Genomic DNA, 55,073 nt, shown 5'->3' on the forward strand with positions numbered 1-55,073 from the left:
CCATTTTTCTCTAGAGCAGCACAGAAATTACATTCAGGCCTCGTGCTCAAAAGAAGCTCATCCACAATCTTTATGTCACTTATCTCAGCAGATATGACAAAGGGACAAATATGCTCCTGCTAACATTTTTTGCAAACTCAAGGACTGAGAAATAGAGAAGTTGTTTAGGAAAAAAAAACCCTTGATTTAAAGGATGTCATAATTTTGATCCCTTTTAAATATCTTTCACTTTGTACTTTATCAATGCCCCTAAATCTCATTTAATTTCTTTTTCTAGGTGATTCCCATTTCATATAATGAAAGCAAAATAACCTAATCTTAAAATGAAGAATACTTTGTTCATGTATTTGGTGGTATTGTTGTTCTTTCCAGTGTTATTCTTTAGTCCATCTTTAATATAGCTTGACATTTTGTTTGCTTTTTTTGACCACTACTGTGCCCTGAGTAGAAGTTTCCATTAAGCTGTCTGCAGTAACGCCTAGATCTTTTTCTTGAGTGATTTTGCAAACCATCAAGTGTATATAAGTAGTTCAAGTTGTTCCTTTCAGTACACATTACCTCATGCTTGCCTACACTGAATTTCAGCTACCATCTTTTTTGGTCCCTTCTTTAAGGCTTTTGTTTGTTTTGTTTGCTCTTGGCGCTTTTTTTAAAATTATGGCTTTTTTAAATGATCACATAATTCCCAATTATGGTGTCTCTGCTACTGTATGCTTCCTTTCCAGATGAGTAGCAAATAGATTAAATTAACCCCATTTTTGGTGTAGGTCTTAGGATCTCTACTTGTTAATATACTTTTCAGCTCAAAATAACCATTGACTTGTATTTTTTTATTTAGTCTTCACAACTTTCTGAATCTTAATATATTTCTTAGTCCTCTTCTATTCTTTACCCTTAGACATTTTATGACATATAAAATAAACACCTAGGTTATACCCCTAAAATTATACTTTTATCCATTATTCTAATGTCTTTTTAAAAGAATTTAATCACAATTGGCTGTTAAAACTCGACAGGGACAAGTACAGCCAGAGCAGCTAACGTCAAAGCTGGAGTTTACCTAGAAGAGCAGAATGGCAGGACAGAGGAAGTCAAAATCTCAGTTTGCAAGAAGAGTCTCTTTCAGTCTCTCCAGAGCAGTGTGGAATAATCCTTCCACAGCTGACTTCAGAAAAGCAGCTCCCAGGTGCTCTTGGTCTAACTAGTGAGCTCAAGCCTGCTCTTCTGTACCCCAAATGTCACTCTTCCCCTCCCTGCCTGCTTGGCTGCAGTGGAACAGCTTGTTCTGCTCTCAAACTGCTCAAGCAAAGAGAAATGGGAACAGGAGTGGGGCTTGAGGATGCAACTCTTTTCTCCAGCTATCCCCAGGCCACCCACCCTCACTGAGGTCTTGGATGCAGCCTTGAAAATGGATGCATGTGCCAAAAAGCATCAAGGAAGAACAGGATCCTTACTACTAAATAAAGCATTAAATGAGCACTCCATGTCCAATTCTGGCATCCACCCATTTTAGCACAGATGGCAACAAGGTGGGAAGAGTTCAGAAAACCATTATAAGTCTGAGGACTGGGTTTTGCAGTAAGAGACCAAAGAATTTGTTTTATTTTCTTCCAGCAGATTGTTGCAATGTGATGTCTTTGCAGTCTGTGCACATACCAGCATGAGGCAGAATTCAGAGACTGGAACATGAAGGCAGATGCATTTGAATCACAAATATGGTTACATAAAAGTTCATAATTAAGGTAATTAGAACTTCCTGGAATGTTTATTCTGCTCTATGCAATTTATCACAGCAGTGATACACTGGTTTTGGCAAAGTGGCTGATCTCATCTCAACATTTAATACTGTCCTAATCAATTTTGGGAACTATGTTTCTGTTTAGATCTTTTTTCAAAAGCCTGCTCAGTCATTCATATTTTGCATTAATAACTGGAAGAATGCAATGTAGTTATTGGCAAGATCAGGTGAAATGAATTCACCTCACTAATGGTTTGTTTTCTTTACCTAAGTGAAGTTATTAATTGTAACTTACTATGTGTTGTCCTGATCGTACTCAACATACAAATGTTACATAGCTTAATGAAATGTCAAACTTAAACCCAATACACTTTTCTTCCATAACCAGTGGCTTTATCATACTCGTATATTTTTTGCAGTAACAGGAACTGTATGAGACAAACTGTTTTTAACTGTGGCAAAGGTGAATCCTCTTTGATCTCTAAAATGCTCTTCCAAGCAAACATTTTAGCTTCAGTGAACAAGGGAGAAATATATCAACACAAAACTCTGTAGACTGTTTTTGAGGAATATAACTGTGGCTATATTTGTCTACTAAATTGTAATGATCTTTTTTTATTTCTGTGGGGAAAATAACTTAGGTTCACCTGTAGAAGCTTAATATCATGTTGGATTCTCCACAGGGAGAGGTAGTCTGCAAATTTAAATATATTTTGAAGAGCTTTAGTTTGTTTTCTTTCTCTTTCTCTGTAAATTTGGTTTAATGGATGGTTTCTGAACTCTTTAACTCCTTTATTTCTTATCATTTCAGTTTCAACTTCATTGTCCCACCCTCAGGAAACCTACCAAACATGCTTTTATGTTGAAGCACATAGAATTCCAGGTGATGAATACTCTCTTCATGACAGCTACACAGGAGGACTGTTCTCACTTAATTACACTGCTCATTTGCAAAAGTTGCTGACTTACCCTTGCATGATAAAAAGTTCTCTCTGGTATAATACCTTCAAATATATTTGAAAAAATATTATTGGGCATTTATACCAATTCTGACATATTTTGTTATAGCAATAACCTGATGTTTTTGCAAAAAACCTAAGATTATTCTAGATTACATGGGCTGACCAAAAAATCTTCACCACTTGTTGTGCTTCACCATATGTGGTGCTTAGCTTCTAAAACCAAACAGCAAATGGTTGTGTCATGTAACAGGCCAAATGTGTGGTATAAATTGACTTTGCCTCAATTCTTTCCATGATGAATGAACATTCTGTTCTCAGAAATAATTGCTTGGATGAAAAGGTCGCACACATCAACCGTGGAGTGCAAATGGTTACTCCCCAAATCCTTGTTAAGCTAATTTCATAGGAAGCAGGAATTTGTGTTGGTGTTTCTGAATGCTGTATAAAGCCCAGTGTTCAGAAGAAACCATTCAGTAGTCCCAAAGTGTGGCACTGTTTAAAATCAGTTAGCACTTACAGACAAAATTCCATAACCACCCAACACAGCACAATCAGTTGATATATGGTTAGATATTAATTAGCAAGGGGCAGATAAAAATGTTGAATTTCAAGTACTTCTGAAAGCACCAAAATTTTCAACAAGCAATGAGAACAATCGTGTATCAAAGGTCATGCATGTGATGCCATACAGGGGTCATGTAATTATTGAGATAGCTACATGCATTCTTTTTAAACAAATTTTAATTTGCTTCTGAAAAACAAATGTGGAGAAAAAAAGACAAGATCCAGGGAACCTGCATCTGGATAAATTGATAACTTAATCAAAATTATTAATTTGATTAATTCAACCGGTGGAATTTGGTGCCATTTGAGAGCAAGTATATGCAGACATATTTTATGGAAAACTTTGGAATGCCAACGTACTTAAGAACAATGAAAAAATTTTCTTTGCAGTATTTCTTTGTTTTTCTTATTAGCACCTAATAAACATCCACAATCTATTTCTTACTACCTTTATGAAAAAGCTTTGCCCAGTAGGGGTAGAGGTGCACAGATAGAGTAAATGAAGGGAGGGCACATGATACACACATGAGGAAATGCAGAGCACAACACCATTACCTGGGATAGACAGGGAAATGGAAAGAGGTTTGTCTTCCTTTGAAACAGTGACTGGAGATACAAAGCTCAAGCAGAGGGGATTTTTGGCTTGGCTGGTCTCTGTTTTTGCCTCTACCATGATCACTGAGTTCCAGTGTTGCCATAAAAACAGAAGAAAAAGTTAACTACTCGTCCTTACCTGAGCTACAGCAATTTACCATCTATGTAAGAAATGAGCCCAACCCCCATATTTGTAATTATTTTCTATTAGACATTCTACTTCACAGCAGGGATAAACATGACTTTGTAATGCCATGCAGCTGTGAGTGGGTGTCTAGGTGGTTACCATGGCTGACTGCTTTCTTCAAGGGCTTGCTGGGCCAGAGCTAACTGCATTAAGACTCTAAGATTTGCAGTTTCATACTCAGCCCTTCCCTTCTATCCTGATTGGCTTCCCCTTCCAAGGCAACAAAGCAGGAGGCATTCTTTAGTTGCTTTCAAGCTGTCCATTCTGCCCAAGAGCTTGAATGCTGATGGTTTCAACTGTGCCTGCTTGGTACTCCCAAAATGCATTCCACTAATACCACAGCAACCTGATTAAATTATTAATATAAGTTAGTTTGATTCAAGAACTAAAAATGTTTTATTGGTCATAAATATTTCTTACAATATGGTGACTTCTGGCAGAATTCCTGATTTGTTCCAAAGCTGGTGTTTCAATAAGTCTTAAAAGTAAATTTCAACTGTCATTTTGGCAGCACATTCACAAAACACAGTAAAATAAATTGGGAGTTTATCACAGAAATTACGCCAACAAGGTTAAAAGTTGTTTTGTTTTAATTATGAATTATTGACCACAAGTGTTCTAGGTCCTCTGCTCTATATGCTCTGGAGAGAATTGTCACCCTGACTGGCTTGGGATGAACAAAGAGCACAGCTCAATATGCTGGGCCATCTTTAGGCAAATTTTTAGTTTCTCTGTAATACCGTGAGTAGAACCCAAGGTCAGCTGGATTTGAGGACATGTGCAGAAAGCAGAAAAGGGAATGAAGACAGAAAAGAAAAAAGGTGCATGGTGAAACAATAGCTAGAGTGTTATTCTGGATCACCAAGTGATGCCATTCATAATCAGACCTGAATATGTTCTTGAACAATACAGATTACACTGAAAGAACTGATTACTTCAGGTAGCTTCAAAAGAAACCAGTAAATTCTCTGATATGAGGAAAGATTTTTCTTCTGCCTATGCTGAACTGGATGTGATTTCCCTGTTAGCATAAAAGTTTCCAGAGTGTGTATGTGTATATAGCAGCAATTCATTTAAATTTCTCTCTATGTGTTTATTTTCATGGCACAGTTACATTCACTGGTTATTTTCAAGACTATAATACTTCTTGGGTGTTCTAGCTAAACTGATGCTGCCAAAATTGTCAGCAAAAAGACCGGAAAAGCTGATGAACCTTAAACTTTACCCCAAAAAACTGCTCAGTTGTTTCTTCAGAATATAGAAGAGGCAGAAAGTCCAAGCAAGAGGAGCGGTAGGAAACCAGGGAGAAAGGATAGAAATTTGTCTGATGTGGATTTCACAAACCTCTGTGTTTGATATTTTAGAGACCCTAAAACAATTATCCACAGTTATTAGCATTTTTGGAGTTATAAGAGATTTGAATACAAAGGAAAGGTAGTTCAGACTTCAGTTCAGTGCCCTGCTTATTCACTAGTTTCTCGCTTTCATTTTGCTTAGGAATTTAATATCTTTATAAATTGTACCGGTAATGTTTTCAGGAACATCTAAATGTGATTTTTGAAAATTATCTTTTAGACTAAGATCTCCAAGGGTATGTGCAATGTAATTCCTGACAATTTTAACATGAACAAACTGAAGAAACAGCTCTTCAGTTTCTCAGGACTAGTGTCTCTTTTGCAAATGGGACTTGTGCTAAGAGCTGGTTAGGTATTTTTAACTTTTATGCCATATAATTAAAAAACTAAATATATGCATAAAAATAAATCCTACCATGGATAATTCTTATTCCCCTCTGTGGGTTTGTCAGACCCACAGGAACAGCACTGTGGTTTGTGGGATGTTCCCCTAGCAAGTCCTACTATCAGAATTACTTGGGCAGCTGAATCTTCATACCCCACACTAAGAGTTTGCTCCTTGGCACTACTTTATGTGCAGATTTCATATGCCCATATCTCTGGTTATTCACGCCAGGTTTACTTCAGTTTCTTGTCATCTTACAAACACTTTTAATAACAGTTTTATGCTATTACTTGCTGAGCTTCTCTGCTGTAAAATACAAATACAAATTCTTTGTATTTGGAAAAAAAATTATGAAGATGAAGATATGGTCCCTGCTCCAAGGAGGCTATAATTAAAACAAGACCAGCATTATAGAAACATATATTCTAGCTGGCCTCTAACTGGATGGTCTGTTTAGTTTTGTTTTGACGTATTGTATGAAGCAGCATTTAACAGATGTTGGGAAATTAGCTCTCTGAGCTTCTTGTATAAACTTAAAGCAGAGATTCATGTGTATGAATTAATTTCATCACTGAATGTGGGTATTAATGTCAGCAGGCGCTTTTAAATGTTTGTGCCTATTCTGCTGTACTTTGAGTCCTCCTTGCCAGAAAATATAGAAACTTCTCAAGAGAAAGTGCCTCAGTTGTAGCAATACTTTCTAGCACCGTACTGACAATTTTCTTCTGTTGAGTGAATGTTGTCTGAGACAAGCCCAGCAGTGGAAAAAAAAAAGGGAAGAAAAGTGTCGATTGTTTCCTTACATAAGCTCTGCACACAGTGTTGACCAAAGAAAATCCCCCAAAACCCCAAAGTGGAAGGGTGTCCCTGTGTCTTTATGCCAAGTTATCCCTCTTCTTGTCAGTAATGTTAATTTATCATGCAAATCCTGCAGTTTATATCATTATGGCTGCTCATATCCCTGCTGACACAGCACACATCCAGCAAGGTGACAGATTTTCCCACTGCTCCTTTTTGCCAGGAGAATTGAGTGTTGAGGATTAGATTCCCTTTTACAGCTTCCAGGGCAAAGTCAAACCAGCATGAAGGGGGGAGCTGACAGAGCAAAGCTTGCCCCTCTGTGCTGTGCAGGCAAGGAAACAAGGCAGGTCAGGCAGAGAGTGGATACAAGACCTGGGACAAAGCCTAAAGCTGAATATAGTTAGAAGAGAAGTGTAGCTGACAAACTGACACAGAGATTTCATAATTTCCTCCTGTATTTAATGTATTTTGCATATCACATATGTATTTTTTTTTTATTTTGTGGCCTCCTTAGTTTAATTTTCATACATTGAAGTCTTAAGTGTTTCTAAAACAATAGCTATGCTTTTAAAAGATCATTTCACATCCATCCCACTCAAATTACAACAGACATGCAATATTAATTTAGGGTGAGTGGGCACAGATGTTATCAAAATCACCCTCTTACCTGCCAGCTCCACCAAATTTTCCAGTGCTTGGATATTTTCTTCCACTGATGTGTAGAATTTTATTGTAATGTTCTCTGCCTTTTTTTACCCCTCATATGTTTTATTCTGTTATTAAACCTGCATATGGCTTCCTCTTCTGTCAGCTGTCTGAGCTAAAACAATACTTCATGGCAATCACTGAACTGAAAACCAGCTCTGAAGACACTGATGTGATCAGGTGTGAGGCCAAGAACTTGTGCTGAGTGCTAGAAGAGCACTTTATAACCACAGTAAATCAGTACATTTGGGCTAGACAACATGGCAGAGAAGTGATGTGATGTGAAATATGAGCTGGGGAAGAATGCATAAGAGAGGGATGTGAAAAGGCATATTTAAACTGGATTTTCATTTTCCAGTGTTAAGTGTGAGTTAACCAGTCAGCTTTTCTTTGCTGACTCTGAGTTCTCTACTTCAGTATAGTGCTGCTAACGCACAACTGCACAGCAAAACGTGCAGGTATGAGCACTCTCTGTGCCTCAGGCCTGTGAAAAGCTATTGTAACACAGCACTAAATTTGGACTAATGCACCCTGGCCCTCAGCAAGGACTAATAGCTCAGGATCACCTTCATGCTAACAGCTTTTGAGCTGTCTGGAATGGAGGCAAAGTGAGTTTTATCTTCCCACAATGTACTTTGCGGAGCTATCCATATTGGGTCGAATTTGGAAGAAGCATTGAAAGCTTTTTAAATACATGATTGTGCCATACACCTACAAAAAGCAAAGTGCATTGCAAAGGAGGGAAACATCACAGCCCATATTTCATGATATGCACTATTAGGACAAGAAAAAGCAACACAGTGGTCAGTCTGGGGTGTGGTTCAGGTCTCCATTGCCTTATCCACCAGAAATATTGTGACTCAAACTGGCAAAAGCAGGATTGTTCATATTCACCACTAATATTCAATCCCATAATTCTTTATAATAAATCCCGTGTTTATCAGCATGTGAATGGATAAATTACAAACCCTACAGTGCACTCTACAGAGCCAGATTTTTCCTAGTTTAATGCCTACAGAATCAAATCAGAATTATGTCAATCTGTTGTGAAAATGGGAATAATTTAAATTTTTGTAAATTGGCAAAAGCAATAACAGTACCCCTATAAAAATATGCATTGCTTGTCACACATCAAGTTTCATATCTTTACATAGAAAGTGAAAGAGAAAGCTCCTAAGTTCCTCCAATTATGCTTTGGTTACAAATTACTTCATGTTCTAATTAATATAAAGAAGTTGATTGTATGCAATACACAATGTCCTGCGTTGCTCTGTCTACCTTTGTGCTTAACTTTATTTTTCAAAAACATAATATAACATTAATGACATATCCTAGCCTAGAATTCAAGTCTGTTTTAACTCGGTTTCCTTCTGTGGCATTGTTTCAGGGACTCATTTGGCTTTAAACATCTCAGGCTGTTTTAGAGACATGGCAGGAATTGTGCTGTTTAGAAACATGTGCTGCCATCGTGTGGGCATAAGAATATAATATTAATAATATAATATTAAGATAATTTATATTATATTATATTATATTATATTATATTATATTATATTATATTATATTATATTTAGGATAATAATATAATATTTAGAAGTGCAACAACCCAGCTCATTCAAAAACTTGCAAAACAGGTAAGTATCTGTATTTGTTATCATAAATTAGATTATAAATATATATGATATAACAGCTATGCACAAATCTGCGGGTTTAAAACTGCTAATGGAATCAGGAATATTGATTCAATCTTGTTTATTTTCAGCTCAAGAAATCCTTTCCAAAGAGCACAAAATGACCAAAACACACCAAATTAATCAGCACCAAATTCCAACATTACCTGTTTTTTTACTCATTTCTGTATCTGTTTATCTCTTTGTTTTTCCTCTATGTCTTTGCAAAACTTGTTTTTGTACAGGGTGCATTGCTTCCCTTCCACTCACACACAAACACTCCTACCCAAAACATCAGCCAGCCCAGGCACCCTGCCCACACAGTCCTCATTCCTGCAGAAGTTCACATGAAGCTTTGTTTCAGAAATGGTTTTAGTTTAAGGCCTCTTCTTGTTTCCCACTTTTGACCCAGAGTTAAGAGACTTAGAGTCGAAATAGCTGCATCTAATACCAGTAAAAGTCCACAATGGCCAAATTTGAAACACTACGGTGCATTCATGCAGTTTACGTCTTACTAAACTTAAATACCTACAAAACTTTATCTACTAAACTTTAATGTCTACAAAATATAAGCAGACTTATGTCAATCCATTGTGAAAATGTGCAAATTTTTACCTGTGAATGTTGGACTATTAACAGACCCTCTAGAATAACATCACACATCATGGTGATTATGCTTACATAGAAAATGAAAGGAAAAAGTGAAAGAAGTTCCTGAAGATAATTTCCTCTGTAACAGCCCATCTATAAAAGGTGTGTAAAGGTTTGCACACAAGGAGTGTGATTGTAAAGCTGTCCTCTGCAGTACAGTTCCTCAAAGCAAACCTGCATGTCACAGCAGCATGATGTGCCTGCTGCTCTGAGATCCTGTATGCCAAATGCCAGTTAGCTGAGGCTGCAGGCTGCTGACTTAATTTATATTGAATAAAGGTAAAGATTTGTAAGCCTTGCCTCTGGGCTTCAAACATTATTTTGGAACAGAGCTTAAAAATATGTTTGGACCAATCCCTTCTTTTGTGAGTTTAATGGGTTTGCTTGGAAAACTTATAAAGTTTTAATTGACCTTTATAATCACTAAAGATCTTTGGAATCTTTTATGAATGAAGGTTGGTGTAGTATTTTACTCAGGTTGTCACTTTGTGCAGAAAGAGACTGCTCTTGTGATACAGTAGGAGATTAAATAAATATATATTTAACTAAATAGGTATAATGGAATGCCATACAGTAGAAGATTATCTGTGATGCTTTTTCAGCTTCTATATAAAGACAGGTAAATCTATGCAGTAATGACATCTGTTTTCCAGGTATTTGCATTTTATATTGGTTGGTTTTGTTTTTAAGAAAATGTGAGTTTCAGCTGAAATTTCTACCCTCAAAGGCCTTTTTTTTTTCATGTGGATACTCTGTTGTCTAATTAGGTAGGAACACAGACTACAATTTTTTTCTTACTGGATCAACTTACAGCATATAATACTTGTTTTCTGCTTTGGCATTTACTTTCATGAAACTTGTGGGTGCCCAATTTTCTTTGACAATTTTAGCTTACTCTCAAACTTGTTAGAAATTACTATGGATTGAAAAATGCTGTGGGTGAGAAGTAGATGGAACATGGTGATACATGGAAAAGGCTGTTGTAAGTCTCTAGTCTGTATCACTGTGCTCAAGTTCTTAATTACTTGATATTAAAGTGTTTAGAATATATGGACAAACATTAAAAACTCAATTTATATCCATGAATTAGACGATAATACCAAGATAAAAATGTCTCACTTGTGATTTAATAATTGGCAACATTGTGCTAGATGGAGGGTGGAACAAACTCAACAACCAACTTTCTTTCAGATGAACTTTAAATGTCAAAGCATCCCATGATGTTTGGTTTTCAGTGTTTTGGAAACTGTCCACTCACCCTTTTAAAAATTGTGACACTGGTTTGGCTTTGGAAAAATTGGTTAAATATAATCTGAGAGCCAGTAATTTAATGAGAATCTATTAGGTTTCCTGGGTTCTGACTTTTGTCATCAGTGAAGGTGAAAATGGGAAAAAGAGCCTTTCCTGATTTACAATTTTTGATGTGTTGTTCATCAAATTTTAAGAGTTTTTTGCCCATTATAACCTTGATGAGTTAATGAGATTATGCAATATTACTAATGGCAGATGTTAATTTCCATTTTAAAAATAAACATCTCTAAAACTAAAATATAAACAGAAAGAAACAATAATTAGTTTCATCAGCCTCTCCTGGCTGTGGTCTTGAGCTTTTATATCCTTTGTCTTTTCATGAAACTAATTTATTCTCATATCCTTCTGGGAGAGCTTTGGGTCTCTCAAGCATTGTACCATCTTCAGGACCAGGATTTCCTGTAATTATCTCCCAGTAATTCTTATCTTCTTCAACTTTGTGGGAGTCCAGATAATTGTGACAAATGACTTCAAATTCTCTTCCAAAATAAGACCTGCAAAGTCAAAAGAGATGGGATAGGCAGGGAGAATTATCATATATACAAATTCAGCAAACCTTCATTAATTGTGAATTGTTCAAGATTTTCTAATTTTTCTTGTGGTATACTCAGAAATGTCACCATGCATTTTCAAATACCAGACCCTTACAAGAAACTCAATAACCCACTTTGTTTCCTATGAATAATTTAGGAATTTGAGATCCAAAATAAATGTCACCTTTCTAGCCTCAGAGCTAAGAGGAGCCCCAGCAGAAGAAGGCCCTAATACAACAACTCTAATTACAACAACTAATTACCAATTTGTAAAAGCTGGTTAGGCCTTCATCCCCACTTCTCTCTGACTGAGGAAGATACTGGCTACTTAATAATTTACTCAGCCTCAAAATTTCAGACCTTTCATCCTCAAAAACCTTACACAAATCCTCAGTCAGGTCTTGCTAAGAAGTTAAGGGGAAACATTGGTGTATTCCTTAGCAGTGACTAATCGATATTAATTTAATGCATGTATATTAACTGAATTGAGAGATTAACTTCAATTTGTTAAGACACTGATTCAGATGTACATAGCATCTAGAGATTTATGCACTGGTTTTATTTGGTTCCCTTGTTCTTTACACTTCTTAGTATATAATTTTTTCCTTCAAAAGTAACCCAAACAACTGACATTGCTCAAGCTATTCAAAGGGAGAACCACCAAGAAACTAGAGAACACTAAAAGCATGATATGATCATGAAAAATGAAAAAAAAATCCAAACTAAGACTGATCCAACTGTCTGCAGCAACACAGCAGCACATGTTGTAGCCAAGAAGTAAAATAAGGGAAAGGAGAATGCCATTTTCCATTATTTTCCATTTCCTCAGTGCATTCCCAAACCAGCTCTCTTGCTCCTCACAGTAATTCTTGCTGTTGGCCCATCACTGTGGACACCCCTGCCAGTTGTAAGTTACTCTTACCACACACAGAAGGTCCTTGGAACAGCTAAGTTGCGATTGGTGTAGCAATGAGTAATAATAATTTTAGTTTCTGCCTGGAAAAAAAAAGAGCAAGGGAAGACACTTGACAAACATTTTTAAACCAATACTGTGAAAAAAGACTGTCTATAACAATTATAGTTATTTTGACTGTGTTTATTAGTGAGCTTATTCATGTAAATGAGTCTTAGTTCAAGGCTGTGAAGGAACAATTGTATTTGTGATACTCTGTTGTACACCAGCACTTCAGGAAGCCTAGCAGTTCTGGTACAGGAAAATACTGTATTTACAAAAGGTTGAAAACATTTGGAAAATCATCCACTTATTGAGATGCCTTGAGAATTTTATTAGACATTTAATGTATAGGACCTCTTATTTAATCACATCTCCAAATATTGGAAATTGAATTTACTGACTCAAACGGCCTGAAAAACAAGTAAGTCGTGCACCCTCAAAACATTATAATGTCAACCTTTGAAAATTTCTGATGAGAAAAAATGAACAAGTCAACCTCAAAATGAACAGCAGAAACACATATTTGTATAAGCAGATTCCTAATTAAAGAGATTGTTCCTTCCCTCTCCCCCTTCCTAAAAGTGAGGTCAGAACTGGCATAAGGGAAATATGTGAATAAAATCGACATAACATATTTTTTCTCAGTAGTCCACCTGTTTCAATTATATTTTCATAACATTTCCTACAGTTTTAGTTTCTTACAGGAACTGGAAATCCTTCATGTTCAAGACGCAGTTGTGGATCCAAGGACTTTGCTTGCCAGAAAGTCAAATAGGAAAGCTCAGCTGTCAGAAATACTTTCTGAAGGCGAGATTTTTTAGCAAAATCTCTAAATGTTTTGTGGTCACTTGCCAGATAAAACTGTAAATAAAAATATGTATTAAGGTCAATGAAACAAGATACGTAATTTTGAAACATTTTTTTGAACAAAAGATCTTTTCTCTTGGCTCCTGACAGACCAGTCTTCCCAGCTAAAACTATGCAGGCAAAACCCATAGAACAGATTCTATACTGTTGATAAACTCATTAAGTAGTTATTCTATATGCAGATTTGTGAATACTAATTTAAAATTGAATTTACATGCCAAATATTTTTATCTCACCAAAGAGATTGTTGAGAAGGAAAACTTTCTCAAAGTTGTGATGATTTATTTTGAGTGCATATGTACGTGTAATGCCTTATTTGCTTTTAATTTGCAGAGGGAAAGAATGTTACCATTTAATAGAAATCTGCTTCCTCTGAATGATAGAATAGTGCATGACTTTATGTTCCTACTATGGATTATCTTCATAAGAAAGGAAATCTTTTCATTTTGTAGTTTCACAGAATATTCTGAGTTGGAAGGGACCCACGAGGATCATTAAGTCCAATACCTAAGTGAGTTGTTCAAAGTGAAAAAACCCTAAAATCTCCTTGAAGAATTCTATCATTATTCACAATCTAATTGTGATTTCTTTTTCTTTCCTTTTTTAGTTTTTCTTTATTCAGTCATTCTGGATAACAGCCCCCTTGGTCTGCACACTTGACCTCAGGTAAGTAGCATAAAGTTTCTAATTAGGTATTACTTATCTTGGTCTATGCATGATTCTGAGCCTGTTCTGTAAAACTAAGATGTTGCACCAGTGTACAGCCTTATATATCTATTCTTAGAGAGGGATTCAATGCACATTACCAGTACATGCTACCACTGCCATTTGTAACTTTGTTGCCTTACCAGTTTGTCAGAAACCCCTCCTTTTGTCCCCAGGAGAAAGTTTTGCCCGTATCTAAGTGGTTCACCCACTGCACTTCCATCAACACTGTCAAAATTGTAAAAAGGAAAAAAGGTACATTCAAATCATCAGTTTTACTGTTGTTTAGGTTTTTTGTCTGTTTTCATCTACAGTTAGATGTTGCTCCATGACAAAATTTTGTATTGTTTACCTTTTAAAATAGGTAAAATATCTTAACCTAAGGCAGAGCCTTTGACTAATAGAGCAGAACCCTGTTCTTCTGTTTTTTTCTCCAACAAACAGCAGCAATTAAATATATATTTGAGAGAGAGAATATGCTGGAATTTTTAGAACAGAACCATGTCCACTTCATAGAAAGCAAAAGCAATGACATATATTTCTGTTTGCAGGAGAGTGAATATTAATACTAGTGATATTTGGACATGTTTTGTCTGCAACTGGAATAAAAACAGCTGCAGAATTTACCAAATGATACAGTGAACTTGATTCTGTCTTCACATGTAAGCTGATTTAGAGGTCCTTGGAATTAATCAGAATAATATACTGCATAGTATCAAGCTTAATACATGACTGAAGACTCTTTCTTAAATAAATTAAATTTACTCATATTCCTTTGTATATTAGCAAACTTTGTTGCATATTTCTCAAAACAAGATACCTAAAGCTAAAATAATAATTGAAAACAACTCAGAATAAAGTAGCAGACCTTATAATACAGAAAGCATTTCGACCTATGGGGTCCACCCTCTTGACTGCACTAAGTCCACGTGAGATCTGCAGGGGCTCATCTGAGTACAGGGACACTTCTTCCATGTCAACAGCCAGAGTCACATCACCACACAGCTCGGGGTCCCTCTCCTCCGAGGATTTGCTGTCTGGGTTCATAAGCAACACGGTGTCTCCAAAGTGAACAAATCCATCAGAAGATACTGACAGCTCTACCTAAATTAGAATTTACATGGTACTTTACAGAATGATCTGAACCTAACATCAGAAGTATTTAGTATATAAATTCCGTATCATTCTTAGTGCATGCAGAACAATAATAGGAGTTATGCCACTCTGTGGGGGTCATGGGGAGGTGGACACAACCCTTTTTAAAAATTACCTTCTTGAAAATATTCTCTTGAAGTCTGGCTAATCTCTGTACTAAAAGCTGTCCTTTCTCTCTCTTACGGATAAAATCGCTCAGGAGGTCCTGTTGGCAAAGGAGAGAGTAGCAGATATGTTATCCAGCACCCACAGTCTCGCGTTTAAAGTGGATTTAGAGAGCCGGGGGGCAGCCCACAGCGGGGGAGGCGGCGGTGCCCGGCGGTGGCGGTGCCCGGCGGTGGCGGTGCCGGGCGGTGGCGGTGCCGGGCGGTGGCGGTGCCCGGCTGTGGCGGTGCCCGCCGGTGGCGGTGCCCGCCGGTGGCGGTGCCCGGCGGTGGCGGTGCCCGGCGGTGGCGGTACCTGCTGCGCGTATTCGTCCTCCAGCCAGTTCCCGATGCGGACCCCGAGGCGGTAGGAAGCCATGGCTGGGCCGGGCCGCGTCCCGCGTCGCCATAGCGACCGCGCCGCGCCGCGATTGGCCAGACTGGAGAGGGCGGGGCCGCGATTGGCCAGGCTGGGAAGGGCGGGGCCGCGATTGGCCAGGCTGAGAAGGGCGGGGCCGCGGTTGGCCAGCCCGCAGGCAGGGTGGGGCCGGGGGCGGGGCCGGAGCGGCGCTGAGGGCGGAGCGGGGCCGTGAGGGGCGGTGGGCTCGTGGATATTGAGGGGGCAGAACAGCGTTTCCATCATCCCGTCCCACTGTAAATCCAACACTGCCAGCTCCTCCCGTAACCCTGTCCCCGAGTGCACGCATCTTTTAAATTCCTCCAGGGCTGGTCACTCCAGCACTGCCCTGGGCAGCTTGTTCCAGTGCTTGCCAGTCCTTTCGGTGGAGCGGTTCCCAGTCTGAACTCCACCAGAGCAGCCTGAGGCTGTTCGCTCTTGTCCCACCCCTTCCCATGCCGGTCTGTTCCCCAGAGCGGTAGGAACAGCTCAGGTCAGTGCCTCCTCAGGCCTTTTACACTCCGATTAGACAAAGAGCTGCATCAGTTGAACACAACAAATGACTTCACTCCATTATCACGGCACTGTTGGTGAATGCTGTCAATCATAGAATAGTTTGGGTTGAAAGCGACCCTTAAAATCATCTCGTTTCAGCCGTCCCCTGCTGTGGACAGGGACACCTTCGCCAGTCCAGGTTTCTCCAAGCCTCATCCAACCTGACCTTGAGCCTCTCTGGGGATGGAGCGGCCGCAACCTCTCTGAGCAACCTGTGCCGGTGTTTTACCACCCTCATTGTGAAAAACTTCCTAATGTTTAGAGGGAGTGAATGTTTTGATTTTAAATGTTTTGTTTTGTTATTAGCTTGGTTTGAAATCTACATGGCAAGTTAAGCTAAGTGACTATGCCATGTGTTTATTTTCCATTATAAGCCAGAGATCTTCAGAGAAGGCGTAGGTCCTTGCACAACACATTTAATCCCTTTACCACTGTCACGGTTTTCTTGCAAGCTTGCTATCGTAAGGTTTTGATGCTGGACAACTTACAAAGATTAAAAGAAAATGTTTTTTTGCATGCATAGCTAGGCTACATGTTATCATCAGGCAGTTTTGTCAGTAATTCACGTGAAACTTGGCTTTTTTTCTGTTTGTTTTTTAACCCAAAATTTATTACTCAAGAAGGTGTTTAGCTCATCCGAAGCGTCTAAAGACCAAATGCTATCCATTTTTGTTCAAATAGCACCACTCAGTGTTCAGTTCTGGTAAGTGACACTTCCCTACACAGCTCCGTTGTCAGCCATGCTGAAACTGTGTAATTAAAGTAAGGAAGAAACTATTCATCGTAACTGCATGTTAGAAGCCAAACACCTCTTTCTTGTTTCAGAATTCAACCACTTAAATCAATATTCAGTAATAAATCTTTGTTATAAAATAATCTATTATACTTTCCCGTGTCATTAAGAGCAGGTGCACTGTCTTGCTGTAGCATGTGGCTAATATATAGAATTCACAGCAAACTTCCAAAGTTTTGTTGCCTTATTTACTTACACATTCTGATGCAGAGAGAAGTATTTGTACTAAAATGTAACTGTGTACAGAAATATCTCTAAGCATCTCTTAGCAGGATTATGCTGAGTATCCTTGTCACCTGGAAGGATTTAATTTCTGATTACATAGTATTTCCTGTAAACAAACAAAAAGAGCTCCCTCTAAAGATGTTTGAAAATTGAACATCTTCCCTGCAGGAGAGGTTACAGTAGTTCAGCTTAGTTTCCTTATGTGCAGATAAAATCTGTGTTTACTCCTAACAGTTGTTTGCTTTATTAAATGGTGTGAAGAAAAGCTGTGCTTGTGAAAGAATTGATCTTTGTTTGTGTGTCAAGTTATGCCAGAATACAAATTGACCAGAATTAAATGTGATTTACTGAATACAATAATATTGCAGGTTTTTTTCTGTTTGGTTTTTTTTTAAGTAATTGTTAAGTAAAATTTTAGCCAGCTACTTTCAGAGACTGTTCTACTGTCTAGCGTTGCAGATCTTTTACCCTTTTTATCTTCTCTTTTTGTTTTTTAATGAAAGATAACTAGATGGTTGAGAAGACCCCAAATAGCACATGGAGCTGTCTAAGCCATTACTTTACATAAAAGGCTGGGCTAGTTAGACTTTTAATTGCCTTAAGCTTGTCAGAAATGTGTGAGCTAGAACATGTTTTAAATACTTGAAATTTTAAATGCATTGGTATATATCAGTATTACAAATTATCGTGGCTAAAGGACAAGGTCCGAATGAGTGTGAACATATATTAAGTCCATGAAAGATGAATGTGATCCTACTTAGAGAAAGTGGCAGAGCAAAAAATATGAAAAATAAGTCATCAAAGCACACACATGGGATGAGAGTGATTTTTAATACCTGCCTTTTCTGCTTTGGGAGTGTGTCTATGGGGTTTTTTCTTGTTTTCTTTTTCCTTTTGAAAATTGCGAGTATGCCAAATTTGATTAAGAATACAGACTAAATAATGCTGCACAAGAGTAAAACGTTCTCTGGGACAATTTGTCTCCTTTCATGTTATTATTTTACACTAGCATTATTCTAACACATGCTATGAATCAGTTTTCTTTGCTGTTATTAGGTTTCTGACTATTAAAGTGATTAATCTACTTGTTAATAATATAATGACAGTTTCTTATTCTAGCCTGTGCCCCAAACACTCCTCTGTTCACAGAAAAAAAGGAATGAAATAGTTCATGTGATATGATTTAAGGATTGTTGTTTTGCCACTTGTGGGGATGCCTCCCATTTTGGCTGTGAATTCAGTGTGGAGTTTTCCTGTAATGATTTTTGCTGGGAAGCAGTGAACCTGCTCACGGTACATTATTTTGTGAAATGTAGCAATCCATTAAACTGACCTTTCAGTCTACCTCTTACAAGGAAAAGGAGCAGGATTCTTGTGTGCCATATTGGCATTGAGTTTGGTGATACAGGTACATGAGTGGAAATTTACCTATATGGAATCTGGTTAAAGACATCCATAATTGATATTATTGTTCATTTGGTGTTCTCTAACCAAAAGATTCTGCTGGAGAAGGAGGGAAGGGGAAGGGAATAATATACAATGTGTCTAAGACCACTAAATACTTGCCAGTTAATTTGGATTGAGTTATCCACATCTCCATGGTGTTTTCTACTGGTTTCTAATTTAGACTTGTACAGGGCATTCCCTTTAGAGAAATTGTATAATGAATATTTTCTCTTCAAATTGAGCTGTTCCGTCATGACTGACTTTGCCAGCTATTTGAAGATTTTCTCCTCTGCCTGGCTGAATTCCATTCAGCAGATGGACTTGAAAAACCACTAGAGTTCTGTGTCTCTCAGAAAAATATTGTCATTCCAGAAGCAGTAATGTATGAAAAGAATATAAAAATTTTTAAGTATGTCTCCAAGAAAAAACACTGTATTTTTCAGAGATCTGTATTAACTCTGAATCAGCTAAAATGCTTTCATCAGCAATAAATTGTTTAGTGCGAGCAGGAACACCATTAACAAAGCTCCATTTCTTCTTACATTTATCTCTTCACAGGACTGTGCATTATGTATGTCTACCCTTAGGCAATTTAAAAATGCTTATTTTCCAAGTTGTGGGGTATTTCTCCAAGGTGTCTGACCAGAACAATGAGATTGTCCATGTCATTGGCTAAGAAAAAGTCTCAGCTGACTTCCTTTAAGAACTGCTTGTTTGGGACCTACTTGAAGAGACTCGTGATGTTCACCCACTTCCAAGGTATGGAGTGCATTGCATGTGCTGAACTGCAGGGTTCTGTCATCAGAACAGGCACTGACACAAAATCACTGTGGCTGAGGTGTGGTCCTCTTTATAATGGGTGGAAACCAGGTCACTGTCTCTCGTGGTTACTGATCTGTTTATTTTCCATAAGTACTCATGCTTGAGATTTTGAAATTTGCTTTTTGTTAGCAATTTTTGTATGTAAAAAGCAATAGCATGGTTATCTATAGAGGAAAAAAATAGCCCTAAGCTCCATGACTTAAGCTGACTTTGACTGTGTGGGTTGTTCAGGCATAAAGTCCTGCCAGTGTGAACATACTGCTCCTGAAAGTGGAAGGCAACATTTCTGCATGACCTCTTGTGACCCAGACCGTTCTGTTTGTTCCCACTTTAGGGCTATCTATAGATAGTGCTCAGGGTTATCTTCACTTCCCTTTTTAGCCTTGCCTGCAGCATGATTCCTCTCCTTTATTGTGAATTGTCTATTGGATCAATCATTGCCCTGTGATGTCATTTCACACAGGTGATGTCACTTTCCTCTTTTTGGATTTTACTTCCCTGTGAGGATAGTGTTAAAAAATACACCAGTCTGTTCCCTTCATTTTCCATGGTGCAAACTTATGGTCCAGTCCTGAAGCAAAGTAATGATGTACACAAATAACACTGGAGATACGGGTCAGTCTATCTTCAAACCTTTCCTAAATTTGTTTGCAAGTGTATCCCACTGGCCCCCACTAGAAGCTTATTTGTGGTAGTTAAGGTTTAAAGATAAGGAAATTATAGAGATCAGAATACTTTGGTTCACATGAATCTGTGTTACATAAAATGAACTGTCTAGAAGCAGGAACAGAAAATGATTTATGTATTTATACCACAAAACATGAATCAGTTAAACATTTCTGGCAGAGCAAAAAGGAACGTGATGAGACTCTTTTGTCCTAAGGGGGAAAGAACATGTGTATTGTAATTGTTTTTAGCATTTTCTGCCACCATTCTGCTATTTATGGTTTTGAATTGGCTGACCCTACTCTGGCAGTGTATTTGTGTCAGACATCACGGCCTACAGAAAATATTTTATATGTCTGAAGACCCTGGCAACTGTTCTAATTTGAGGCTCAGAATATTTTGCCATTTCTGTGTAACAATGGGCTTGTAAATTAGCGCTGCTTAGTTGGTGGCTTTTATTTGAGCTGTGGGAGAGAAACTGTGTTGCAATGTAATGCTGAGGATGCAACAAATGGATGGAGCACAAATAATGGAATAAATAAGAAAATTACTAAAGTGGTCATTGCAATGTACAATAATATACAAAGTTTATTTGCTAGTCCAAACTGAAAAATTAGACCATTCATTCCATGAACACCTGTTCTGCAGAGAAATAACTCTCTTGCTGAAATAACTTTTAATTATTAGAAAGAGTCGTCCTATATGTACTTTTCAGTGGACTGGAACGATACAGAATAGGCCATTTTTAAACCAAGTTTTAATTGAAGCCTCGTAAAAGCAAACAAGTAAAATGGATTAGTGTAAAAGCGAGGGCTGAGCTCTTTACAAGGGAGGCAGAGCATCTGGTCTGTGTGCAGGAACTGTATTTATGTGCTGCTCCTCTGGGGTCTCTATGATCACTGGGAGGGGTCTGTGCTCCCCTCTTAGTCAGGGGAGATCCTGGAGGCAGCTCAGAATTGCACTGGCATCTCATAGGTATAGGAAACTCTTGGTTAAAGTTCAGAATTAATTGTGTTTAAAATGTATTATTTATGTTCATTGAGCTAATCAAAGAGCAGCTTTCCATTCTCCCTGCTTCTGGCAGCAGGAAGTATTTTCAATAATATATCAGAACTAGTTATAAAGATCACCAGGCCTTAAGCATTGCTATTATTTAAACTCTTGAGAATCCATCATGGAGGGAAGAAGCAAACACACAAAATAATGCTTAGAGTCATCATAATCCATACTATTTGTTCATATCTTACTCCTTAAGAAAGTTTATGATACTCCCTATCATCTTGATAGGAGTTACTGAGGAGCAAGGAATATCAAATAAATGTCAAGGTTATTTAGCTTTTTAACTAGGGCTTTCACATGGAAAGAAAAACCCCAAATACAACATTTGAGCAATCTTAAGCAGTAGTAGCCTTTTGAGTAATCTTTTGAGTGGTTTGAGTAATCTTAAGTGGCAAACAAGAAATGAAAAAAAAAAAAAAAAAACAGTGATATAAAAACTAATGAGTTATATTCAATAAGAGAAAAGCTGATAGATTTTTTTTTCTTGTTGTAGAGTACACCACTCATGTAAGTGGACTGATATTTGCATAAAATGATTATCAAAGAGGAAATGTATTTGCATTTATGTCTCAATTTTGTGTAGTCTTTTGGCATCAAAAACTGTTCTCTCTCTTAAAAAATTCACGTGGTGATAGAGTTCTCTGTGGACAATAATCACTAAATCCACAAAGAACTTTTTAATCTCTGTTGATCCTGGCAGCAGTCTTTGGCAAAATTTAAAGCAGCAATGGTGTCTTACAGAAGACTTGCTTGATTTCCCATGATGTAAGAGGGTATGTAAATGATTCAGTAGAGTCAACTTTGAGATAAAAAAATTCTGAATGCAGATGGTCATGCAGGGACTCAAGTTCCAAGGCTTAAGAGTACAAACGTGCAATTAGTGCGACAATGCAGGATTTTATGTCAAAATATTAGTGAAAATGTAAAATAAGAAACATCAGGCAACTGGTTACATTAGCAAAGAAGTTTCACATGGAAATTTAGGCCATTTGTATATCATATGACTTAGGAAAACAGAGAATAAATTCAGAAAGGAGAAAGGTGAGTTAACCTTGGGTGACCAGCTAGATCTGAACACTAGCTATAAGGAGAGAGAAAAGTTTGCCTCTTAGTAGCTGGGTGGAGGAATAAGTGGCATTCTCCTGATTCTTTCAGACCTGGAGCATGAAGAAAGAGTCAAAGCTGACCATCAGGTTCTGGTTGATATGGAATGTAATGGTGACATCATGGCAGAGAAGGAATCATGAAATCAGAATATCCTGAGTTGGAAGAGTTCCACTGGGATCATTTTGTCCAGCTCCTAGCCCTGCACTCCGAAATCACACCGTGTGCCCAAGGGTGTTTGCCAAGTGCTTCTTGAGCTATGTCAGGCTTGGTGCTGTGACCAGTTCCCTGGGTAGGCTGTTCCAGTGTCCAGTCACCCTCTGGTGGACTGCCCAACCATTTTTTCCCTTATATTCAACCTGAGCCTCCCCTGACTCAGCCTCACGCTGCTCCCTCAGGTCCTGTCACTGTCACCAGAGAGAAGAGAACAGTGCCAACCCCTCCTTTGCCCCTTGTGAGGAAGCTGTAGACAGCTGGATTTTAAAGGAAGCTTTAGAATAAACATAATTTTTTTCCTTCTCCTACTCTCTTATCTTTCATGGTCCTGCACCTCTCAAATTCTGTTTACTTTTGCTACCTCTCAAGTTGTTTTCTTCATTCATTTTGGGGTTTTCTTTTCCCAGTCCTCTAGCTCCTAGAATCTGTCAGGGCTGCTTGGTCCTTGGGAATTCATAGGCACTTCTGATGGGACTCTACTGTTACAGGTATTTTTGCTGATATGAATTCCTGTAGGTACTTTCTGAGTATCATAGATATTGTGTGTTAATTTATCCATTATTTTTTGTAACCACCTGTCTCTTTTCTTCTCTTGTGTTTGTTTGTTAAATCCTGAGTAAAACATACGCCACAATATAATTGAAGGGCAGCACCTTGATCTGTTCTGAAAGTTACATTGAAAATCCTATGGCTTCTTACATATTTTTTATACTGTATCTTATTTGGGGGTGCTTTTATAACACTATTTCTGTAGCAAGCATCTTCTGTTGTTTGTGTCTTCCATATTATGGAGTATGAAAGACACTAAAAGCAACAATGATTTGTGGAAATTAGATGTGGCCTTTCCCAAGTTGCAGGTTCATGGCATGGTTGTGTGAAGTTTGGCTAGTTTTATCCATAACAAGATTATATGCTTTCCCACTTTCAGTAAAAGTCTTTCTATTATACAGTCTTGCATTGACTTATAATAATGATTTTTTAATCTGTTTTTCCTCCTCAGAAATGTGTGTGAAGTCTTGCCAAGGGATAAAAAAAAAAAATAGGAGAAAGCAAACAAACTGAATAAGCATGTATCTGACAGAAGAAATGGCTGCAACTGAGAAAGGCTGATTCTTCTCTCTCTGAAATGTCAAACCAAGTCCTACAAAACAAATTGTTAGAAATAGACCTGCTATTGCAAACTCATAGCCTAAGCTGATCAAAGTATTGAGCTTCAGTCTGTAAAAACATGAGGGATGATTCTGTTTCCTACAGCAGGAAAATATGCTGGAAGCCCGGCAATATCTGGTGCTTCTTAATATTTATTGTGTAGCATCTTTTGTGCTGTTATGAATCCTGCAAAATCCTAGTTAAATTTGGAAAGATGGAGGACAGCTTTGCTGCTTTAATAACTTCTGCTGCTCCTATAAGAGGTTTATATTTGCATGCCAATTTAGCATGCTTAATGTTCTGCTAAGGTTCACTGTTCTCATTGTTTCACATATCCTGGCATGAACTCTTTTAATTTATTCCTTTGTTAGACTGTGTTCAGCTGATGAACTGCTAATCCTAGCAAAGGTTATCAAATGTAACAAAAATTGAACTAGATTTTTGTCAGGATGTACTAAAGGAGATTTTTGACTATGATATCCTTCTCACTGTAATGGCAGATAAATGCAACCATAATCTGCTTATAGTGCATAGCTGTGCTTTCTTCAAAGAACTGAAATTAGAAAATATCATCCTTATAGTTATTTCTGTGGTCCAGAATACATCTCTACCAAACTCCAATGAGTGTTCTTTTAGCTTTCATGCAGGAGAAGATGAAAGCTTGGAGACCTGACCTATGAGGAAAGGCTGAGAGAATTGGGATTGTTTAGCCTGGAAAAGAGAAGCCTTTCAGGGTCCCCTTCCAGCCAAAACCATTCTATGATTCTGTGATTTTGGTGTTTTCAATCTGAGGCCTGGCAGCATAGAGGACCAATTCTGGATTGTCATCTGTACATTATAATCTCAGCTCTTAGAGCTTCAGAGTTCCTCACATCTTAGACAAAACCAGGGTGATGGGTACACTGGATAGCACATGATATCCCTGGGAGACATTTGAAAATATTCACTTTACTGATTTTTGTTGGCAATTACTACAATGATTGTTGAGACAAGCCAGTAAAATTTTAAATTTTTTTGCCAGGTATAATAAATTCACTTCTGTGTTACCGTTTTCATCACTAGGATTACTTGCAGACTTGGAAAGAGAAATGAACTTCTGAGAAAAAAAAAAAAAAAGATTTAAAGGAAGTTTTCTTTGAGTAGAATTCATAATCAGTGAATGATTTAAGACAGGCATTTCAGTACAGTATGGATAGGTGATATCCAGAGCTGTCCAGATATTTTCTGCTTAACTGGAGTAAGATTGCTTTTATGCTTATGGCCAGACATAAGTGCAAAAAGGAAAAAAGGCAATTCGAAGCACTGAAATTAAAAACATCCTTATGGTAGCTCCTGTTGTCCAGACTCTTATATGTAGTGTTTTCTATGCTTGTCACTAGAAGCAGCTTGTTGGTAGCAGATGGAATCTTTTGGTGGCCTTACCATTCTTTTCAGCAGCAAGTTCTTCTCATGTATTTCTGTGTTGTCCTAATCCTTGGGCTTTGCTACAGTAGTATTCTGAATAATGTATTTGTGTATATGTTTTTAAAAAGTACTGAGGTGCAGTTTTTATCTCAGCTATCTGGACAGCACAAGGATCAAGAGTCAGAGCAGGCACTGGAGGTGATGTTGTGTAGACATAAAGGGTAAAGACAGGAGGTTTGGAGGGGGGAGTTGAAACCTGTAAATGAGATTCAGGGAAGGAATGAAACATGATGAGTGTCAGGCAGAGCAAATGATAATTCCAGCAACCTTGTGGATACAATGGAGAACAAGGCTGGAACTTCAGGAAGGAAGAGGGGGCAGTGAGACAGAATGATTTTTCTCAATGTGGTCAAGAGCAAATAGTGCCTTGGTGCTTTTTTTCTTTTTAGTGGTAGATATTCCAAAGTACTCTGACCCTGGAAATTGATACACTGATTATTTCTAGAAATTTGCTGAAGGTAGGAACAGAAAAATGTTTTTCAGTGACAGTCAGTCCTGCAAATAAGTGTTATGGCACCACAATGTAATTAATGACAAATGTGTCATCATGCCTTAGTCTAAAAGGAATTTAAGATGCATGCCTGTTTTCTTAGTAAATAAAATACCATTTCACCCCAATTAGACTCATTTTTTACTGAGGACAGTGGTTAAATTGTATTAGCTATACGTCTCTCTTCAATAGATCCTTTGGCTGATTTAAAACTGTGCATGTGGGAGACATTTAATCTGGGGGCAGGATTAAATCTAGTCTGAAGAGAAACCCTAGAAAAGTACATTGTGTAAGCCTAAAGGCCTGAGAATAAATTGTTTTGATGTACTGATACATTCCTGTTGTGACCAAATTACTAATGCAGACCTAACATATGTTGACAAACTGACAATTATTCAAATCTATTTTTATCTTTTATTCTGAGAATTACTCCAAACTTGTGTTTTAGTACTTTCTAGTAGAAAATAAACAGCTACTTTTGTTTTTGCAAACTGGATTTATTCTTTAGCAGAAAGTCTCCAGTAGAAAGATTTCTGAATCCTCACCCAACCATAGATTCAGAGAAGGACATACCAAACCTGCCTAAAACCCTGAACTGAACTGTTTTGTAACCCTACAGCTGGAAAGATTTACACTGCAAAGACACAATGGAACTGTGTCATCCTTGAGGTTCCCATACACATCACTCATTCCCCACTCATCATTTTCCTTCACATTTTATGCTGTAAAGGTGATTAATTTATGCAGAACAAATACCACTGGGCAGAAAAAAATGTCTGCACAGAAGCTATTTTTGCTGCTGTTTAGAATAGCACACACTTTTTCCTGAAATGTGTTCAAAGATCATCATTCATATGACAAAATTGTGTGTTTGCTCATGTAATTTCTGTTTGATATTTTGGATTTCAGAGAAGACAGGAGCTGCTTGAGAGCAAAGAATTGCTAAAATGATAAACATGCTACCATTTGAACTCTTGAAAGTGCCCATAAAAACTGACACATCAGTCATGGAGTAACATTAAAAGCTTTGGTATACAACAGGAAGAAGGGCTTAAATCTGGGGAAAACAATAGGCAGCAAGAGCCTTTGTATCTGGGAAGGATTTCCTTGTTTTATATTTGCTTGTAAACATGGCATGAATTCTGCTGAAACATGTGGGGCAGTTTTAGTGATTTACATGTCTGAGAACTTTCCCTGGTGACAAAAATAGCAGGGATTTTATTTTTAAAACTTAAATAAAATGCTATCTAATCTGATTGCAGGGGACACAGGAGCTTCTATTTCTACTCACTGCATTCAGAGCTGTTAAACTACTGTAATATTCCCAGTCAGATGTGTAACAATGCTTCTTGTTTTCAAAGCCAAATGAATCATACAGGGATGCCACACCAACCAGGTCTTATTCCTTCTTACTTCTAATGAAAATTAATGATACTTTTAAATCTTATTTCCAAATCTTCTGGGTGTGTAATCTGTCCTAAGCAAAGTTCTGACTGTTAAATCTTAATTCCCTCATTTTCTGCTTGCCATATTTGTAAAAAGAAAATTGACCTGATGTTTTAAATTTTTCAGAATTGATATTTTGTTACCCAGTGGTACAAGCACTTCTAGCCTTTTAAACCTGCTTCGTGTTTCTAAATTAGTTTCAAGAAAGTGATTTACTTATTAATGATTGAAGACATTTAATAATACCGGATTTCTATGAATTTTTCTAGCTTGGATCCTACCACCTCATATAGCAAGATGTTATATAATATGAAGAAATAATGCTTTGCAACAAGTGCTTCAAGTGAATTAATTATCTGAATTTCAAGGTCAGTGGTACTTTTTGTGCCAAGATGGCTATTGTTGCTTGGCCCTGCTGGTCTCTGCAGGCCAGAGAGTGGCTTTAAAAAACAGCAAGCTAAGAAACCAAAATATTGCTTAATGACATATGCATGGTAACTAAAGACATGGTGCTACTGGGAAATTAATCAATTCATTTAGTCCTCTCATAATTAGGTTTACAGCCTTTAGGGAAGAGCTATGGTTAGGAAGATAGAGAACAAATGTTTGGAGGGGGGAGGGGTGTAGGAGGGGGGGAAAGGGGAGGTCCAGGGAGAACCAGCCTTGATGGACAATGAAAAATAGTCATTAATATGTCAACTGAATTAATATCTAAATCTAAATGCCAACTGGGCCTCTCTCCGCAGTCTAAATACTCATTTTACTGTATTTTTCTCCTACAAATAAGAGCTGAAGGGCATGGAGGCAGTTTCTAGACAGGCATTTTCATGCCACTATTTCCTGGGGAGTGCTGGTTTGCCTAACAGAACCCTAAAGGTCCAGAAAAATTCTGCTTTCATGTTATGCTTTCACATGGGAGTTTAAAAGCTCAGGAAAAAAATCACATCAAATGCCAAAATTATACACTTAAACCTGGATATAAAATTATGAGAGAAGTGGTGGATCTTTTATACAGATTCCTCTTCACACATACCAGTTTCAAAGGATTTGTGCAAGCCAAGGAAGGACTGATTAGCTCAGGATGCAGCACAGAGCAGGATGATTTGCCTTGTTCCAGCAGCCCAGGGTCAGCAGCCTTGCAAGCTTGCCAGACAGTATTTTCTTTTCCCAAATTAGAAGTTGTGTGTGCCAATAGTAGGTTTCCTGGTTAATTCTGAACTGTAAATTGAGGGAGAGCCAGGTGCCCTGGCCTCATCCAGAGTCAGGACAGAGCTAACCAGTGAGTCCAGAGGATCTCACTGCCCTGAAATTCAGCAGGGGCTGTGAGCCCCTGGTTGCCATACAAGAGGTACTTTGGCCAGTCACCAGTGACAGTACCCTAGAAAGCAACTCCTCTCTTGCAGCATCCTGGTATAAGAAGAAAGTTGATTTTCAAGAATCTAGCAGATTTAAATAAAATGGAAAAACAAACCATCACTATGGGGATGCACTATAATTGCACTATATCAAGACAGGAAAACATATGTCATAGTTAAAAGTATTTTCTCACTTTGAGACCTTATTTCAATTATGAAAACAGCAGCAAATTGATTCTGACACTCTTCTACCATTGGATTGAAACATCAGTAAAGTTTCTTTTTCAGTTCTTGATAGTCTTTCAGTGCTCATGTGGCAGATGTTCCTCAGCCCAAGCACTGTCAGACACTTATTGGTTTTGTGCGTGCATAAAATGATGGCTGACAGCACTGGGGGTATGGAGTGAGTGTTCCATGTTGCACTGGTGCAGGCTGCTGCTAATATTAGAACAGAATGAAAGCTCACTTCCTGGAGGCATCAGCAAGCTTTAGTTGCAAATTTTTTTCAGTTGCATCAGACATGTGGAATAAATTATCATAAACTGCTTGTGATTAAATGTAAAGTACCAGGAGGATTTGCAATAGTTAATCCCTTTATTTCTGGAGTCTGTGAAGGGCAAATTAAGCTGAAGACTGATACATAACTGGTTTTCATTAAAGTAATGCTCTTATATTATAGAATTGTTTGGTTTAATTATGGAACATAATTTTAGAAATTATAAGCTTTAGAAATAAGGCAGTCAGCAATGTATACTAGTCTGTAACTGATGTTATTCTGCATGAACCACAAGTTTATACTGTGATACTTCTAAAGTGACATTAGAGGTACTAAAACTTGCTCCAACATTTCATAATAGACTAGATCTTACTTTGTACCAATATATTACATGGCTATGGCTAAAAGCAGATTTCCCCCCTAAATTCTGCTGAAAGATAATCCTCTATTTCCATATATTTTGATTTCAACAAAGTTTTAGGAGACAGTTTTGCTTTCCATTTAACTAAAATAGATGAGATTCTGACATCTGAAAGGATTTACCTCAGCAAATGTGACTTAATGTTAAAAAAAAAAAAAAAAAAAACAACCACCTCAAACAATTAAATCAAATTTTGTTAGCATGCAAAAGGAATTAACCTCTGGTCTGGGAAAGTGTGTGAATAAAAAAGAAAGCAAGCAGAGAATAGTAAATGCACTTGTTTCTCATTCAGTTCCTTCTCTTTTTCTCCTTTTCCCTTTATGTATCTACCAAAGGAGCAGTCCCCAGGGATGTTTGTGATGTAAATGTAGCTATGTCTGGAGCTCTGGACAAGAGGCGCTATGAAGAAGGAGTTCTCCTCCTTCAGTGGCAGAACAGGGAGCTCTGGGTTACTGGTGAGATCTCTGGTCCAGAGAGCAGCACGATCCTGTTGGCTGAGCACATTCTTTGCCCAGCAAAGATGCCAGGTTAAGTGGATTATCTGCATGGCTCCAGGTGTTGAGGTAAACCTCAACCTCTAAGCCTGTGGTTTCATGAGCCAGGGTGAGCTGATCTAGTAGTTTACCACTGCTGAAAGGATAATCTTGTTTCTTTGCTCCTGGCTAACACACCCAGCACTTTCTGTGTGTTATCTAGCCCTTGAGAGAGTCCACTTTAACCTGTTCACCCTGCAGGAAAAGGGCAGGATTTTCTTGAGTTAATAAACTGCATTGATTCACAAAAACAGGTGACTAGTGCCATGGTTTTGCCAAGTAGCAAGGGTGGGACCATAACAAAGAAGGGAGGAATGGCATAAAAGAGAATAGAAACAGAATCTTGCCCTTTTTTGTTTTTTTGTTTTTCTCAGGTTCTTGTGAAACTACATCATGAAATACAGCCCTGATTTATCTGAGAAAGTAAATAGAAGCATTTATTTAGGTAATGGGAAAATACTTCATTGTTAAAGGCAAAGCAGTAGGTAGTGGAAGAGCATGGAGAGATGTTTGTGTTGGTATGTGTGCTTCTTGTTTGCCCTATTTATAGCAAACATTCTTTTTAAATACATGCCGAGTTAATTAGGTAAGGACTTTTCTTGAACTAAATGGCATTTTTGTGTGTCACATTATACCTTTGAAACACTGACTTCTACACTGAAGGATCAGAAGACTGGAATAAAAAATGAGGAGACTGTGTGCACACATCCTCCTTGACAAGGGAAAGCAAAGGCATCTCTGAATTAGCTCTGATTGGTCTGATTTCCTTGTGCATGTCTTCTTTTTCCATCTGGAAATTTCTTTCTTGGAGGAATTTGAGCTGTTTCTATGTTTGTCCAGGATTTATGGATGTTCAGTAGCTTAGGCAGAGACACTGTGCAGTTTGGAGATTCCAGATATGTCCATGTTTCATTTTCAGAACAGACACAGAGTGCATTTGCAGTAAGTCAGATGTTTTTTGGGCAGTAGCACAGAAGCCTCCTGTGGATCTAATATGAGTAGTCTCGATAATTCCAACATGAACCAGAAGCACTTGAGTATTTTATAAGCATGTAGTTTTCACTGTCCGTGAAAGCTTGCAAAGTATGGCAGCCAAGCCCTGCTGTAGGGAATTGTGGGGCTGTAACATGCAGGAGTAGAAAAGAAAGGAACCAAAAGTGTAATATCAGTATGTGCAGTGATCTTGGCTGAAACACAAAACATGTTGCCTTTTGGAAATAGAATTTGCCAGGGCTATACTGAAAGCTGTGAACATCAGTTCAGAGAATGCAACTTTTCCTGGAGAGTAGACTTTTTTTTCTGATTTTCTACAAATTTTGCCCAATTGGATGTCCTCTCTGTTCAGCAGGTACACTGCATTCTCAAGCACTCACATGCAGTTCAGTGAGCTTAAACCCTGGGGAACAATATTCCTTCAAGTTTTGGCTGCAAGGTTTCTGTTCCAAAGCACTTCAAACATCCTTCCCCCAGGACCCACCCTGACTTACTGTTGGAGGTGGTACACAATCAGTTGCAGTCTCCTTCAGTCAGATGGGTGTGCTAATAAGCTAAAGACAACAGTCAGAGGAAATACTATTCAGAGGTCCTGAGGTCCCAAGGGCTATGACTCAGATTTGGGACAGGGTGCGAGGAATTGCTTTATTTGGTATCTGTTGCCTTCTCCAGCGCCGTGTCATTCTTAAAAGTGAAAGACTCATGCACCCAACTCTTTTCTCCTTGTTTATAAGGGCGAAGTATGTGGATCATACTGCTGTTAAACAAACAGAAGCATACAAGGTTTTCCATGTCCTAGGTGTAACTTGGCTGAGGAACTGAGGCTGAGGAATCCAGAGTTAAAAGACTGCTGTTGCAGACATAATTAACTCCAGCACCATTACGTGTACTGCAGCTATGCAGCTCCATGTGGGCCATCCACTGCCTACCCAGTTCCATGTAACAGGCTCTGGATACTCATTCAAGTGTGTCTGACTTAGCATGGGACTATGTAAATACCTCACAACATCTGAAAAATTTCTAAGAATGTGGTGTTTACAAGATAAGAAAGTACAAGTGGGTGCCCTAACTGCAACTGTAGCAGCAATTACCAGTGTAATGTGGCATGAGAGGAATAATCATAGTAAATTATAATTTTAATCCTCTGACCTGGCATTGATTTACAGAAGTGTTGTGGCTGTAGTTTTAGAATGCTTGGCAGTGAATTCTGAGCATTCTAAAACCGTTCCTTCAATCAGATACCACATGCTTTAAGTTTTAGGTTATTTTAAAAACTTCTTTATTTGATTCAGGCTTGGGTTATTTTTATAATGAAGGAGACAAGAGCTCATTAACAAAAAACTGATGCTTTTATACTCTGTGGTTTTGCAGCTAGTGGCTGTTATTTGAGGTAAATCACTTATATGAGTGCACTAATATCCACCATTGAGCTTGTTACCCACATCAGGTTTTGGTACTAAATAAATTTTAGCTTTCCTCTGACTGCAGTCAGGACTGAGATTTGCTCGTTCAGCAAACACATGTACTACTGGTGATTGTGAGGAATTACTGAACAAACTCAAGGCAAGGACTCTGCATTCAGTTTTTTATATTGCTGTCATGCCCTAATGACCAAAATGGAATACTGGGAATGCTGCATTTAAACCAAGTCTGACAGCAAGGATTAATTGGGACAAGCACTGATTTGAACTTGTCCGTGAATGTATCTGAAATATACAAGTAGGAAGAGGTAAATATTGAATGTGAGGGACATCCTGATCCTTTTATGTGAGCTCACTATTTAGTAGGGAGAGGGAGAAGTTACTTTTACATTTTATGAATGCCTAAGGATCTGAGCATGCTCTGTCAAGCAGGATACAGAGCAGACTGCAGCTCTGTTCTGTGTCTGTTAAGGAAATGAGCCCCACCTCTGCTAAAATGGGCAAAACATCCTTGGTAAACAGAGCATTGGGCAGAGCTTACACAATTAGCAATTACTCCGTGAAACCCAGGCTGGCCACTGCCCAACTTCAACTGAACTTTTATCCTCCTACAACATTTTGTTTAGAAACTATTTTTAAACAGTAATGCTCTCTAGCAACACCCATCCTAGAGGACATCAGCTGCTCTGACTGTCATCTCAACTCCTGCTTAAATTGGGATCAGAAGATGCCACCTCTAATGGAAATGATGAAAATCAGTGACCAGTACTTCATGTCTTATACCTCTTCATTAATGAAAAGGAAACAAATGACTCCCACAATGCTGAATTGTTACCCTCAGTTGTGCACAAAGACTTCTTTAGAGTCATTGTGACAGCGTGTTCTTCATGACGGAAAGTGAATGTGTTGGCAAGCCGTCAGTCAGGGGACCTGAAATCATCTCTGCCCTCGGTTTGGATTCAAACTGTGTGCCAGAGACAAGGAGTATTCTGCTGATTCCAGGTTATGCAAGCAAGATTATGCCTTAGTTACCTTTCAACAATCAATGTCATTTTGTATTTTGACAAAAAAAAAAAAGAATCTTTAGTCATCTGGTACTTCCAATAATATCTTAGAGCACCTTATGGAAAGTGTTGGCAAAACGACCACCGCTCTGTGACAATTTTTGAGTTCAAATAGATGGGTGCTTGCCCAGAATTACTTGAAACAGTATTAACCACTGATGTTTTCCCAAATCAAGTATCTCCTTCCTTTCCTACCAGCATAATCAGCTCTCCACAGCCCACGGCTTCTCAGCATTATTAACTGGCTGGTTACACTCTAAGCATAGTTATATTGCAGCCAAGGTCTCTTTTTGAAAATAGGATTGAAAGCAGCACATACAAAGAGGAAGTGATATAGAGAAAACAGGAGGACAGAATTTACTTTTGTTTCATAATCCAATTGCTTTGGATACACTGAATCAATGGGGCTATTCCAGCTCTGAGAATAAGGCCTGCTTATGTGAGTACGTGCTTGGAATCCCAAACTCTGCCAATTCAAGCTGGCATAACTAAAGAGATTCCTGCCTCCAGCTCTCTGCCTGTTCTCCTAGATGCTGTCAGGCCAGTGGGAGGGGTGGCAGGGGCAGTGTTCTTGCCCTGAGACACCCAGTCTGGGGTAGCAGAACAAGCAGAACATGGGATAGCCATAAAATTCAGTTTTTACTGTCGTGTGAGCAGCAGTTGCTGAAGGCTCCAATTCACAGTCCTTTATGGATTTTGACTTCAGCAGTTGAAAAGGTCACTATCCTGCTAGCACTCATTATGCCAGCAAAAATTGTAATAGGAGCCTCCAAACTAATCACAGGGGGTTAAACCCAGTTCTTCAGAGCTGTCACCAGTATGGATCTGTCAAAATCATTGCTTGCATCCAAGGTCAGTAAGTCAACTAGCCAATGTGTATTTATATGCATGTACACACATGCTTTTAAATACACTTCTGCCTGTTAACTATGATCTCCTGGTGAGCGTTTGATTCCTCTATGGTTCTAAAATGAAGCTGGTTTTGTCAGCAGTTTGTCAAATCCTATACTGTGAGATTTTCCCACCAAGAGGAGTAGTAGCAGAGCAGCACTGTGGGAAAAGTGATTTATTGCACACATGTTATAAGGGAAGTTGCTCTGAAGAATATTTATATTTATGATTTAAATGAGATCATCTGGGGATTTTTCTCAAGAAAGGAGTAAGAAAAATTTAAATGGATGCAGCTCTGTGTTGGTGTGAGCAGTGGCCATGATTTTTTTTTTTTTTTTTTGTGGGAATATATGAAAAAACCTCAAAACTCTTGCTCTGATTTTGAAAAATAATGTAAGAGTTATTTTGGGAGTATAGCCTCCAAATTCCTACCCTTTGGGTGTAAAGCAGGCAAATGTCTGGATTTTCAGAATAAAAAATGCTGCCAGTAGATAAATGTTTGGAATTATTTTGACTGCAGCCAGCAAATATATCTCATCACTATGGTTGCAAAAACAAACACCCACCAAAGAACTGTATCTGACACAGGGAAAATAATTAAGGGAAATGGAACAATTTGCAGCTTGTATTAAATTCTTTGCGTTCCCTCACACAAATCAGGAGTTAGAGGGGTGAACTGTGACCTTGATGTGAATATTCTGTTTGAGTTCTTGCCATTCTGACAGTAGCAAGTAGGGCAAACACGACTCAAAAATAGAAAGGAACTTGAGCTGTAGCCTCCTACTCTGAACCATTTTCTATCCCACATTTTTGACAATCGATGTGAATTCAAGAGCATAGTTTTGCTTTTGAGTCCAAATTTAAAATAATTCAGGTTTTTTACCTCTGGTTTGGATGTAGTTGAAGACAACAGAACTTCCCAGAAGCACCTTACTGTTAGGAGTTCTGCCAGCTCAAGTTCAATGGGATCAGTCCATAGTTAAGCAAGCAATGCAGTTCTGTAGCACTAACAAAAATAATTTCCTATAAAATATATTAATGTGTTTTAAAATCTAAGTATTTTAATTCCAAAAAAAAGAACAACAATAAAATGAAGAAAACAAAGGATTGTATATCCATGGTTAGATAGCCATAAAGGAATGTAAAATTCATCATAGATTTTGGTACTTGGGGCACAGCTCACATTGGAATGGCTGATGCCCTTCCACATTGATGTGTTGTGCAGCTGATAAACCATCAGCATTTAGAACCAGCCTGAACATGAAATTTATGCTGTGTTTTTATGAGCAGGGTTGGTTGTAAGTACCCATGAAGCATTGTCTCTTCCATGACCTAAGGTGATACTTTTTAGTAGAGCATTCTTGGAGAGAGGAGGAGCCAGAGGAAGACACTGCAGCTATCCCAGAATAAGGTACCAGCTTTCATCAATGCAAGGCCTAAGATGTAGATGATACCCCTTCCCCTAACAAACAGCCAAACAAATAAACCCACCACCAAACCCATCCCTGGGGTTAAGAACCTTAGTTCTACATTGTCCTATCTATAGTTTTCTGCTAAGACTGACCTGGAGGATCATTGCTTGCTTTGGCATGAATGATTCTATCAAGACAAGCTATGCTAGCAGTTCTAATGGCTAGGGTTTGGCTTAGCCTTAGGGTTAGGCTTAGGATTAGTGTTAGGCTCTAGAGAGTCAAATATCCTGCAGGTCCAGGAACACTGGGGCTGAAAAAGGCATGCCAAGTTGATTCCGGCAGGGCATCAACATTGCTGCTCCTACATCTTTCTAATCTGAACCAGCCATGGCATTTGGTTTGAGTTTGGGGTAGGGCTAAGTTTAGGATGAGGGTTAGATTTAAGTTTTGGCTTTAGAGAATCAAACATCCTACAGGTTCAGGAACACTGGGGCTGGAAAAGGCTTGTCAAAATGATCCTAGCAGGGTCCCAACATTGTTGCTCCTACATCTTTCTGATCTCGACCACCCATGGTATTGGGTCAGGGTTCGGGTTAGGGAATTGTTTGCAGCAGTGTTCATGGTAGTGGTCAGGGTTGTGGTTATGTTAATTGGTAGGAGTAGTGTTTAGTATGGTGTTTAGGGGTCTGGTTAGGGCAGTGTTTAAGGTAGTGTTTGTGGCAGTTGTTAGGCCCAGTGGTGTGTGTTAGGTTTAGTTTTAGGGATGAAAGAGTCAAAGACCCTACAGCACCAGGAACACTGGGGCTGGTAAAGGCATGCCAAGGCAATTCTTTCTCCTCCTATTTCTCTGGAAAGATATTATTTCTCCTAATACTTCTGAAAGATGGTGCACATCCATGGGACATGTATCCTGTTCTCTGCTAAGAAGATGCAATGATGAAACAATACATAGAAAACTTCAAAACACTGCATAAATTCTTCATTCAAAAAAAAGGTGAATGTTCCTTTGCTACAGTCCATCATTTTTTTTTGAGAAAGTGCATCAGCAAAGCTTACAGACATGTGAATCCGTATCAATAAAATAGTTAACCCTACTAAATTCCTCCTAATATGCTTGTTATTTCAGACTATCCCATACAAAGAGAAACACTATCTCACAGATAGCACAAACAGAGCTTACACTGAAACCAAAGGATATCTGCATACTTACGAAGGTACTGTAGAATTAAGTAACACCATGATTCACTTCCAAAATCTTTTTGACATCACCTTACTTAAAAGTAAACTTCCAATTTTAAACTGCAGTTTATGGATACCGACAAACCTTACAGCAAGTGATTCCAAGCTAGGAAAGGAGTGAGGATGTTCTACATTACCTCTTTTTAAGTATTTTGCACTGAAAAATATACTGAAATTAAGAATTTTCAATTAGTTTATGTCATTTACCTATAAATTTTAGAAAAGTAAGCCGTCAATCCATTCACCTCCCCCCCTCTCCAGAGAGCAGTATGGTGACATCATATCAAGGGAATGAACACAGTGCTGAACATGTCCTGCTGGTTTGTATTAGCCTCCGTGATCAGGCACATCCTGTGTAGCACCAGATCAGCTTTACCAGTTTGAAAATAGACAGATAGTCTATGTGAACAAAGAGTGAACCAAGAGTTCACTGTGTAGAGAAGCTTCCCAGCACCCAGCAAATAGAGAGCAAAGCTGTTGGGAACTTTTCAAAGGTGAATGCGCAGTCATTCCTCTTCAGACACAGCACACATTCTGTACAAACTTAACATGTCCTCCTCCTTCAAAATACTAACGCAGGAATGAGCAGAATGAGAGATAAAGGAGGTTAAAATTATTATAAGTAGTCTTTCTGTGACACCCTTCATCCTGTCAGATGTCAAAATGCTTTCTGAAACAGATGGAACAACTAACCTGGAAACTAAGGAGAAAGTGGGTCTGTAGGCAAGGAAGGGAAAAATAAATCCTGTTGTTTAGAACAAATGGGGTACCATGTTCAGGCCTGATAGCAGAGACTGCTCACAAAGTTTGGTTTTGTGGGGCTTTGATGAGGGTTTTCTGTGGCTTCTGTTACACATGTAAACAGCAAACTTATGTATATCTTATTAATAGCTGTTAAAACTTCATTCTGTGAGGATGGATTTGAGAACCTCTGTGCTGAGAAGGGAGGGTGGGGTGGCATTTCTTTCCTTGATACAAATTTGGACTCTGATACTGTTAATAACAGCTGTGTGTGTAACTGTGTAGCTGCCAAAAGGAAACGTAAATATTTTTTCCTTCCTCAGTCCAACACCTATACAATCCCTTTTGTCTATCCATTCTATGTCAGTGTGTTAAATTTGTGTATACTCCATAGTAGCTAACTTATTTTTAAATGCTGGACAGCCAAAAGAAATTTCTGTTTTCCATTATAGAATCCCTTCTTGAAACATTTGATCAATTAACTGTGTCAAAACATAATCTTATCCTTAATTTTTAATTCCTTTGTGAAAAGCTTGAGTAACACAGTATTTATGTGTCTATGAGTAATGAAGGCAACAGCAATTTAATAGTAACTTATTCAGTGTGTTTGTTACTTATATCTTCACAGTCATCAACTGAAATGAAGGTGATGTTCAGCTACCAATGCTAATAAAGGTAGTTGTATCACTGTAGTTAATGAATGCTTTGAAAATTAAGGTCCTAAGGAAGAGTAGAGAAAAGGAAGGAAACGACCAGCCCACCTTGTGTTTGGACTGGGTGTTTGCTGAAAGGTCTCAGCCCACTGGTAGGAGGTATACTGAGCAGGTGGGCTGGCAGAGATGGACAGACAGCTGGTTTTGTCTGGCATGCAGGTGTTTAACTTGGCTGCCTGTAGGTTAGCTATGAGATGCCAGATTTTCTCAGGGAATCACCTTGTTTGAGAAGAAGTGACTCTTGTCCATTCCCATAGTGAGGCTGGTGAATGAGGCTGTGGCTGTTTTCACTTCCTCTCTGCTCACCTCTTTGACACAGTCCAAAAACCCCAATCACCTTCTGTTGGATTTAGATGGGAGAGAAAACAGGCTTTGCAGGTATGGTACGGTGAGCTTGCCTTTTCTTGTATTAGAAACAAAAGATGTAACAAAACCAGATGTTGCTGTGATGTTTAATATTGAAAGTACTGTTGATGTTATTCTTCAGAGAGTTCTTTTTAGTTTGATTTTGATAGACTGACAAACATTAGCTGAGCTCTGTGTGCTTTTATTTGAAATAATGTTTTTCAGTAGTTCCTAGATGAGCTAGTACTCGATTGTGAGTATTTTGGGATTCGCTGCTGTGAAAGTTTTGGGGTCAACCCAAAAGTAAAACTGCAGAAATAGCTGTATAACATCAGCAAAGGCAGTTTGCTCCTTTCCAAGTTGTAGTAAGCCATAAAGTAAATGTAATGCACTGGTAATAGATGTCAACTGAGAATCTTCATGAATGGTGTCAGATACACATGATTAATGTGCTGTCTGCTAGAACAGACTGTCAAATACAGACTTGTATAAGTAGGTTAAACAAGTTTGCCCTGAGCATAATATTGTCATCAGTGCACTTTTCTTCTGATGTGTGATTGCAGCCTGACTGATCTGGGAGTGCTGTTAAAGGTAAAGTTCTCCTGTTGCATTTTTGTTTCGTGACCTGACTGCCCTGTCAAGCAATCATTTGATTCCTCTTGCAACTTTTATGTTTCCTGTATCTGTAAGTTACAGATCTGTAAGAGTCCGGGCAACCTCTCTTAAAGTCAGACATAAATTTCTGACGTTGTAAAAGGAGAGTAGTTGAATGTTGATCTGACTTTGTTATCTTCAATCAAGAAATATAAATATATGCAGAGTAAAATATTTTGTTCTTGCTCCACAACAAAACCCTCAAAATGCTATGAAAAAGCACCAATACTGTTCTGTATGAATGCAGGTTGTGCAGTCAGCCTCCCGAACAGCGCACTGAAAATCAAATTCCCACCATCAAAGTGCATTTGGTCTGAAGAACTTCCTGCAACATCTGTATATTGCGCTAAAGAAAACTGTGTGAAGATTCTAAGCTTGTCAACTGAATTAGCATTAATTTTTGTTGGCATGACACTGTAGCAGCAGTTATATTCAGTTAACAAGTAGCTCCTAAAAATGCTGATTTTTTAAAGTGCTGCCCATATTCCTCTTTGTTCTCATGTGATACCATTGACTAAAGCCTTACACTTAATAATGTATCTCAAGAAATGTTGTGGAATCTCTTGACCTATTACACAACAGTCCAGGAGTGTTAGCTTATTTAGCCAGGATGTATCTGAGGTATTTCAGCATCTGCCTTAGAACATGCATGTAGCTGTAATCGAAATATGGGGTGTGGGTTGTGTTTTAGACATCCACAGTGTTTTAGCTTATCTAATCAGGCTGCTTATATGACATGCTTAGTTACAGCCATATTACTGTTTTTCATCATAGGAGTGGTAGGTGCAAAGCTATTAAAACACGGCCTGCAAATCCAGATCAGCCACTGGAATACCATATGAAAACTGGGTGGAGTGATAAAGGTATTACACAAATTAATTGGGAATTTTGGGGTAGATGCAATGATTTTTGTCAAGTGGGTGAAATTTAGAAAATAATGCTGTGGGTCTGAACAAATGACCTCCCAGGTGAGCAGTGCTCTTCTTAGGACAGTGACCTGTCCTCAGCCTGAATGGGTACAGGTGCCCAGGGCCAGCACACCAGGGGCTCAGAAGAATAAGAGGGTAGTTGTAATTGGAAAATCAAATTGTAAAATGACTGGCACCTTCTTTTCATAGCTGGCATTGCAGATTTACCCTACTGAAGTTCCTCAGAAGACCTGCATGCTGGAAAATGCACGGTTTTGGGAGAAGGTAAGGAGAACCAGCTTCTCACCACAGTGCAGCACCCCAGAGAAGTTTGCAAAAGTCAATCACAGCTGGAGCCTGTACTCCCAGCCTGAGGTAACCCATCAAATTTTGTTCTTGAAGGGTCATTTTGCTCTTAATGTGCCTCTTAATCAGTTCTTGCATTCATGTCAGAGAACAAGCTGACAGTCAATCAGCTTAACTTAAAAGAGAGGGTGCAAGCTTTGCTGTCCTCAGTCCTGTGAGGTTGCTCTGGAAGAGACAGTGTCTGCTTCACCCTTCTTCCCTGGGGTACTGCAACTCCCTAGAGATTCTAACTGATGGCTGAGCAGCACAAATTACATGTCTGATTGTGTCATTGCTGGTGTTTTACTGTAGTGACTGGACTATTATGCAAGTCTGTGGTTGCACTGCAATCAAAAATCCATATGGCTTGGGAATACAGGATAGGATAACAATCATTAGTGTAAGGTCAGCTTGAACCCTTAGGTGTTGAGTTGTCACCAAAAATATTTGGTTTCTCTTTAATATACTACACAGCAGATTGCCTTCTTATTCTAAGTGAAAAACTGATATTGAATTGGAAGACCTTGCTCTATATGAAGGAAACCCAGAATACTTAAAAGAGGGGAACATAAAGGCAGTCATATAGAATGTGATATATGAAACAAGAGCCAAGTTAAAAAATTATTAGCTGTTTGCCAGCCAAAGAAAACAAGTCTCTGTGAGACTTAACCTGCCTACTTCTCTCCTAAGGCTCATATACCAACTCATGTGAGCTCTGCAGTGGAAATGTACATTTAATTCTGATTTGTTTTACTTGGCAGTTGTATTCCTCCAACCTTATTGATTTCAGCATTCAATATTTTAATGATGCATTTCAATAAAAAATACCTAAGATCTTAGTCAATCGGTCCTGAAAAATAGTACAAATATCACTTCCATTTAATGACATATGGCAATATTCCCAAAGATTGATTCAGAAGAAGAGTGACTAGAGCTGCACATAGTACTATAGGGTATAGGTAAAAAGATATTTCTTGGTTTGTTCTCTATTCATTCCTGATTATTCTTTCTTAGGCTTTTCTGTGTGAATTTATTCTAAGGGATGTTGAGTGATTTGGAAAGAAAAAGTTAAGAAAACTGGTCAGTATTTTGGGTCTACTTTGAAAAGCAAAAACAATCAAACTAGGTTTACCTAGTTAGTGTATTTAAAAGTAATAATTTAGAGAACAAGTAATTTAATAATTTAGAGAACAAGTAATTTACTGAATTTCACCAGCAAATCACAGATTTGACAAGTCCTTGAACAATCTTAGCAGAAAAATTTAGGACTGGTGTGAGGTATGTCTACACAAATCTGTGAATGTGTATTTGGATAGATTTTGCCATAGCTCTTTGAAAGTCTGGCCTCTGTTTTATGAAGTTTGTGATTTTTTCAGTTGTGAGAACAGAAGAAAATGATTTGGTATTTACCTTGCTCCTTCACATGCCAAACATCTCAAATTGAAATAATTTCTGTATTATAGTAACTCATTCAGTCAGAGAAACGTAATGCATTTTACTGACTTGAATATTTTCACCATCATAATACTTTTGTGAACTAGTTAAGTGTTATTAACCCCATTTTACAGCTGAGAAACACAGATAAGAGAGATGAGAAGTGACATTTTCAAAAATGACCTCTAAAAACCATGAGTGTGAAAATTCAGGAGCCCCTTTTGAATGCAAATATCAGTCATTTTGCCAGTGTGACCTAAGAAATTTAGCAATTTTGGCAATGCATCTTGTGACTCTTACTATTTAATTTTATTTGCACTTTCACCATATTATTTCAAAATGAAAACAAATTTATACTTTATTCCTCAGCCATCAGATCTACTAAGAATAAATAACACAATACTGACTTCACCATGCTGGTGAGTGCTATGCTTCAGCTGTTTATTTAGTAGTGATGCTATTTATAGAAAGCTCCTTCATGTGATGGTGTTGCCAGTAACACAGATGTCCCTTGAATGCACTCTATTTTAAACAGAGGTGAAAGGCTAAGGAAAATATAAAAGAACCCACCTTTAATATTTCAATTTAACAATAACAAGCAGGGTGTGGCCACCCTGAAACTGCAGCTTGTCAAATGCTTGGGAGAAGGGAAGGGTGGGAAAGCTCTCTGCTTACCAGTTCCACAGTCTCGTTAGTAAAAACACATCTGACACCAGCGATTGTGGCCTGAGAGATACAGTGAGAATGGGTGGTGCTTTTAGTAATTGCTGTGAATAAACAGTCTTTCTAGTATCTAGAATGTAGCCATGGGATAAGCAGCATTATGAGTGTTAATGTATATCTATTTTAGAAGCTGTGTATGAAAACTCAAGAATTCTTGGCAGTTTAAAAAAAAAATCTTTAAAATATTGGTTTTGCCCCAAGGACACTGTGAGACTCTGGACATAAAGCTTATCCAGAAAGTTTCTTCTCTATGCTCAATTTGCTGTCCTTAAGCTGGGCACTGTAATATTTTCAGTGTATAAAATGAGACTTACTGGCTGCAAGTTACAGTTACTCCTATTTAACAGTGGTTTAATAATAATTGAAATTCACAGGAACATGGGAAGGTCAAAGACAGAAAAAATGCACATTTTACACATGGATAATCCTCCCTGGAATATCTTGCACTTTGTATTCATTTGTTTTTGAGGTATTCTTTTGTATGTGTGTGTTGTTGTTTGGGGGGAGTGTTGGGGTTTTTGCTGTCTATTTGTGGTTCAGCTTTGTTTGTTTTTAATTAGAGAGTAACAATCTGAACTTTCTGTGAACTGAAAATTTAAGACTTAAATAATACGTATTTACCTGAAATCAGCTTAGTAGAAGCTAAGCTAGCTTCATCCTAGCCCTGGAGAAAAAAAAAAAAATCGCATATATTTCTAGCCAGAATAGACTTCCAGTAACCCAGAGTTACCCAGAACTTGCTCTCTAACATATGAGGTCACCTGGAACAAGCGCTTGATTTTTTGAATTCTCCTTTTATTGGGATTTATTAATTTAGTTCTGATTCAAGAGGAGTTAGAAATGAAGAAAAAAATATGAGTGCTGTATAGAATCACAGCTAATGTGTTCTGCTATTCCAGAAGACTCTACCAAATAACTTCCACTCTGTTTTATCTAACTATGAAGGAATTTTATTCTGAGAAAAGGGAGTATTTTTCAGAGTGTATAGAATGGTTGAGTGTCTGCCATAAAATAGACTGGTCATTCCTCCAAAAATGCTACAAGCAGGTTGTAGGAGTCTAGTATCTAGACAGATTTTGTCTGGGCTCATTCAGCACATGGAAAAAATATTTCATCTCATTTCTTCCCAAACTGACACCACAAAGCCATTTCATTTATTTTTCCTGACATGTTGTTGTGTTGTTCAATACTGAATGTAGTGTACCCTGACTTTGGAACAAGCTGGTAGGATTGAGCAAAACTCATTCCTTTTCACAGTTAGACGGAAAAATGAGATCACAAAAGAGAAAGTTAGCTACAGAGCAATGATTGGGCTCCTTGCACAGAAATGTCAAGCACACCTGAAGCAAATTACTCTGGTAAGGCTTGCTAGCCACATACCATACAGCTATTTTTGTTGCTTTCTATACCTTAAGGTCTCCTACAATAAGTCCTCACCTAGTGAGAATCTAGTGGGTTGTCAACTTGAACAAATTATACTTCTGCTGATGGCACAAAACAACTGTACCTTCCCATCTGGGTCATCTTCTAATCAATGCAGGAAAAGATCAAACCCCTTCCGGAGATAAACAGCACTAAAAACTTGCAGTGAAACTAAATATTAGAACTTTTTGCTCCTGCAACTTCCATTTGGGTGGGGGTGGGGGAGGAAGGAAGACCTGCAGCCAGCTCAGAGAAGGCTGTAGTGTTTCTGGAATGAATGGGAAGTGCAGGGGTGTAAAACTTAACTGCTATCTTAGACAGGAGTCAGGCTTTACTTGAACAAGGGAGATCTCTCGGAGTTCACTATTGAACTGTGAAGGTAAAAGGAGAACAAGGTGCATTACAAAAAAGTTCAAAAAGTGCAAAAAGCTTGACTTACCACTATTCTTTTGTCTCTGTGATTCTCTTCAATCTCATACCCATGTTAGCAGCTAGGAAGAAAGAAAAACCTATTTTTACACTGATCCAGTTTGCTTAACACTTTGCTCAAATTGCTGTATAAGCAGGACCTGAGAAAAAAGTAAATCAATGATGGGAAAATTCAGGAACTGCAATGATAGCAGAGGATCCTGATAAAATGAGAGCAGAAAATCTGCAAGAAGGAGCAAGTCCATCATAAATGTGGGACCACCAGAGCATCCTCCCTCCAACAGAGTCTACTTTGAAGGAGTTAACAAATAATTTATTCTAGAACTGTGGTTCTTATTCTAGTCAAGGACTACTGCAAAGAGATCACAGTTTTCCCAAATTTATAGCTGACAAATAAAAGGTCTTTTCATATAAATGTTATCAGAACTGGGATTGCTCTTTGTTTACAGTGGCTCAGATGAGTGGCAGGGAATTACCGGTTTTCTCTCATGTCTTTTATCATCTTTTGTGAACCAAGATGTCTGCAGATGCTTCAATATCTGGGCCTCAAAAATAATTTCTACAAAAAAGAGTGCCAGTAAAATGTGACCATTTAAGCAGTCCTATAAAATGTGAAGGGCAGAGGAGATGGGTGATCCCTCCTAACTGAAATCCTAATTATCGTTAATCAACCATGAATTAACTGTGAGTCACAGCACATCAGGGGTGCAACCATGGGCCTCAGGAGACCTGAGCTTGTTTCCTGCTTTATGGCAGATCTCAGTCTCTGAAGCTGGACAAGTAATTGAATCACTGTTGGCCATCTCCAGCAGGGGTGATCAGCTCTGACCTTTTGCCTCTGTTGCCTCTGCAGACTAAAGGCTCCCAAAATGTGGCAGTCTGTCACTACAGTGCCTAAGCTCTGTACAGCCTGATTAGACAGGGGCCCCTTGCACAGTCATCTGGCAAACACCATAACACAGTTCATAAATAATCATGTTTTACAATAGCTCTTTTCTTCAGTTCCCAAGGAGAAGACGTAACACATTGTGTTAAAGGAACAACTCTCATCTGGTAAATTAAAAATGTTCTGAAATGCTCTCTAGTCACCCAAGAAGTCAGATGAAGTTGTAAAATCCCTTTCAACAACTTGGTGTGATTTTAACCTGTCTTCAAGTCTGAGCTTGGAAATTCTTCCTTTGAAGAGAATTCCTTTGAACAACTAAGGTATGAAATTAATTTCTCAAAATGTTCATGGTCTTTCAGGGTTCCAGGTTTTGTTCTGATATTTATCAATGCCTTTTGGCTTGCCAGAGCCTTTCTCGCTTGAATTCATAGTTTAAGAGGGGAGGACAAAGTCAGCTATTGCATGTACCTTTTAATGCAAAGTGAGTTATTATATGTGCACTGCAAAATGACAGCAATGACTGTCTGAACTATCCAGGCACAGAGAGCTGTTTCTGTCAAATACTTATGGTATGACTGAACACATGCTCAAAGTAAGATCTTTGTTTAGTAAATATTGAATATTCCCTAGTCCTTTATATCCCGTCGTCATTTCCTTTGTACAGCTTGCAGCTGTACTTTCAAGCCAATGTACAAAAGTAATTGGTTAGGCAGAGTTCAGAAGTGTGTTTAACTATGTAACAGAGATATTTTTGATGTTTTTTCCTCTCAACAAAATTCACGGAGTTCTGTATCCAAACTATCCTGCATCCAAACTGGCCTACACCAACATGTTCTGTGTATAAAACAGTAGATTCATTCGTTATCCATATAGTGAGTATAAATATACTGTAATGCACATATAAATCTATAACTATAAATACATACATATATACATAAATATATATTTAAAATAGGGAACTTGGCTGCATGTAGTCAGTTTGTGGTTTTGGAAAGCCACAGGCTTTAGGGTGGAGGTAGCCATTGTATTGCATTAGCTGTTTTCTCACAGTTTAAGAAGCAGCAGCTCAGAACACTTTGGTCCAGACAGTAAAACACCCAACAGGAAAGCAGTTCCTCCATGTCGACCCATGTGTTTCACCAGGCCTCTGAAAAGAGGAGGGTGGAAGGGGATGTTAGCTAATTCATAGGTGGTCACAGGTTCCTGTGAGTTGGGCAGGAATGGGAAAAGAGGGAAATTGTGTAGTGGTGAAGCCTTGCAGGAAGGAACATACACTGAGGAGGGTGAGGAGGACTGTTCACCCTCAGCCCTCACAGGACTTGCTCCATGGCAATGCCTCTGTGTGTGTTGGGTTTCAGAACAAACATGGAAACCACAATATTGTAGGGTGGTTTTGTCAGTTTTGAGTTGTGGGCAGAGCACACAGGTTTTGGATTGAAATCTTTATTTTTTTTTCTGCACAATTCATATTGAAATGGGTTCCTTTTTCAGTGATTTTTTTCTGTTGTGTTGTTCCCCCCCTGGATGTTTTCGTTCTCTGAGTTGAATGTGCCAGTGACTAACACTGACAGAGTTAATTAATTGAATAGTGAACATCTGTGTTAGGGCTGCTGCCTCTCTCAATTCTCACTCTCTTTTTAAGCCCTGCCAGAGGACTTGGGCTGTGTAGGGCTGGACAGAAGAGGAGTTTGGATGTCGTTAACAACTCTAAGTTAGGAAATGTATCAAAGGTGTAAGCACCACTCAAGTATGCTGCGGAACAACACTTGCAAGGCAGCATGATTCAGCTCAGTGGCCTACAGGTGGAAGGCAAAGAATATTTTCACTTTTTTTTTGCCTTGTAGAATTCATATGGGCTTCAAAGTCAGGGGATGAAAACCTGCAAATTCTGAAAATATTTAAACTCATTACTTCCTGAGAGTTGTTCTATAAATGATAACAGAAATTCACAGAAAAAAAAAAAGTAATTAAAAAAAAAATCCCAAACAAACTGACCAACATCTTGGATGAGGTGGAATTCATGGTCAGTTCTCTGTAAAAACTCCCAGCCTATGCATAGCAATCCTGAATGGGTAATGTTCAGCAGGCAGCATCCTATTTTCCATCCTTACCAACTCCAATTGTTGTGATTCATCCAGAGATTTTTTTTCCAGTGTTAAGATAATGGAACAGCAAAATCTTCCATGAATATAAAAGTCAGAGCCTCTGACTGAAATTGAAATTATTCTTTTGAAAGAGTAGCAAAAGAAAGATGATAAATAGCATTATCAGACCAAGGAAAGCAATATATTTGCAGTGCCAAGGGTATCAAACCAATGATTAGCAAATTCAGTTTCAAATTAACCTCATTATAAATTATAACTATAAAATCCCTTTTGAAAAATTACTTCAAAACTGAACCTTACTCCAGACAAATAGCTGGAATTTGACCTTCTTGTAATAGCTTTATTTTTTCCCTTTTTACTTGAATTCATTATGATGTCATCAATAGATACAACAACCTGTGTCTTCTGCCAAAATACTTCACAAAATATTATCTGTCTTTCAGGGGAAATGGGGAGATGAGTTTTGTTTGTTTTTCTTTTTACAGTGAATTTAAAAAGAAAATAAATATTATTTAACATGTATTTTATGATTCAACAGTCAATTGTTTTATTGGTGTTTCAGTGCCAATTCATTACATCACTAATTATGTTGCAGGAATAAAACTGCTTCAGGAAGGCTCAGACCCTGGATCACAGCCCACAGCTTCACAGTCCTGTCCCCTGGTGGGAATTTAAACACAGTGCTCCCCCAGGTGCTACCGTGGGGTCAGCAGCTCTCCTGGGAGCTCGGGCATAGATGGGGCTCTGTGGGAGTTGCACAGCTTTAGCCCTGCTCACAGACACCATCCAGGGTCCAGGAAGGGAATATCTATCTATTTTCTTCAGGCAGAATACAGAGTAGCAGCAGATCTGTATAATGGCTTTTCTGCTGCACAGTTCCCCAAGGCTATTGCTCAGCTGGAAGCAAGGGTGGGTGATTCAGCAGTCTGTCTCTGTCCTTAAGGTGTCCTTATTCTGCGCACTATTTAGGCAATAAAACTGTTGGATTTTTCATTCAGATCCATGATGTGTGGTGGTGAACATACTGCACTGCTATTTCCAGAATAAAAAGTTGTCAGTGTAGCAAGAAGGGTGGCTCTAGCAGCACAGATTTTGAGGAGTAATTTTTTTTTTCTTTTCTTAAGACTCTGGATTAAGCTCTCTCAGTGTTATCTGGCTCTCTCACCTGTTCCAGCTGCACTAGCAGGGTTGTATTTAGTTTTCAAGGTTCAAGGTTACCTTGAGGTTGGACTCAGACCATGGTCAAGAAATGTAAACATGTGAAAGGCATGTGAACACGTTTGGGAAATGCCATATGGTGTTCTTCCTCCTCCCCATCCTTGCTTGTGAAGTCCTGCTGACACTTTTGCCTTGATTTCTCTAGGAAAGAACAGATAAACAGCAAGACAAAACTGCAGCACAGCCAGGCTCAAGCTCAGATGAGCCTTTATCCCTCCTCTGAAAACCTTAATCAGGCCAAGCTTACATGGGACTGGTGTTTCCTGACTTATTGTTCCTGTCTGTCCTTGGTGAATCATGGAAAGAAACATATCCCAGTGCTGTCAGAGATGCATCCAGGCTGCTTTAACCTGTTTATAGTGGCTCTTGGGATATGTCTGCATTGCTCAGTAGAGATACCTGTTTTGGCTACAAGCAAGTTTCCTCCAGAGCCTGAACCAGTACAGCTGTGCCAGTGGGGCTTTGCATAAGACTAATTGTCATGTGCTGCTGCTTCTGTGTGGCCTCGCTCAGGGCTGTACAGCCCCACTGCCTGCTGCAGGAGAATGGAGGTAACTCTCAAACAGTTCTACCTTGTGGGGCACAAAGCTTTGCTGTCTTCATACATGCTCAGGATTTCTTCTAATTTCAAACTTTTTAGTCTCTGTAAATGCTTCAGCTCATTTTTGTCTTTCATTTTGACAAACTGACAAACTCACATCCTTCCCACCAGAGAAATCAGCCCTCACTCTTGCTAGCAGTGCTGAATTATGGTCGTGCAACAGGAAGAGTTGTGGATCTCCCAATATCTTCATTTCTGATGAAAGAGACTGCCATCCAACAGTCAGGTATGATGCAATGCTCCTGTTCTTGCTCTAGAGATCCTGTTCTGATGATCAAAAAGCCCAGCATCGTGCAGGATTGCCCTGGAAGCCCCAGTGCTTAATGAGAATGGCTGTTCTCAGTCCTTTTCTCCCCAGCTCCCCTGCTAGCCCAGAACCTTCCCCTCTGCACTTCACTGCTTTCCAGACAGCATCTGCTGCCTACCAGAAGTGGGTTGTATGGGCTCTGAAGAGGGCAAGAGATACATGTTTCAAATATAACAGAAGTATGGAATTCACAGGGCTGATGCTTTGTACATCTCCGGGGAATTCAGAGCTGTATTGCAGTGCCCAATTTCCATAGCTGATTGGCTGATTTAAGGGACTCAGTTCCACAACCAAGTCTCCTGTGCAGCATGTGACTGGCTGGAGAGTACCCCACATATTGATTTTACTTTGAAGAACTGATCGCTCACCTGCAACTTCTAAAAGTTTAAATTTAGTTTGCTGTTATTTGGTATCTCTTGTCTGAAAATTCCCCTGGTAAAAACATTGTGCTTGCTTTTGTCTCCTTTCCTGCTTCCTCAGCTGCCTCCAGCCCATTTGAGCTGTACCTCTTGCCACCCTGGTTCATGTGAGTAAGTCACAGAGATGACCCAGAATCACCTAAATCAAGGTTAACATTTCTATCAAGGTTTCTATTTCTAAATTGTAGCCACATTTTCCAAGGTAAAGTTCATCTATTTCTTTTCCTTCATTCTTATCCTTACTTCTTTTTTCACACTTTCAGGCACAGCTCTACGAAAGCTGGTTTCAGTGTTGATGTAAAACTTTAACAGTTGGCATTTGGTCTTACTCCCACTCAGCATTTCTTTAGCTGTGATCCTACAAGTGTGTGTGGGCTTGTGTTAAAAACTGGATCACTGAAATGGTACAACATTTATCAAGGCAGGGAGGGAGGAAGGGAGGAAGAACAAACTTCTTAAATTGACTTCACCAAGGTCTCTTAGAGGATTCACCTTCCTTCTCTCCCTGCATGGCTTTCATTCCCTCCTTGTCTATCTTTGCCCACCTGAGCAGTCCCATCTGCCACTTGTAGATCACATTTCTTGCAATCAGCTCCTCACACCCTGTGTTTACAGAAGTTAACAAAGTTAACATCATGTTAACAAAGTTTTCTGTCTTTGTCTTATACACTTTTTCACCAATACAAAGAAAAGTGTACTTGTACTACTGAGGCACATAGCACACAGAAAACAAGCAGCACATCAGGTTAAACCAATTGCAGTTCTGTATTGTAAGGAGGATGTGTTAATAGGGCTTTTCAGACAAGTCTGTTTGCCTCTGAGTGCTCATGGGGGATGCTGGGTGGTATAATGATAGAATTTTCACATGACCAGAATTTCATTACATCATTTGTTAGCATATGGAATGCCACAAGGGAGTTCTACTTTATTTAACATAGTAACAATGAACAGCTGGCTGCATTACAGTCCTCTGTGTCAGAGAGGATACAGTCAAAATATATTAGTCTAGTTTAAAACATTAAAATTACCTTTTTGTAGGCAGGCCAGTATGCCCCATGAGTGAGCAAAAACAAGGAAAAGACAACTCAATAGTGGAAATAAAATGTCAAACATAATGAAAGCCTGAGGTCCAAGCAGAAGAAATGTTGCTGTGAAAGGTGTTAGAGGGATTTAACCTATTTAAGAGACATGGATTTTAAAGGTATCTCATTTCCAGGACTGCTCTGTTGTCTACCAGGACTTTTAAGCCAAGATTTATACATGATACAATGTTGATACCACTATTCTGATAAAATTATGATTTTACTTGCCTGAAAATTCCAGTGTTAAAATGTCAGCTATTAGCTCCTTTTGTAGCTCTGTGAGTGTAGCAGGGACATTTGATCATTCCCAGCTACTGGCATTGCCTTGTTTGCTAGGGTTGTTCTGAAGCACCTCTGCTCCCTTCCCCTGCAGCCATGTCAGACAGCATCACTGCAGCTGCAGTGAGAGCACTAGACAGCTCTGACAAATTTGACATGTATTCTATAGAGAATTCTAGAACCTTCTGCACATTAGCACTGTGTGATGTGTCCCAAAAGCTGGCATGTGCAGTTGCAGCCCCTGTAATGGCTAACAGACTGTGAGCTGCTTCTTTCTCTGTGCAGCCTTTATCAAGTTTCCTAGTTTTTCCAAGTCTCAGCTCACCAACTAGAGAATTAGGATTAAGCATTCATTTTCTCATGTGTTTTGATGGATGTGATCTATTTTATAGCAAAACAGAAATACCCTGCAAAATTCCTTTTCATGTAGGATTTTTAGTGACGTTTACTCGAGTACATACAGTATTATACAAGTTAATAATAGGAAGAAAGATGTCACTTCTTGACAGTTTGTGGTATTACCCACAGACTTTTTCAGAGTGCTTTGCAAATGTAGTTTTACAAGCTGAAAAGGACATTGTGTTCCCACAGCTGCTATAAAAGATCTTTTTGTAGTATTAAAACATGGGATTGACAGGAAGCTTCCTCTCATGATTGGCTTGATTTTTTGTTGTTTTAAGTATGCATGGTTATACCTTGGCATTGGTATTTTTCTAATAGTCAATAGAATAACACTGCCATTAGCTTTTCTTGCCATTAGGCACAGTCAGACATATCCAGCATGTCCAGTCTTACAGGAGCTGGTGTCTTTGAGCATTGGTGTTTGCATTGCTTTTTCCCCAGCTCACCTGCTATTCTGCTTTGGAGGCAGATGGCCAGAACAAAGAAAGGGTTTCCAGATTTGGCCTTACAAACTGCTGAATGAACAACCACTTGAGGTTTTAGTACACAATTAAATGTAACTTAGTCATACGTAAATGGCCAGATGAAAGGGGATTCAAAATTGGGAAGGGAAAGAAAGAAAGAAGAGCAAAATGCAGCAATAGTCTTGAGGTATCAACCTCAAAGGAGGTTTTCGACAAGATATTCATGTTTAAGGTTGAACAATTGGATAAAGGACTGAATTATATCTTACAGATTTTTTTTTCCTTCAGAAACACTTTTTTGATCTAAGGCATTGAGAGGGAAACGTTTTCCTCAGCCCCAAAGTGAAATGAAACAGAATTCATCTTTATAGTACCTCTGAAACAAATAGAAAGAGAATGACAGTGTCTCACATCTTACAGTCACTGATGAGGAAAGTGAGGACTGAAGGTGGTCAGGGTGGGTGAAATTTGCTGCTGGGGTACACAACTGACAAATGCACTTTTGGAAATGGACTGGAAAACACAAAATGCAAAGGTTCTGCCCGTCTACAGCAAGAAAATTACATTCCAGCCTTTCAAGCAAGAAATGTTGAAACACAAAGCTGCTGCTCTTAAACACAGCTCCTTGTGCAGAGGTGTTAAATCAGTTTATTTACCTAACAGAAGCATGACTAGAATCTGTGAGGAGGAAGGTGCCTGCCTCCTGCAGCATCCCAGCTGAGGAGACAGGCAGCAGGACGTGCAGGCAGTGCTGGCTAAGGGGGGAATGAAAACAGTAACTTGACTCAGCTCAGTCTTATGACGGGAACAAGTGAATTAGAATAAGAGATGTAGAATTTCATGTTGATTTGAACATTTCAAATTACAGAGAGGACACAAATGTAATAAAAATTTTATTGTCTTCAGAATAATGGGGAAATTTATTATGGTTTTGTGTGACAGAAAATGCTGTAATTAAGACTGCACTATAAAAACAAATGTGACGAGATATTTTTAAGGTTCTCAAACTCTTTGACAAATTTTCCTTTTAAGCTTTCTTGTTTCCCCCAACAGTTGAAAAAAATCATATGATGTAACAAAAAATCATAATTGCAAGACCTTATAAAGCTTGTTTAAAAAAAAAAAGTAGAAAATTGAATAAAATATATATTCTAATTCCAGTTTGCATAATTTAACAAAAATAAGTTTAGAAGCACCACAGTAGGGCTCAATGGGAAAAAGTAGCTCCCATATAGGATTTTTCTATGCCTACATTTTTAGATAAAGAATAGCTTGACACAGTTGTTGCCTAAAAATATGCATCCTAAATATTTCAGCACTGAAGAGCTAATATGTATTGCTCAGTATTCCCCTTTTTGCAACTTAGCATTGCCCTTATAATAAGCTTTGATGTATCATATCACTTTAAAAAGTCCATCACTCTTCACTATTTGGTCAATGCATGTTTTGCTATACAGGGATGAAACTAAGCAGGGCTTAATTGATGATTAAGTTTATCCATCTGGATTATTTCTGTAAATGATCCCAGGTGGGCTCTCCTACCTGCTGGGAGGATACTCAGAGTTGTAGTGATAAATAGCCTGCAAGTAACACATTTTATAAACCAGACTGTATTTAGCCTCTGTGTTTTCATTATAGCTATTTTCCAGACACCGAAAGTTGAGTTTGTTTTTTGAGAGAGACTCCACAAGTATAAACTAGAGCTTTACTTTTTATTATTTGTAAATGTTACATGTTTTATTGCTGAAGAGCTGTATCAAAACTTTGCACAGGACATTGAATTCAGTGCTGGTAAGGGAAAATGATCCATCCTCCCTATGTAGAAAGCATTACATCATGAAGGGATGGAAACAAAGAGCTCTGAGGGACTGGGATAGGCAAACTTCCCTCCACTCACAGGAAATGGGTGAAGCCTTTCTTGAAATTATTATTCAGACATTTTGTGCTGTGAAGGAAATGTCTCCTGATAGCACAAGCTATTGGTTTCCTGTTGTGAACTAACAGTTTTGGCATAACCAAGAATGGACAGGAAGGGCAAATGATTGGGGGTAATTGGAAGAACTTATTTTAATGAAAAGACCAGACCAAGTAAGTGGGAAGAAATTTGGCCTGAAAAAAAACCCTGAAATTAAAATGGGAGAGAGGGAAGGGGGAAGAAAAGGGCTCAGATGCTGATTTCTACAGTGGAATTAAATATTAATAACACCAAAAAAAAAAAAAAAAATGTCCCCCATGAAATGTTCACAGGGTTAGCAGGGGTAGCTCTGTTGTTGGGCAGGAAGTATTGCAGGGGGAGAAAGCCCTTTGTGTCCTACCTAATCAAGAGCCTAATTCAACAAATATATATCCGGCTTCTACACTGAGGAAAGCAATTTTTGGAAGGTTTCACAGATGCAGAATTGCTTGGGGTTTTTTTTACAAGTAAGACCTTATAACAGAGGCACTTTCAAGTGTTCTTTTTCAAGCAGGGTGTATAAATAGCAGTGCCAGCAGGTCCCTGCACTGCATGAGTGCTGGGCCAGCTGAGTGTGAGCCTTCCAGGCAAAGGGAACAGGCAAAGGCTCACACGACATGTTCCTTCCCAGCCTGCTGTGACAGCAGAGAGGAGGAGGCTTCCCTGGTCCCTCCCGAGGTCTTTGGGGATCTGTGCCACCTCCA

General features: G+C 38.6%; 1 protein-coding gene and 1 long non-coding RNA gene across 5 annotated transcripts; one reads left to right on the forward strand and one right to left on the reverse strand.

Moving 5' to 3' along the window:
- Nucleotides 1-11,183: 11,183 nt before the first annotated feature.
- CFAP161 (cilia and flagella associated protein 161) lies at nucleotides 11,184-15,706 on the reverse strand. The gene is made up of 7 exons (XM_053954736.1): nucleotides 15,598-15,706; nucleotides 15,254-15,343; nucleotides 14,852-15,087; nucleotides 14,127-14,211; nucleotides 13,114-13,272; nucleotides 12,379-12,452; nucleotides 11,184-11,417 (listed from the first exon to the last, which is right to left on the reverse strand). The coding sequence occupies exons 1-7, from the start codon at nucleotides 15,658-15,660 to the stop codon at nucleotides 11,240-11,242; spliced, it is 885 nt and encodes a 294-aa protein (XP_053810711.1). The 5' UTR covers nucleotides 15,661-15,706; the 3' UTR covers nucleotides 11,184-11,239.
- A 180-nt stretch (nucleotides 15,707-15,886) lies between these two features.
- Nucleotides 15,887-25,867, forward strand: LOC128794938 (uncharacterized). Of its 4 annotated transcripts, none has more exons than XR_008433320.1 (5): nucleotides 15,887-16,936; nucleotides 19,256-19,456; nucleotides 22,400-22,640; nucleotides 22,747-23,052; nucleotides 23,565-25,867. It is a non-coding gene; the product is annotated as an uncharacterized LOC128794938 (long non-coding RNA). The 4 variants fall into 4 exon arrangements; XR_008433321.1 differs by having other exon boundaries at nucleotides 22,972-23,052; XR_008433318.1 differs by having other exon boundaries at nucleotides 22,400-23,052.
- The last annotated feature ends 29,206 nt before the right edge of the window (nucleotides 25,868-55,073 follow it).

This window comes from Vidua chalybeata, chromosome 13 (assembly GCF_026979565.1).
Source record: "Vidua chalybeata isolate OUT-0048 chromosome 13, bVidCha1 merged haplotype, whole genome shotgun sequence".
Lineage (NCBI taxonomy): Eukaryota > Metazoa > Chordata > Aves > Passeriformes > Viduidae > Vidua > Vidua chalybeata.

Excerpts from the sequence above, each read along its gene's own strand:
- CFAP161 (XM_053954736.1), bottom strand. The coding sequence starts at position 15,660 with ATGGCTTCCTACCGCCTCGGGGTCCGCATCGGGAACTGGCTGGAGGAC. Across the intron at positions 15,088-15,253 it reads AAGAGAATATTTTCAAGAAG|GTAGAGCTGTCAGTATCTTC; the intron begins GTAATTTTTAAA and ends ATTCTAATTTAG. Across the intron at positions 14,212-14,851 it reads AATGCTTTCTGTATTATAAG|TGTTGATGGAAGTGCAGTGG; the intron begins GTCTGCTACTTT and ends CAATTTTGACAG.